The sequence below is a fragment of the Rhipicephalus sanguineus genome, chromosome 5 (genome assembly GCF_013339695.2).
Source record: "Rhipicephalus sanguineus isolate Rsan-2018 chromosome 5, BIME_Rsan_1.4, whole genome shotgun sequence".
Classification (NCBI taxonomy): Eukaryota; Metazoa; Arthropoda; class Arachnida; order Ixodida; family Ixodidae; genus Rhipicephalus; species Rhipicephalus sanguineus.
Window position 1 is genome coordinate 49,145,480 of NC_051180.1, and position 72,089 is coordinate 49,217,568.

At 47.2% G+C, this 72,089-nt stretch overlaps 3 protein-coding genes across 3 annotated transcripts; all 3 read left to right on the top strand.

The window, feature by feature from the left end:
* Nucleotides 1-6,101: 6,101 nt before the first annotated feature.
* LOC119393601 (acetylcholinesterase-1) lies at nucleotides 6,102-43,207 on the top strand. The gene is made up of 3 exons (XM_037660709.2): nucleotides 6,102-6,162; nucleotides 25,846-27,779; nucleotides 43,014-43,207. Exons 2-3 carry the CDS (start codon nucleotides 25,867-25,869, stop codon nucleotides 43,159-43,161), a joined length of 2,061 nt encoding a protein of 686 aa, XP_037516637.1. The 5' UTR covers nucleotides 6,102-6,162; nucleotides 25,846-25,866; the 3' UTR covers nucleotides 43,162-43,207.
* Nucleotides 43,208-49,385: 6,178 nt separating this feature from the next.
* Nucleotides 49,386-52,865, top strand: LOC125758719 (uncharacterized). The gene is made up of 3 exons (XM_049416297.1): nucleotides 49,386-49,513; nucleotides 50,444-50,607; nucleotides 52,645-52,865. The coding sequence occupies exons 1-3, from the start codon at nucleotides 49,426-49,428 to the stop codon at nucleotides 52,840-52,842; spliced, it is 450 nt and encodes a 149-aa protein (XP_049272254.1). The 5' UTR covers nucleotides 49,386-49,425; the 3' UTR covers nucleotides 52,843-52,865.
* Nucleotides 52,866-60,148: 7,283 nt separating this feature from the next.
* On the top strand, nucleotides 60,149-66,642 carry LOC119392837 (acetylcholinesterase-1). Its single transcript, XM_037659782.2, is given in 5 exon segments — nucleotides 60,149-60,254; nucleotides 60,861-61,945; nucleotides 61,947-62,089; nucleotides 62,092-62,385; nucleotides 66,424-66,642. Coding segments are annotated over 4 exon segments (1,674 nt in total). The 5' UTR covers nucleotides 60,149-60,254; nucleotides 60,861-60,865; the 3' UTR covers nucleotides 66,581-66,642.
* Nucleotides 66,643-72,089: the final 5,447 nt, after the last annotated feature.

A 72,089-nucleotide genomic window follows, 5' to 3' on the forward strand; every position in this document is an offset into this window, starting at 1 on the left:
GTTTCTCTGAAGTGTATACAGGCAAGAAAACACGTGTACGAAGTGCGCGCGAATGCGTGCGTACACACACACACACACACACACACACACACACACACACACACACACACACACACACACACACACACACACACACACACACACACACACACACACACACATGCGCGCGCGCGCATATACATATTCACATGCACCAAACGCACACACATACTTGCACGCACACATGCATATATTCACATGTAACAAACGCACATATATACACACACAAACACTTACACATTCAGGCGTACATACACAGAAATTCGTATGTAAGCGCACATACACTACACGTACAAATGCATGCGCACGCTTATACACATACATTCACACGCACGCCGTGCACATACTCATAAGCACACACACACGTCAATTCACATGCACGCCATCCACATAGACATAAGCACACTTGCACACCACGTAAAAACCCATACATTCACACATAGACATAAGCGCGCACACACTACGCACATACACATTCACACGCATTTAAAAGACCAGAAACGCATAAACTCACATCTGCGCACACGCGTATACCAGCGTGCACAAACACACACGCATACAGACTATAAACATTCGTTTTGGCAACCATCATGACGCGGAATTTACGAGAAGAATAGCTCAAAGAACGCCAACTTTGAGCGATTACCGTAACTATCGTGAATACAACGTGACCGTGATAAGGTGGCGCGACAAGGTGACATGGCCTAGAAAAAAAAGAGACTATCTCGAGGTCGTCCGTGAGAGCCATAGAATTTGCAACGAGGCTGCAGAACGCTTCGAAATATCTAATACGTGGTTAATGGGTTCCAGCTAAAGTATTGCATTAACCCGGAGACGGCATCCCCACGGCAGTAACCAGGACAAGTACACGAAAGCGCCTCTCTTATTATAAGGCCGGGGTCGGGAGATTTAATCTTCCGAAATAATTCCCACCCGCTGCAGCTGCACTGCGATATAAATCGAGTGGGTCAATCGCTAAATAAACAAACAGTATATTAAATAAATCAATATACATGCCCCGTTGGCTCACTTACACAAAACAAAGGGACCAGAGAGACCGGTTTTTCGTTAGCCTCAATCATAGGAAGCCAACGGACTACTAATCCAGGGAAATAATCTCCTTTTATTTTTTCAATGAGAAACTATAGAGCAGGGTGCTCGGCTGCTGAACCGAAAGTCGTGGGTTCCATCCCGGCCGCGGCGGTCGCCTTTCGATGGATGCGAAATGCTAGAGGCCCGTGGGCTGTGCAATGCCAATGCACATTAAAGAACAACAGATGACCGAAATTTCCGGAGCCCTCCGCTACGGCGTCCCTCATAGTCATATTGGCACGCGAAACCCTAGACATTATTAATCTATAAAGACGCTCGAGGCATATTTCAATAATATCTGGGGTTTAACGTACCAAGACCACGATATGATTATGAGAGACGCCGTAGTGGAGGGCTCCGGAAATTTCGACCACCTGGGGTTCTTTAACGTGCACCTAAATCTAAGTACACGGGCCTGAAACATTTTCGCCTCCATCGAAAATGCAGCCGCCGCGGCCGGGATTCGATCCCACGACCTTCGGGTCAGCAGTCGAGCGCCATAACCACTAGACTACCGTGGCGGGGCCCTCGAGGCACATTTCCTTCGTGGCCGCACGCACTCTTGTTCTTCTTCGCTGTCAACGCGCATGCGCGGCAAGCACTGCGCGCACACACATTAACTGTACGACTTGAGCTGCTGTGTGCAAACGCAGCTACTTCGGACAAATAATAGAACAACGTTAGTGCTATCGTTAGACTAGAGATTTCCGTTACTTATTAGGTGCGAAATAAAGGACGCTGTGTCTGACCACAAAAGGACAAGCCTTTGTAAAACTCTGTCTCGTTCTGTAACATTTGATGTCCCGTAGCTACATGAAATGCTAAGAAACAAGACAAAAAAAATAGCATATTGCCTTAACGGCCGATTTATTGTGCGTTTGTGCTATCAAAAGTAAGCGGAGCGTTGTGTAGCGTTGTGCCCCGCTTGGTTGTTTATTTCCTTTATCTACGAATGCCGGCTTCTTGTGTCAAGTCGGGCATTGGCCTTGTGCGTGGCACGGCCAATGCTCGCTCCAAATCGCTTGCTTCATAAATCGTTTGCTCCAAAAAGTCGTTCGATAATAAAATTACTGTCATTATGCTTTAAATGAGATTCGAACATCTTTTCTTCCTCGTATTTGTAGCTCCCCTATCGTGTTCTAGTCTCGGGAGGTTGAGGAAAAAAAATGATTAAGCACTGTTTGCTAATTAATGAGAGCCTAGAAAGAGCGCGCTACGCAGCGCAGTTCGGTCAGGTCCGGCTGGTGAGCACTACAGATCGGGGGCGTAGGCAGAAATGTTTTTGGGCGGGGCACCTTCTTGATATGATGTGGAGGCCGGGCAGGCAGATGTGGTCGAGCGTCATTTTGTACTTTGCATCCCATGGCAGAAAAAAATTTCATGGGCGGGGGGGAGGGGTGGCACGGGCCCTGTGGGCCACCCCCTGGCTACGCCACTGCTACAGATATTTTGGCGATTGGACATAATGAATATATTGTCCAATGAAGCGTTAGTCTTCATTCATAATACTACGTGGCAAGCAGTTGACAAAAAAAAAAGACAGAAAGAAAGAAAGGAGCGGTTTACTTACCTCCTTGTTCTTAAACGATCTTCAACTCGACGATACTGTGAATAACAAGAAGCTCACTTTGTATGATCCCCCAACTTGAACACAGCGCCCTGGCTCGTCCGAATAAAACACTGTGCTTCTCATGAATTGTTGCTGTAGAGCGTCATTGAAGCGGAGTCATCACTTCTGATGGCCGGTGTTACCGTCCACTTTCTTGTAACGCTTTCTTAAGTCCAAGTAGAGTGTTTCAGCGTAGGGACATCGTTAGATAAGGTCCACGAGGATGGACAGATCGAATTATTTAACTTGTGTGAATCAAACACTGCCTTCCTGAATTAAATCTAAACACCTTCGTGTGTGCGTTATGAGATGACACGGCCGCAAATAGCCTAGTCGGCTGAGGAACCTCAGGAACACGAAACCGTATACGTAAACGGGGATGGAGGGAGACGGTGACGGTAAGCGAGAACAGCATAAATGCTGTGTTAGCATTTTTTTATTGCGAGGCATTTCTTAGCGAACCTTTGGCACTTTGAGCGTTTCTATCTATCTATCTATCTATCTATCTATCTATCTATCTATCTATCTATCTATCTATCTATCTATCTATCTATCTATCTATCTATCTATCTATCTATCTATCTATCTATCTATCTATCTATCTATCTATCTATCTATCTATCTATCTATCTATCTATCCGCCTACGTCTGGGTGCTCTCATGATCGCCTTCTTAACTTGGTGTAGACCAAAACTGGCATGCGAGGGTAAGAGGATTTGACAAATATGACTGTCGTGTCATAACATGAATAACGTGAAAATCCCGTCGCGTACGTCGTCAAACTTTTTCCTCCAGACACGTGTGGCACATGCCCGTATACCACGGGCCGTGGTATGCGGGTATGCGCCACAGGTGACTGACAGTTAATATCTACCCAGAAACGGCGAGAACAGACATTGGTAATTTAAATGGGAGAGCGTTAAGAAAAACCGGCATCAGCAGCGTTGATCCGACGAATGGAAAGAATAAGAATTGGGACCCCAACAGGAATCGAACCCAAGCATTCTGCGTGGCAATCAGATACTCTACAACAGAGCCACGGCAGGTCTATAAACTGGTTTGGAAAAAACAGCCTATGCAGGGGTAATCTCAGTGCCAGGTGAATTGGGGTTGTGGTGCTGGCTATCTAATTTTACAAGAAAGCAATAAACACTACATATGTACCGCTATGATACAGCGGTCATATCAAATTAACGTCTGTGGTTCCAGTGTTGGCTCCGCTTCTATAGCAGTCTAATAAACATTATATTTCCATTCCTATAATTCAGCAAGCTATATTGAAGCATTCCTCGACCCCGGAGGAATACATCAACGAAAGTTACGTATGATATTCACATGACTGCACCATAAAGTGCGCTTAGTTTCGATAATACTGACACATGTACTCTAACGTGAGGGCTGACGTTACGGTCGCGCCATAAGCTACCCTTTAAACGCCAGTGTTGTCGACGTGCCTAGTAAGCCCACGATGTGCACACAGTTACTACACTTACAAAAACACGTCGATCCACCTCATAACTCTTGGCTCAAAGCCATAAAATACAGCATAGAAATACTCGCTGACTGATTCCCGTGAAACCGATTCCCACAACACGTGGGATCTGCCGAACTTTTTTTTGGATACATCAGAAAAATTTGCGCGCTGGGCGACGTAAGATGTACAGGCAAATATACAAATAAAATAATAAAAAGTTGCGCGCGACGAGGGAAAACGCGCGTACTCTTACAATGTAAGGAATATGTGGGGCAGTTTCCGACAAGAACTGTAATTTCTTTCGTATCAGTTGCGGGCGACATGCCTTGAGTATATACGAAAAGAGTAGCTGTCACACGCGCGTCTCGGGTTTCTGCTTTTCTTTTGACACATCTAAAGGGGCCGCTAGCTAACATAACATTGGCAGCTCGCAGTTTTATGGCGGTGGCAGCTCGGTTCGCCGTTGTTGATCGCGCGGTCGCTTCTCTCTTGACTTATCGCTCTATGTCGTTTACACACCTACCCAAGCATGTGATCAGCTCAATACAAAGATTGCAAAGACATGTCAGCAAAATAACAGCTCTTTCTCACCGGAAGCTGCGTAAACCTGTGGGGTACATGGCTTCAAAGAGATGGTGCAAGAAAGTGTTGCGGAAATAGATGTCGCGGTCTGCTAACTCGTCACTGTGGTGTTGTTGAGAACACCTCCCTCTTTTGTGGCTTTCAACTTCCGTTTTCCGCCTGGAAAACTCGGAAACACGGAGTAAGATCGAAGGGGTTCATTACGTTCGCCTTCTTCAACCGGCGGTATTCCTCTGCATTATGGAACCTTTCAGCTACAAGCCATGCAGCTTTCCTTTAACCTATAGCATCTGGCGTGATGCCTTAAGCGTTCCATCAACTGCGTACACTAGGCGCGACCCCAAAGCGATATAAAAAAAAGTCTCCGAAAGCTTCCTTGTTTCCTTCTTCGGTTCAAGTGTCAAGCCCTCATAAGATTCTAATCTAAAGGCAACAAGGTACCGCTTACGTTCGCAATGAATCATCGAGCAACGGAGTCGCCATATTGGCGAAGCATCCCTGGTACTTACAAGCTACACTACCACCGTGAAAATTGGCGTTACGCAAGACCATTCATTTGCGTGGTCCGTGAGAATAGCCGTATACAATTATCGTTAAGGAGGAGGAGACGAAGGAAGGGGAGGGGCAAAGGCCCGGGCCAGGCAGCCACTTTCGAGTGGCCCCTTTAAGGTCACTGTATCAGGAAGCGAAGCCCAACATCGCAGCGCGTCCGAACATGGCTGGACTCGCGCTATCCGGCCCGGCCCATTACGTCACGCACCAACGATGGCGCTCGCCGACGCAGCGTTTCAGGCAAACCCAGCATTGGTTCATTTGTTGTTGCTTGCTGCTGCAGTTTCTTAGGTTTATATCCCGAGATAAAGAGCTGAACCAGCCATTTCGAGGAGCGCCGAGCCGTGCATGCCGCGAAGGGGAATAAACACCGACGGGGAGAAATGTGCGGTTGTTGGATGGCCCTCCTCTCTGAAAACGAAATGGGGAGGGAGGGAGGGGGGTCTTTCTCGCGCGCTGATTCCTTTTTAAAACGCGACCTTTCCTCGAACGATAACGTTTGCCGTGGACGCCACTTTAAATGCAAAACGTAATCTACAAGCGGGGTCGGATCAGAGAGGAGAAGCTTGAAACTAGACTGCGTATGGGGAGCAGGGGGTAGCCGACATCGATGCGAGGTAAACACTCTTTGTGACCCAAGAAAGAAGGAAGCCGCCGGAACCATGCGTGAATTATCCGACTCTCACGCTGAAAAGCAAAGAGACCGAGCTGCGTGTGGGACAACAACTCTAGCCTATACAATACGCTGTGTTTTTCCCAGCTCCCGACGCGATGCAAGGGATCCCCACTGGTCTACCCCCTTCCTGCTGCAACCGTACGTAAATGTCATCATTTTCATTCATTCATATTTATAGGCGCACCAGATGATGAATCACGCGTACACTCTTTCGATGATTATAATGTGACATTACGGAAGGCCTTGTTAAGCGGCACTGTTTCAAAAAAGACCCCTTCAACTTGTTTCCAGCGTAAGTCAATCAGCGAATGGGCATAGGCAATTAGAACATAGATAAAATGAAATACGTTCATGGCTACGCCACTGCATGTGTTAACCTGTATGTTCTCGTTCTTGTAGACTCGGGTTCGACAAGTTAAACATAGATAGCGAAGAAATACCCAAGGTACAATGAGCCCCCCTCCGATGAGAAGGAAATTGGCGAAGCTTGCACTAAGCCGTGCAAGGCTTCACACAGCGAAACGGGACGATACTGAGTTGTTCTGTGTTGTTTCTAGGCCTTAGCTAGGTGATGAGGGTTCTTTATAGGTTGCCTCTCGGTCGTTGCTAGGCTTTTGCCCGAACTCCACAGACAGAAACTCGCGCTGAAACCAAGCGTTCGCAGCTCTCATAGATCTACCGGCATGTCGTCGTTGGCGTAGGCCTTCCATCGCTTCGGGGTCTTCTCGCAACCACCGCTGCCTTTCCAGTTCCCTTATGCTGGCCTAACTATAGCCTTCTTCATTTTTAGTGGACCGGTGGTGAGTAGTGGGACTTGCCCAATTTCTGTGGCACGTACCCGTTTGTTGGGCTAACTGTAGACATCTTCACTTTTAGTGGACCACTGCTGAGTAGTGGGGTTTGCCTAATTCCTGTGGCACATACCTGATAGGCCACACAGGGCAGGCCACACAGCATAGGCTGCACAAATTATGGCTGCCTTAAATAGCTTCGCTTTTAAAAAGAGAGAGCAAATATAAAGAAGTAAGCGGCCTGTAGCACGAAGTAAGCACTCCTGCCCCTGAACATATACGAGAGATGAGGCGACAGTTGTAGATAAACACCCGAAAAGCCCGGATCGCTTTGTGCCTGATATTGTTTAAGGCATAAACGTCAACAAAATGTAGCAAAACCTCATTACAACTAAGCCATATGTGACATGAAAATATATTCGTTATATCCGAAAATTCGGTATAAACATATATTCCTTATACTGTATGAATGGCAATACAATTCCTCGTTTACTTCGTCACAACCTAAAATGCGTTATATCCGCGGATTCTTTGTATCGAGGTTCGGTTCGATCATGCGCTTCATATCCGCAACGTAATTATTAATCACTGGGAGAAACCGGACCAGGATAGTATAATGGTTAAATTTTCCTATATGACTAATAAGGATAACTTAGCATCGTGTTGTTGTCGCCAATACATTAAGCCAACGTAACCATCCAGAGCTGTGTCAAAGGACTCTGGCCGCGCCTGCGATCCTACACGCGTTATCATCCCCTCCACTAAAGCGACGCAACGTTCAAGAGGCGACAACTTCACGCGTACTTGCGCATATGGGACTTCAACATGATATCGTATCTACCCGCATACGCTTCGCGTTATAAACCCAACGCAGGCCGCGCAACAAACAATGCTCGCCGCGGACATCCTTGCCTCTCACGCTCGACCTTTCCTCGTTCGATCGGAAGCACGACAACCGTTGGTCTCGCGTGGCGCCGCGACCTTTAATCTCGCACTTCCTCGTCATCGCTTCGTGATAGCGCGGGGTGCATATGCAACCCCGAAGGCGGCGCGTCTCGAAAGCGTGCTCCCGCCGTTCTCACCGCCCATCAGTCATCGGCAGCGGCGGTCGCCGACAACACGTGCACGTCTCTACTTCCTGGTATCGTGGCAGGTCAAGTAGAAAGAAACCAGGGGCGGAAACACAAAACACCGGAGGAAGCGAAAGAAGCACAAACAAAACTATCAACGTCCGGTCATCGCCAACGCGGAAGTTGGCTATCGCGAGGGAGGAGGAGGACGGGAGAAAGTGGCGTGGAAAGTAAGCGAGACTTCGGCGCGTTTCCCGCGAGTGCTCCACTTGGCGTATTCGCGATTACGTGAGCGCGACGCCGCCCGCTTCCAGCACGCGAAGAGCTTGTACCCCGCGTACACGTAATACCGGCCAGCGCCCGCTGGCTCCGTGAAGGGAGAATATATGAAGCGGTGGCGAGAGAGAACGACACGAGAGGATACTGCAGCTAGCCGGCCGCCGCCGCGGCCTTCTCCACCGGTCAACCAGGAAACACGGGAAGTAAAGAGATGGACACTGCGGGGAGCGAGTGGGTAATAGGTTCAGAGAGAAAGGGAGTGTTGGCTGTTGCAGGCCACGGAAGAAAAATAAAAACGAGCGAACGGCGCGCGCGCGCGAGTCAAGATCATGGCGAAAGGAAGGAAGTGGCTGCTGCGCGCCAGCGCAGGACAATGAGCGCGCTTTCCGATGCGGCGGCGGCGGCGGCGCTAGGCCAACACCTTGAACTTGAGCGGCGCGCCGGCGCCGAATGCCGCTAGCCGCGTTGTCTCGCCGAGTCTGACTTCGTGTGGCATGTCGAAATCGTCGTTTCGTTTTCTTATTCGGCCGTAAACATCCACTCGGTACGCCCACCTTGTCGTCTGATTGGCGGCAGTGGCAATGACAACGTTTTCCGGAGTGATCGGTCTTTCGTATATGGACCGTGCGACAATGCTCAAGCGGCCGCTGGTTTAGAGGCTGCATGTTTTAAGATCGCGGAACGTGTCTCGGTTCTGAATATTAGACACAAGTCATCAATGGTTCACGCGCGAGAAGATTTGCCGTCGGCGAAGCCTACAGCCTACCTTCGGGACCCTAAGAGGGCGCGTTCGCGTCAGTCGATGACGTGCAGCTTCATTAAGGAAAATGAAAGCGTCGAAGACAAAACGCCAGGCCTGCGCGGAGAAGAGCAGCACAGTCACAGCGAAAGCTGGAAGAGCGGCATTTCTAGAGCGCGTTATAAACTCTCTTGTGGCTACTAATACAAGTACATTAGCAACGTACCCACTACGCCACAAATCATAATTTTTGGGAAGTTGGGAAGCACCTACCACGACATTATTCGTTATTCTGCGGAGAAGCGAGGTACCATCTGTAAGGCATTATGTGCATTTTGTTGATGTGACGGTTGATGACGATGAAGAATCATGGCTGAGCCCTTTGTAACGGGTTGGCAGCTTTAAACGACCCACTGGTTAAGTAATTCATATTGTGTGACGCCCGGTCGTTATTTAACTGTACCACCACGCTTTATAAAATACGTTAACTGGAGTAACGGAGAGCGAGAGAGAGAGAGGAAATTAGCTTTATTGAGAGCCTGAGGAAACGGATCATGACGAGCCTTATGGGCTTCCTTGGCAACCAATAGAAGTGCACTTGCGAGGAAGCCACTACGCTATAAATCATCACAATTTTTGTGAAGTAGGGAAGCAGCCACTATGCAATTTTTAGTCATTCTGCGGAGAGCCGCGGTACTCGCTAAACACCTGTAAGGCATTATGTGCACTTTGTTGATGCTGTGGCTGATGACGATGAAGAATTATCGCAGAGGCCTTTGGAATGGGTTGGAAGCATTCAACAACCCACTCGTTGCGCAATTCGCATTGTGTGACGCCCAGTTACAGAATTCGCGTTTGTGTGACACCTGGTTATTATTTTACTGTTCTACCACGCTATACTACACATGTTAATGTGGTTCCTTCCCGACATGAAGCCTGTATAGGGTCTTTTTGCAAAGCAGTTTGAAGCACCGGCATGGCTTTTTTTTTCTGAGGTAGAACGCTGGGCTCCCACGCAGAGGGCCCAGGTTCGAACCTCGTTCCATCCTGGAACTTATTTCCTGTTTTTCTTATTTCGTGCGATAGCGGTTAAGGACACCGGCGACGGCGGCGGACAACTACGGCGTCAAAGACGGCCGCTGAAATGATCTCATAACAGCTTTCGCTGTAAAAAAGAAAAGGCATCTTTTGCCCGTAGCAATGCAATTCAAGCGTAGCAATGCAACGCTGTGTTGCTATACATTCGAACCCGAATATAAAAAGCAGATTTATGCACTTACACGCGTGATCAAAAAAATAAAAATTACTAGGAAAGCAACAATAATATCTGCTCTTACCCGACGTGGTAGCTTAGCACGCAAGGCATCACGCTGCTAAGTTCAAGGGTGTGGGTGCGATTCCCGGCAACGGCGGCGTTATTTCGATGGGGGCGGAATCCAAAGGACACCCGTGTGCTTCGATTCAGGTGCACGTTAAGGAACCCCAGGGAGTCGAGATAAAGAAATGTTTATTGTGGCAAAAAAGCTGAGAGGTCGGCCTGAATCAATCATCTGGTCTGCTACTCAGCGTTAGGAAAGGGGAGGGGGGAAGAGAAGGTGCTGATGAGGAGGAACGCGGCGATGAAGCAACACCTTGAATGTCCAGAAATTATTTACAGTCTCTTGTCGAGTTCTCTCTCGCGCAAAAACTTGTTCAGCGCTTTCACAATATCGCGCTGATGACGAGGTGGTGGTCCCAACAGAACTTTTTTCTGAAGCTTGTTGTTTCTTAGATTTCAACAAGACGGTGGCCATCGGATTTCTTTGCGTGATATATCGCGGGAAATTAATAAGGAGTCCCCCACTACGATGTGACTCATAATGATATCGTGGTTCTCTCACGTAAAATGCTGAGCAATTATTAATATCTGTCCTTATCCGCATACAGTTGCATTCCTTAGAGCCTGCCAGCTGACGCCCCGAATGCGATGCATCCCATTTACTATTAGACTGGACTCAATCCGGTTCTTTAACCATTCACAGCATGGTTTTCGTAAAGGTCTATCATGCGAAACCTATCTAGCCATCTTCCTTTACGATTTACACACTAACAGCGATCACAACGTGCAGACCGAGGCTATCTTTTTAGATTTTGCCAATGCATTTGATAAAATAGCACATAAAAGATTAATACGAAAGCTCAGCCATTCAAACGTCGATCCCAATATTCTCAAATGGATTAAGGCATTCCTGACTAACCGCTCTCGAACCGTTCTTGTTAATAACAAAACCTCAGGTGTGCCACAAGGATCTGTCCTTGGGCCCCTTTTGTTCTTAATTTATATTAATGATTTGCCTTCAACAGTATCAGCTAACATCAGAATGTTTGTGGACGACTGCGTCATTTATAAAAGTATAAATAATCTCCTCGACCAACAAGCTTTACAGAGTGATCTTAACCACGCCTACTCTGGTGCAACCAATGGCTAATGACTCTGAATCCTAACAAATGTAAATCTGTAACCTCATCGCGACGTTCCAACCCCATTTCTTTTCCGTGCTCAATTTTTGGTGTTCGCGTCGAGGGCGTTATCTTATTTAAATATTTGGGAATGAGCTTATGCAGTAACCTGTTGTGGCGCACTCATGTTATACTAACATCGTAGCATCTGCCAGTAAAACACTAGGATTACTGAAACGGAACCTCCGTCATGCCCCCGTCCACGTAAAGCTACTGGCATATAAATCGCACGTCCGGCCAAAGCTCGAGTACGCATCTGCCATCTGGAGCCCACACCAGTCCTGCCTCGCCTCTGCTCTGGAAGCAGTCTAAAACCAGACATGTGCGTGAGCGCGCCGTCAATCGAGCTGACAAGAAAGGAATTGGATTTTTTAAAAGTGATAGGAAGGGTGACCCGAGGAGGATGGTTGAGTCTACATGGCCTGGTAATCTTGTAAATATATTCTTTGTACTATACTCTCACGTTATCGTTGGCTACATGTCTTTCACATGTGTCATGATATTAAAAAAAATAATAATAATCTCGTACTTATGCGCCTGCGTGCATTGCTTGCTTTTTCCTATATTTTTCATGTGACTGCTTCGTAAATAAATCATTTATTGGAAGTTAGCGCTGCGTCCACGTTGTATCTTTGTGTTCCTGTCCCTTCTGTGCGCTATAGGTGTTAAGACGTGCTGCTAGATTCAATTCCATTCCACCTATATCTATGCCCGGACTTCTGTCTACCGAAAGTAAGCGTACACAGGTAATGCAAAAAAGTTAGCGTATCATCACTGAAAGCAGAATCCGGCTCTGTCTTCGCCGTCGCATAGCCACGCTGTCTTTATTCAACAGTTCCTTTTTTAGAGTGATATCGGCCATCCACCTTGCATCGTTCCCCTTGCACGCATACCTCATCGCGGCGGACATGAACTACAAGTGTCACGCTCACGTGCCCGCACTGTTGCATTTTCCTCTTCATTTTTCCCCACGCAGCATCAGATTGAAACGGCCTTTCCCATAACATTACAGCTATCACTATTCCATCAACCTTCTTGGATAACGTAACCAATTTTCGTTCCGATTAACGTCACCTCGCTGTACTGTAATACCACCCTTCTTGAGGGGTCCTTATGGAAATAAAGCTGATGCGGTGATGTTATAAGCGAGGTTACTTAGATGGGTGCGGCTCCGTGAGAGTCTCAGGCGTGATACAGAAGATCCTTTTCTTTACCCTGTTTGGTAATATCGGCGTTGTACTGTACATGCTATATTCCTAAGCACTGGGGCGTTGCTTTAGGTACCGCGGCGACATTGCACCGACCAGAACGTTTCGCGCGAACCACAATGCCACGTACTAATGGGCCGCTTTAAAAGCGAGAGGTTTGGGGACCTTTACCGCACGTCATTACACACGAGCTCTCAATCGTGTCATTCTGGTGCAAGAGTTACGTTGACTGCAGGGCTACGACACCGATATCTATGCCCGGACTTCTGTCTACCGAAAGTGAGCGTACACAGGTAACGCAAAAGAGTGCAAAGTAAACCTGTGTACACAGACCAGACTGCATTACTATCGCGCCGCCAGCGATTAGAGAAAGTACGCATAATCTTGACCCCAATTATGACCTTCTTTTTTGTATTTCTTCGTCTTCACCGAGAGCCTTTCTCTGCGAAGAAATTTTAGCTAATTGGTAAAAGTCCAGCCTTACGCACATCACTTCGTAGTTCTAAGAGTCGTCATTGCTGAATGAAGTATCTGCTGTCACTAAAAGAACGGCTGAATTGATATAACCGAAAACATTCGTTCACACGCTGCAGTAGCACGGGATAAAGCATGATATCACACCTTTGCGCCAATAATCACACGTTTTTCTACGGGCTCCTTTTAAACAGGAGTAACGGGGACTCTCGCTTCTTTCCTGCTGCGCCGCCTTCTTAACGCTGTCTTTGCTTCTCGGCCGTCACCTGAAAACTTTCCGGGAAGCCACGTTCCGCGGGAGTACCATCTGCAATCTTTTCAATATGCGAAGAGCGCCCAGTTATTGACTTTATTTTTATCACCGGCTGCGTATAGTGCCTGCGCATTAATGCGAACCTAGAGGACAAGGCGCGCATTCAAATGAATTTCTTGTTTTTATTGATTCTACGTTCTGTGCTTTTTTTTTTTCGCGGGATTTTCATTGTTCTTGATACCAATGCTGATGCGAATGTGCTTACAGAAACAAACGAATGAAATTCCCGACAAAATACAATTCGCGAAAATAGGGACCGCACTTCCTCCTTGTCATGTGCGCCTGCGGGGCATCGCAGTCTCAGAGATGGCAACAAAACGTTCGCGCGGCGAGAAAGGCAATAAAAATGGCGCTATGTGACAGAGAGAATGGAATGCAAGCGGCGTTACGCCGGCGGAAACGGGAGCGCTGGTCGCCCGCTGTCGAGTCAATACGCGCGTGTCCGCCGAATGCGCGATTCAGATCACGCAAGTCGGACAAGGCGCCTATCCGCATCGTACACATATATCTGCGTGTGAAGCCGGCAAAAAAAATAAAAATAAAAAAAGATATCATGTGGTCTTTCGTTGAGCTGCGCTTTGTAAACGCTTGCTGACTCCGTGGAGCGCCACGAATGTATGCTTCGCGCGTAAACGGAAGACAGGAAATCTTCTCGTTATTCGAAGCGCGCGCGCGTGCGTGCGTGAGTGCGTATGTGTGTTGGCATGTGTGTGCGTGCATGTGTATGCTGTGTGCATCTGTGTGTGTGCATGTGTGTGTGTGAGTGTGTGTGTGTGTGCGTGCTGTCGTGCGTGCGTGCGTGTGTGTGTGTGTGTGTGTGTGTGTGTGTGTGTGTGTGTGTGTGTGTGTGTGTGTGTGTGTGTGTGATGAGAGAGATGTGAGAGAAAGAGAGAGAGAAGCGAGCATTTCCTTGCCCATTAAACGCACAGGAAAGTGAGCAGCATGCTAGAGGCGGTGTTGCGCAATGCGCGTTTACGACCATTTTGACGACAGTTAAAATCAATAACGGTGATGTGAACACCTTGTTCCCAGCTCGTAACCTCCTATGCCTTGCCGTGTCGGTTTACCGACGAAGGGGACAATGAAGCAACGGCTAACAGGCGACGAAACAAAGTTCACCGAAGGAAAGCAGCTCAAGACATACAGTGGCAGGCGTGCGGACCTTCATGCATATATGGAGGAGGCGCGTGGGTTCCGCTTCCTTTGTGTGCGCGAAGATCGGATATCTTCTTTCCGGTAGTCGGTGCACTGTTCGGGGCCCTCCTAGTTCAAGAAGTGTACGGCTGCCTGTCATTCGTTTTTCACGCTCCCGGAAGCGGAACTTTAGTTGTGAGCTTCCACGCAACTGAAGAGGGCAGCTTCGACACGTTATTTTCCTTTTGTCTAACGCTTCCTGTACACTGTAAAGGTGTAGTTTATGCCTAGCGTTCAAGCTTCACTTCAGTTTTGTGGCACTCCATGGTATCGGTGAAAGACAATATTGATAGAATGAGACAGAAATTTTTATGCTATAGTTAGAACCTTATAATACTGGGCGGTTACTCGGAGTGAGTTTCAGATCATCTTTTTTTTCGGTAGTAAGAACACAGGCTTAGAGTGGTATATTCACAACACAGAGGTCAATTTAGCCACTTTGCTCCGGACATCGACCCACACTGCCCTGAGTGCAATGCAGAGTATTGCTCGCTAGCACACATGCTCTGGCAATGTTCTGCGTTACGAAATGCTCCTTCTAATAAACAAGAGGACTGAGAGGAAGCCCTCAAAAGCGGCGATCCCCAGGAACAACTAAGGGCTGTCCAAAGGGCCCGCGAACGGGCGGAGGACCATGGTCTTCCGGTCCCAACGTGGGCGCGGCCCGCAACGACGAGTTTGTAGTTCCTTTGGACCTTAATAAAGTTTGTTGACTGACTGACTGACATTTGACTCAGAGCGAGAGGAGGAGGAGGAGGAATAAACTTTATTATCGAGAAAAAATTTTTTTTATTAAATCAGGTCGTTTATTGAAACGTTGTATCTCTCGATTCACTCTGACAACACCAGCGCAAGCTTTGTAGAAGTTGATCAGTAGCAGCCGAAGTTAGGTATAGATTTCTTTTTTTTAATCTGTATTGTCGTTGATCAAAAGTAGAAGTCAGGAAACTTTCTTTTTTTCTTAGTTTCTCGTAGTCGATAAGGCGCAGCCGAAGGCGATAATGGCATTTATTTATTTTTTAACACGAAAGTGTTTTATGCCGGGGCCCACCAAGACTTCAGTGACGTATTTCCGTCACGGAAATGACGTCGAAAAAATATACACAATCAGATGGTAAAGAAAAAAAGGTACCGTCAACGGGCATCGAACCCACGACTGCTCGGTTCGCAACAGCAGATGCCGGGCACGCTATCCACTGCGCCACGGTCACAGACTCCGGAGGTTTTACGAACGCGCCTTTTATATCTACCATTCTCCCGGTCGGCTGGGTGGTGTTGACCTCTGGGAGTGGTAAGGTAAAGTAATTCGTCATTGCTGTGGCCTCCGCGACTAGCACCTGCAACGCGTTACGCGTCGGTCCCATTCGGCGCGTTTTCAATAGAAGTTGAATTTTGTCAATGCCTTAACACACCGCGAGGTGGCGACCTTTGCCCAAGCGTCGTAAAAGCGTCGGCCTCGCTCAGCATCACGCCAATACAAACCAAAAATAGCTCTGCGACGCGCGCCTGCCTTACCTGGCTGTAACACCGCGTTCCATGCTCACGCGCTCGCCCCGAGAAAAATCGCGGCCGGGCTACCAAGGCGGCACGACGCGCTTTGCGTTTCTCTAGTCCGGCCGTGGTGTTCAATCACATTTTAACATGCCGCGGGATGGCGACCAAGTTCTGCGTCCAATATGCGACGCTCTTCTGGCTATCACACCTCGTTCTCTGATGACGCTTTCACCGTTAACTGCTACAGCTACCGCAAAGGTTTGTTGAATCATTTAACATGGACGTTAGTCGTCGGGATGGAGATGTACCACCAATCATCAAAGTGGGTGCATACACGTTAAACAGCGCCAGTAGCTGCCAGACATCAATATACATTGTGCAAACTCTCTTATATCAATGTACAGTAAGCATTCATTTACTTCTATAAGGGCACGCTTTAGTTTCGTGTTATTCCGATTCCTATAACGGAGGGATCAACCGTATTTTATTTTTATTGATTGATTGATTGATTGATTGATTGATTGATTGATTGATTGATTGATTGATTGATTGATTGATTGATTGATTGATTGATTGATTGATTGATAATAATAATAATATCTGGGGTTTAACGTCCCAAAACCACGATATGATTATGAGAGACGCCGTAGTGGAGGGCTCCGGAAATTTCGACCACCTGGGGTTCTTTAACGTGCACCTAAATCTAAGTACACGGGCCTCAAACATTTTCGCCTCCATCGAAAATGCAGCCGCCGCGGCCGGGATTCGATCCCGCGACCTTCGGGTCAGCAGTCGAGCGCCGTAACCACCAGACCACCGTGGCGGGGTAAATTGATTGATTGATTGATTGATTGATTGATTGATTGATTGATTGATTGATTGATTGATTGATTGATTGATTGATTGATTGATTGATTGATTGATTCATTCATTCATTCATTCATTCATTCATTCTTTTGTCTCAGTAGAGGGTGGGGATCAGTAACAGAATTGTACCCGTCGTGAAGATAAGTACCCGATTACACTTACAATTACTGCGTTAAAATTTTATTTTATAGCAGTGAATAAAGTTGTGATGTCGAGCCTCGTGCTCCAAATGAATCACGCGAATATTCGCGAGGTGGTATTCAAATGAGTACTTCTTCCTTCTTCCTGTAGGTTAACCTCCTGAATGGCTGAGTTCTTTTCTCAGACCAGGGCGAATTGTTCTAAATGCGACGCTTTGCTTACGAGGAAAACCAGTTGAGGCTACCTTAAGGAAACCAACAGACGATGAAGCCAGGAAAACTATAGGGGCATTATTTGTAGCCTTAATGTGGTAATCATGATATAAATGTAAACAAATGAAAATGGACGGAAAGACAACTTGCCGCTAGTAGGGACCGGGCCTGCAAAGCTTCGGATAACGCGTCCGATGCTCTACCAACTGAGCTACAGCCGCGGTCATCCTCCCGTCCCACTTTACTGGCAATGTAAACCTAGAAGTGTTAGCTTTATACGCCCCCCTCCCCTCCCTGATACTACAAATATATCCCGATTGATATTATAACCTTTTTTTTTCATAGCAGTATCAGTTAAGTAACAAAATTCGTTAGCATATGAGAGAGTAATCTGGCGCAAGGCAGCATTTATTGTAGCTCGCGGAAAGACCATCCTGCAGAAAACATAAAACAGGATTGCTTTTCTTTTTCTTTTGGGTTAGGTTCGGTAGACTGCTCCGTTTTCACGAAAAATTAACTACTAGATTTTCTTTACCCAGATGCTAACTCTGAAAACGCGTTGCAGTGTCATTACATGCCAACACCAACCTTCGGCAGTACTGTCGGCATGACAACGACGTCGACAGCAGTGTATAGTGTCTGGAATGCGTTCGTCGAGCAGTGTCAGGAGAGGCCACCTTTCCGGCTTCTGCTGCCTTCCGCGATAGTATATAGAAACAGGGTAAAAGTTAACTAATTGCCCAGTCAGTTTCCACAGCCGCACACATGCGCAGTCGAGCGGGCAGCAGACAGCCTCGCGTGACCACGGTGGCTGCCTCCTCGACTTTCCTTTCACAGAGGCCCATGACAAGACGGATTGTTACCAGTTAGCAAGAGGCCGCATAGACGTGCGCGAACTGCAACAGGCGAGTGTACGTTAGTTTTGCCGAGACGGGAACGCGACTTCGGATACGCATGCAGTGGACGGTGCAGTGCCGGTGAGTAGCGATGCGATGACCGAGCCCCTAGACTCTCTGTCGGCTAGATGTCGTTTGTGCAAGACAGGCTTGAAAAAGGAAAACTTCCGGCTCTGTCTGGCACGTTGTTCACCGCTAATTGGTTTGTAAAGATAGTTCTGGCTTTGCTTAGAAGTTGCCGTAAACTTACTTGCATGAGGTTTGCTCTCACGTGCTCGCAAAACAGGCAGCCTTCTTTCTTGCTGTGTGTACTTCGCTCTTTTATCGAAACCATTATCGAGAAAAGTGAGAAGCCGTAATCGTGAGGTTTCGAACCCCTGCAACCCACTCGACTAATGAAATCGTATTATAACCACTCTCGATCCAACAGCCTGTTAGGTTCTAGCGTGCACTAACAGACCAAACTATTAACAGTAAAATCGAGGACCTTAAGCACAACGAATCTCTTAACCGCTGTTGTCTTGCTCTCGAGATGTCATTGCACAGTATGGGAATAGAGTCAGAGAAAGAATCATACAGTGAGGACTAGAAGCTTACGGAAACAACTTTCTATTTCGTTATCTTGTCACGTCGCTAAAGTCATAACTTGACGAAAAGAAGAAAAGAAAGGATCAAACGATGGGTATTGTGGAAATAAGTGCGATATTTAACATAGACAACTACTCGTAATCGCATGTTACAGAGACCACAGTGCTCCAACATTGGGGGGACATACAGCGCTATTGTACCAACGTCGCTGGGCCGCACTACTGTCTCATAATATTTTCTTCAATTCTGTGATTCGCTGATGACATTGCATTGATGAGTAACGCGGGAGACGAATTACAGCTCATGATTACCGAACTGGATACGGAAAGTAGAAGAGTAGGTCTGAAAATTAATATGCATAAAACTAAAGTAATGTGGAACAATCTTGGCAGAGAACAGCGCTTTGCGATAGGCGGAGACACAGGAAGTTGTCAACTGGACAGGTAGTAACCGCGGAGCCCAACCATGAGAGTGAAATAACTAGAAGAATAAGGATGGGATGGGGCTCATTCGGCAAGCATTCTCAAATCATGAATGGTAATCTACCACTATCCCTCAAGAGAAAGGTATATAACAGCTGCATCTTACCGGTACTTACCTACGGAGCAGAAACCTGGAGACTTACAAAGAGGGTTCAACTTAAATTGAGGACGACGCAGCGAGCGATGGAAAGGAAAGTGATAGGTGTAACCTTAAGAGACAGGAAGAGAGCAGAGTGGGCCAGGGAACAAACGGGAGTTAAGGACATCATAGTTGAAATCAAGAAGAAGAAATGGATATGAGCCGGGCACGTAGCACGTCGGCAGGATAACCGGTGGTCATTAAGGGTAACTGACTGGATTCCAAGAGATGGTAAACGCGTGAGGGGGAGACAGAAAATTAGGTGGGTAGATGAGATTAAGAAGTTTGTAGGTATAACGTGGCAGCAGAAAGCACAGGACCGGGTTGATTGGCGGAATATGGGAGAGGTCTTTGCCCTGCAGTGGCCGTAGACAGGCTGATGATGATGATGATTTTCTTCAAACTTGCACGCAGCGTAATCGGCGCTTTTATTCTCAGACGGGACAGTCATGTGCGCAGCAAAACAATAACACGCACCCTTTGCCCTGCCTACGATGATAGTTCGAGCAATGGAAACCTGCGCGTCTCAACAGCCGTAGAGGACGTGTGAAAAGGAAGCCACCTACTTCAATGTAAAAGTATAGACAATGCTCGAGGACTAACTCGCGTCGGCCGGGCAAGTGCTTCCCCCATTCCTCTATTCAACTACCCACGTCCTATCTAATGCTCTTGGGTGAAGGTTGTTTAGTATAGCAAGCAACACGGCAGCAAACCTGAAAACGTTTGCATGAAACTCGAAGTGTAATGCTACATTGTCGTGGAAGAAAACAACTTCGAGGCAATCGAAAGTCTGGCTGGGCTCAGCTTGGTTCTGATTTATTGACAAAGCAAATGTCAGCTGGGGCGAAACGAATCACGTAGTACCACCACCTTTATCAAACTTGTTCGTAGAGTCGAGGTCCACCCTACGGCTGCGTTCGCTTGTCTGCGAAGAAACGACGGCAAGACAAACATTTGGCGACGCCTTCGTTGCACGGACAACAGAAATGGCCGCCCACAAACGTCAATAGCGCGAAACCCGGAAGCATCTACACGGGCCGGCCGTACTTACATGATGGGCCACCGGCGATTGAACAGTTCAAATGGCCGAAGTGATTGTTGTCTGAATGTTTGCTTTGATTTTATTTATTTACCTTTGGTTCGTTAGAACCACACAGACGTTGTTTGGAGTGGGCTCACGATGACTTGTCGGTCTACTCAACCTGCCACGATTACAGTTGGGGGGTCACTGGATCACGCCAAGGCGTGGTTCGAGAGTCAATCGTTGTTCTGTAGGGAAGTGGGTGTCTTTGTTTATTTTCGGCAGTGTACATGGCTGAAGAGATAGACATGGTAGTTTGCTCAGCCTTAGGTCACGGAGCGTTAGTTCTTATTCTTCAACGAACAAATCGCTGCGGGTGACGCAGGTTAAATTTTGACTTTTTTTCGTGCTGTTACATTTCTTATGTAATTATGACCGACTCCCGTCCCTGTATTGAAGAACTGAAAGTTGGATCTTAGGCTGGAAACAATGATATAGAAATTGCCGCGAGTGTATTCATGAGGTATGGGTCATGTCAACACACTTGAAGTAGAGGGGACCATGGCCAACGTACCTATGCAACACGCTTGTAGCTCGAAACTGCGTGCTGACTTTCCTTTTTTTAGTGTGATTACCTTCTGAGAAGTGCTCTGGGATGGTCAGTAACTACTTCCGCGTAGTACCAGCCCGTAGTTCCACGGTGTCAGCGCCAGTTTTCCTCTTTTTTACGCTTTACTAAGTCCAGCACGACTTTACTGACACGTGACAAGCAATCATCGGAGCCGAACAGGAAAAACAAAATGTACAAGTGTAAGCCGGTTACCAAATCTTATCCTTGCTTTGTTTGTCAACAGAAGAAACATCTTCCTGGGTGTTTTTAAGAAAGGCTAACACGTCACTTTCGATCCTCGCTTAGTTACGCCAGTCTGTATATTCGTTGGTGGGTAGTGCGGAACAAACTGTCGTTATCACGCAACCGGTAGAATCAATACATTCCAACGACAAACTTCGCATTTGGACGTCATGCCGAGAAACGAACTTGGTGCGAACATCAATATTTGAGCCCTGTTTTCCCGAGCATAATTTTTCATCGTCTTCAGACGACCGCAATAAGGATGACGTCGATATTCGAGGCCGCACCTCGGTTACTGAGGATGTCGGTGGTTGTTAAATATTACCTTAATGCAGTGGCCAGTGAAGGACCGTAACGCATAATTTTATTGTATACTATTCCCATTTAGTGTGTGCGCTTGATTCTCTTCCCGTTTCTGCGTTTTTTTTCTATTTCTGCACTCGTATTGTCTAACCCCTTTGAATAACAGCCCAGTGAAAACAATCTCCAGTTGACGTAACTTCCTTTCTTTATTTCCGTTCCCTCTCTATTTATTTATTTATTTATTTATTTATTTATTTATTGTGGTGCAAGAAAATTATTTGCCAACGAGCTTCCCTATGAAAACAGAAGTTTGGAATTCACCAGAATACAGCCATATATACACAAGAAACTTATGCGGAGGTTCGTCGCATATAAAAGTTCGCAGTTCAATTAATTACGCTTATCCAGCCATTCAGTTAGCGAGAGCCCTGACAGAGGCAACTCATTTACTCAAATTATTTATTTGTACAAAGCCGTAAAACGCGCCGAGCAGTTGCGCCACATTACATTCGGATTATTACGGAGAGCCTCACAGGTCGCAATGCGTAGGTGAAGCAACCCTAGATTGCGGCAATTTGCCTCGCTCCCTTTGAGTCATTTATCCCGGCAGTCACGTGACTTAGCTGATACCATCGACAACTATAGAATTGTTCACGGAAGCCTTTTCTCACGTGCCCGAATTCCCACCGTGCCAGTGGATGGCCTTGGACTGGAAACCCAGCTTCCTCGCAGGCGCGTCGTAATACAATACGGAAGCCGCAGAAAATGAAGTGAAGAAGCCTACGGGAGCTCGGACAGTAGGAAGCGCTTAGCACGCAACGTAGTAAGAAAACGGTACGAAACAGTACTTGCTCATCTTGGAAAACAGCCGAATCACTGCATCCGAAGCAGCAGTTACGTCATTTTGAAAGCGAGGTGTCAGAACGCGGTTGTGTATGGTGAAAGAGTTGAGTTGGCTCTGTTGCGCTGTTTGTGGACTGCCTTGACATACGCAAAGAGGGTCGTCCTCACGTGCCGCTGCTCCTCCTCGAATGCAAAAGCTGAGCGATTTGTTGCGGAACAATGTGCGTACCTCCTTTTCCTGCTTAACGAACGGCACGTTCGATTGGACGACTGCCGGTTCCGCGAACTGTTCGTAAATGATGACGACGTCGTTTGTCTTGACGCGAGTTTCGCAAGGTGGTAACAATACCTCGAGGCGTAGCCATCCTCTGAGAGCAGGGATCGCAGAGGTAATCTTAAGATAAACTTTCGATGCAAAGTGACCTGAAGACTGAGTGTGCAAGCGGCAATGTAGGCTGCTTGACAGTCACTTAGAATAACAGAGAGCTGAGCTAGTTATAGGCGTTCAGGTTAAAAAAAAAAAAAACAAAAAAAACAGGTGTTCTGACTTCACTCTTATATCCGTGTTTGCACGCCCTGTCTTTTTAACTTGATAGCTGCGCCTATGGATTCTGCTCTAGCGGCTCGCTAGAGACACCTTGAGGTACATATGTTCGTTTTGCCGTGAATAATAAAGCTGGAAAATGGTTCTATTGCATAAATTTTGCACTGTTAACATTTCATCCCTGGTTTTCTCAAAGAGTTGCACGCGTGGTAAAGTAAGGTGACTGATTAGGCTGCACTCGGAAGCCGGGTGTGTTCGTTGACTTGTAGCAAAAGCGTTAACGAGACAGACCAAACGAGACCAAAGATAGTGTGTTTTGCAGGAACGTCATTACCACACATCGTGAACGCGTGGCGGTAGGATGGAAAAGCCTACTGGTATACATTGAACAAGTAGTTTCTCGTGTTGTCTGTGTCTGCCAAATAATTTAGAAGGACGCGGTGTACCTTTTGTTCGAGTTCAATAGCCCTAGGAGTACGAAAGTGGACAGAAGACCGCGCACGGTGATCAGAACGCTACTGTCGAAAGTATTATGGTCTCATAGATTCCAATTACATACTTTCTGATACCATGATCAAGTCCATCCTGACACACCATGATATTAAGATATGCTTAATAAAGTTTCTGTGTTTGATTTAGAACACCTCATTTATCAATTTGCATCATGTTTGTATTTTATTTCACATTGTGTAACAGGACGATGCTCATTTCTGTTGTGCTATTGTTTAATATCAGGAGGTATACTTGTGGTATGTTATGATAATGTGATGCTGAGCGGCCTGCGTGTCAAAGTGTGATTAGGAGCAGAAGTCCGTTGCCAGGATGTATAGCTCCCGTTCCTGTAAGAATTCAGGACAAATAAACTTCAATTATCTGTCTTCTTGAGGATGCGACGCAGCAGGCAATACAAGCGCTCCCTACGAGTTCCTCCGGCGTTCTTAGCTGAACTTCTCCCCGCGTGTTTACTTACACAAGAGGCTGCGAGTCGATTTCTTCGCTGTCCTTGACCAGATCGAGCGGTCGGCCGGCAACCCGCCTGCCCTCCATTTGTGTGCGCTTGCTCTCCTTTGCCCCGGGCTTCGCGCAGCGCACGCTTGCATTGCGTGTCTGCTACAGCCAGGGCAAGGCCACTGCGTGCCCCATTCTCGATAACCCAAATGGAAATACAACTTTGTTACAACATTCAGCAAAGCCCGCACGTATATTAGAGCAGCGCGCGTGGTTTATCCTACGCACGTAAGGAGTAGGAGCTTGAACGCTTGCATAGAAACCGCTCGCAGTGATTGCGCTCTACGGTTCGTCACGGATGGTTGCCCTATGACTCTTTTGTATGACATGAGGCGAATCACTCTTTTACACGCAGTGCGCGAAAAGATACGCCCCCGCAATTTGATTAGCATAATGTGTGCGTTGAGCTCGCGGTGACGTAACATGGTGTTTTGCAGTATGCATATGCTTGCGACATGCAAGTTTCCTACAAAGCGCGCAACATTGCGTGCTATCTCACGTCTGCAGGTCGCATGGAGTTAAACTACAGGACCAGAGCTGGCAGGCATTTCGGTTTCCTGTCTGGAAAGCATGAGTCAGAAATCGCTTACAAGTTTCCTGTTCCATTCTGCTTGCATGTTTTTATTATGGTGTTGGTTCGATGCTTCTAAAAATGGATGAGCGAATGTGGAATATGTTCTTATGCGGCAATGTATTATGCCGATTAGCGTTGGCTCGTTCTTTTTCATCTCCACAATAATCAATATATCATTATAAATTATACGTAAGATTTTTACCAACATGCATCATCAATTGCAAAATAAGATCATTGTTTTTGTGCTGTCTTCCTTTTTACAATGATAGGTTGACAAGAGGATATATTTCGAACATAGCTCAAATTTTTGACAATTTAAACTAATGTAAGAAATATCGAAATAAAAATCTCCATTTAACCTCATTACTTATCAGCTCTTATTGTAATTTAATTACATAACACTTCGCAAAGTATTTTCCCCAGAGATTTTTCGATAGTTTTTCATGTAGGCCTGTGCTTTTAGCTGGTATTCTTTTTCGAGACCTTCCTTGTGTTTTACTTATATTATTGAACGTTTGTAGGCGAAGGAGACGTTGAAAGGGAGCCGGGGAGCAAAATAGAGGCTTGAGCCTCATTAACGCAAAATTAACTTTATAACAGTACTCGGAAAGTCGTCTAACTGACATGAGTACTACGAAAAACGTAGAAAAGAATGCAGCAAAAAAGTCCCTTTTCAACTGTTTATGATAAAACAAAGTCATGAAATTATTGTTTTCCTTCATATGTAGTACGTGTTAGGTCACCTTTCAACACTAACCCTGACACTGCACTCTAAGTTAGGCATGAATATTACGATAACACGGCTGCCTTCTGACAGCTGCGAAAAAGCGTGATGAGTGCCTCATATAAAGGATACCATTGGCATTTAGAATGCAGGGCGAGCTTCACGCGCTCGTTCGTTCTGAGATGAACGGTAGACGCCTGCAGGAACTCCCAGATGGAGAGAAATTTTGTGCTCGCTACTGCAATTCGTAGTGCGATACATGTGTGAAAGGAAAAAGCGAAAAAGAAAACGAGTGGGTGTGCGCTACAGCGGATGCGCTGCGTCAAAACAGCACACACGTAAGTGGAAGGTGCCTATCTGACTCCCAAATCAGACCCTGTTACATCGGTACCCCACTTTCTTTCTCTCCGGCATTTTAATTCTCGCTCGACGCGGAGTCTTCCGGTAGGAGGCCGCAACGCGTTTCCTTCCTTCCTTCCTCACCCACAAAGAAAAAAAAAGAAAAAGAAATGTGCATCGGCGTCAGAGACACGAACGTAACTCTCGCCTTTCCTCTCGAGCGCAGAGTGGAGACCGAAGGGACGCAATGCGGACATGGGTGCTGTGCCTGCTGTTGGGGCTTGTGTGCCTTATCGCCATCTCCATCGCCACCCTGGTGCTACAACTCCCTCCCGAGCTCCTGGCTAGCGCCGGGTCCGAGAAAGATTCGGGCCAGGAAGGCCCGCCTTTGGTACCGGAGAAGCGAAAGGGAGACCTCGCCATCATCGGACCCGCCAATGATGTGTCCGGCACTTCTGATGACGGGGATAGGGACGTTGCAGCGGGACGGCCAGAGTCACTGCTGGCACCGCAAGACCCGCTACCGGACGCCTATTTGGTTCCATCGACGGGCAATTCACCGGATACACCCAGCCGAGGAGGGAGCAACAATGACTTGGAGACAAACGTGGACGTGCTTAGCGCAACAGATATTAGCATTGCAGTCGAAGCAGAAACAACGCCCACTCCGGTTACATCGCCACCACAGTTGCCAGAGGCCACCAAAGACGGTCGTCCACTCGTCAATACTACCACCGGCATGGTGGTGGGCTTCAAAACCGAGGTGCTAGGCCGCAAGCTTGACGTTTTCCTTGGTATTCCCTTCGCTACGCCACCGTTAGGAGAGCTCAGGTTCAAGAAACCGCTGCCAGTGCAACGCTGGGAGAATGTTCTGGACGCCAAGGAGATGGGTCCACCGTGCTACCACATATCTTTCGCATCCAGCTGGAGTTGGGCTGCCAGCAAAAAGCCCGAAAGCGAAGACTGCTTGCACTTAAACATATGGACCCCCGATACAACAGGACGCAATGAGACGAAGGGCTCTACACAGCTGAGACCCATGATCGTCTTCATTTACGGTGGAGGTTTCAACATCGGTGCCACCGACTGGGAGTTCTACGATGGCGGCGTGCTTGCGGCGTACGGTGACGTCGTCGTGGCTTCAATGAACTACCGACTTGGGGCGCTGGGTTTCCTTAATGCGGATATCGAGGACATCCCGGGCAACATGGGACTGTACGACCAGCACCTAGCTTTACGCTGGCTACACGAGAACGCAAGATCCTTCGGCGCCGACCCTGGCCATGTGGTGCTAATGGGCGAAAGCGCTGGCGCCGTGTCTGCGGGCCTGCACCTCATTTCCCCCATGAGTCGCAACATGGTGAAGCGTGTCATCCTGCAGAGTGGCAGTCCGTTGTGGGACACGCCCGACAACACGGCCGATGGAGTTAAGAAGGCGACGGAGTTCGCAGAGATCTTCAAGTGCTCAAACTCCTCGCACAACTTCCAGGATGGGACCACTGCCGATGACGTAGTTCGCTGCCTGCGTGACATCGACGCTGACGCGCTCTTCCGCACGGCCGAAAAAGCTCTGGGCAAGCGTGTGCTCACGTACCACCCTCGTCACGGTGACGACTTTATGCCAATCAATGCGCACGAAGCTCTCAAGAAGGGTCTCTTCAAAGACTCGGACGTGCTCCTAGGCGTGAACAAGGACGAAGGCAGCATCTTCGTGGCCAACACGCTTCCTTACATCTTCCTCAACGGCCTCGCGCCGAACATAACCAAAGACGAAGCGGCGTTCTACCTCATCTTCTTCTTCCAGTACATCATACGGACAGGTACTCGCGACATCAGGGACCACTACTTCAAGAACATCAAGGACCGGGACTACCCGAGCGTTCGGAACGCGTTCATCGAGGCCATCGGCGATTATCTTCAAATTTGCCCGACCATCTACTACGGCGAGGTGTACTCGGAGTTTAACAACAGCGTCTACTTTTATCACTTCTTGCATCGGCCCAGCAACAGCTACTGGCCTGAGTGGCTGGGTACGGCGCATTTCGATGAGGTGGAGTTTGTGTTCGGTGTTCCGCTCAGGTTTCCCAAGCAGTTTACAGAAGAAGAGGTGCTGTTCTCGCGTCACATTATGGATATCTGGCTGACCTTCACAAAAACGGGGTGAGTACGAAAATTCATTATTTGCGTGCCGAGACCGGAAAGACATTCAAGCAACATGACGGCCCGTTGCTTCTTACTATTTGCCGCAATCATGTTGGTCCCTATGAGCAGCAAACCATAATTAGCAGGTACATTTACCACACGTTTGTCAATCGAACATCCTTCCCTGTAAGCTAATGCTGGGAGAGCTCGAATGTATTACGGAAGGCAGTACTACCTTTGACAGAATGAAGGTAGTGCTAAATATATGTCGCCGTATGAATTTTATCTTCTTGTGTCTTAGCGAGCCATAGCCTATATTTTTCTCAAGAGACAGATACAGTAAGGATGAAAGAAAGGCAGGGAGGTTAACCTAGGCTGAGCCCGGTAGGCTACCGTGCACTGGAGAAGGGGTTAAGGGGAATAAAAGTTAGAGAGGAGGAGAGAAAAGTCACTGTTGCCGTCGACATGACAGCAGTTCCATGCTTGCAATCACAGACGGTGAGTCAGTCCCGTAGCTGAAATTAGAGCAGTGCATTAGTTGCCTTATGCAACTTGTATGCAACTTGTACGCGCGGTCCCATCCACCCAAAATCTTGTCGACGGTAAAGCCATGGTGGTTCTGCCAGTGTTCTGAAGCCATGGACTTCTGAAGGCTTGCGAGAACTGGAGTGATGATGTCCACCAGTTGCAACAAGCTTCGAGCTATCGGTGTCTGCATCTTGCTCAGCAGCGCACGAATAGCACTCACTAGACTACTGACCGTGCCGACGACCTGTCTATCTTCGTCCGTCAATTTATAAGGTACAGAGAGAGTGTCCCTTACAGTCAAAGTCTGATGTCGCTCATTAGGCGCATGTAGCTTAGGCAGTTCAGGCCAAGCGTCAACTGCATTGTTGGTAGAAGCGTCCTTGTCCCTAGACGCGGCCGCGTTCGGTCTGGGTGGTAGAGATGAAGCGTGAGCTCCATTTCTGGTAGAAGAGTCTTTGTCCTTACACCCGACAGCGTTTGTCCTGAGTGCCATAGGTGGATGCGGTTTTGGATGTGGTTCGCGTGGCAACGAGGCTTTTGTGCACCACCGGCCACGGTACCGTCGTCGCGTAATGGATGCAACCGCTTCCCGGTGTGACGAGTGACCTCTAACCCTTTTCTTCAATATTGCTATCTCCCTTCGAATAACAGGGCAATACCTCGAAGAGGCATCAAGAGGCCCGTTGCAATTTGAGCATTTCATTATCGTGGCCTCGCACGTGTCTGTGGAGTGGGGCCCAGTGTATCGGGAACAAACAGTAGCGTTCGTGCTCACACTACTCACGTGACCTAACTTCATGCACTTCCAGCACTGAAGTGGTTTCGGTAGAAAAGGGCGAACTGCGTGTCGGAAGTGGCCCACTTTTACACGTTATATTTTTCTCAAGAAGACCTACAGAGCTTACATCGCCTTTTTTGTGCTACATTCTTGATGTTACGTCGCTCTTGAATCATGCCGCTTCTGGACAAGATCTCTGAGCATATTCCGTACACATGAGTCCATTTAGTGTCGCCGTCACAAGCAGTTCGAATGAAGGGCTTCAAATGTCGAAAAGGCAAATATTCCAGACTGATCAAGAAAAAGTGAACCTAAATTTGCCACGGAGCACTCAAATAATTAACCATGAATGGCTAAGCTAAATAATCAAATGCTAAAGTTGTGATTTATCATGAAAATAAAATGAACACAAGAACTAAGCACGTTCAAAGTGCCTAACTCACAGTTTCAATTTTCTTACGGAAACTCCGAACGAGAGCGAATATAAGGCCACCTGCAACCACTTTGGTCACGCTAATCTTTTGTGAGAAGTCTTACGGCAAGTACGAACCCATTCCAATGCTAGTTTACGTTTGACAGTGAATGAGTAGATTATTGTGAGAAACAAACTAAAAAAAACATGACAGTATATAAATTGACAGAAGAGCGCTGTCCTTTCTATAGGTGGCTTTTTGTGGCCATTTCTTTCGTGCCAAGATATATTTACTGGCATACACAGCGGTTCAACGTGGCTTGTCGCCGACACTTTGCGCGGTTTATTCTGTATTCTTTGTAATGCCTCGAGAAAGCGGACGCCAGACAGATTACACAACGCACGCAAGCACTTGCATGTGTCACGTTTTATGTTTGTCTCTTCGCGTCTCTAAAATGTCACACGGTCCCTTGTGCGTTTGCCTAAAACGACTCGAAGGCGAAAGCAAAAAAGCCTTCAAGTCACATGATGTCATGCAATGACGTCATCATGCGACGTCAACACAACGTCACAAATTCCGGCGACCTGTGACGTCATCGTAGGGTGATGTAATGACATCGTGATTTTTTTCATCGCTCGTGTTGACGACGACGGCCAACTCGTTCGATGAGGCATCGAAGGCTTTCGAACAGCAGTAGCGCTCGCAATCCACGGTCGTTGACTCACGTGTTTTCCAGCGAGTGCCCTGGGCCCCTCTGTAATTATCACCAGAAGCGAGGAGGGCGAATGTTATTCTCGTGAACAGCGATGCGTCCCGAGACAAAGTGCCTTTCCGGCGAACGGCTATCGTCGGATCACCCAAATTTTCGTCTCGGCTAGCTGAAGGATGGAAGTTGTAAACCGTAGAACGGGGCCGATGAGCGATCCTGATGTCCACGCGCTGGAAATCTCTCACTGCGAATGCCTTATCTGTACCTCGCCGCCGGTGCACGTGCAGCTCGCGCTACTATACTCTGTGTACTTCGTCCCGGCTTTCGAGGGAGAGTGGGAAACGACATTTCTCAACAAAACACTCAAACGTAACTACAGATTAGGCGGCGGCCGCCACAGTGGTTACGGTGCACGGCTGATGACCCGAAAGGCGCGAGTTCGATGCCGACCGCGGAGGACGCCTCAGATGGTGGTGCTGAGTCCCTGAACTCGGGCGGCACCTTCAGCCTGCCGGACGGCCCAGAGCTGGTCGTTGAGCTCCGAGCTTCTGAGCGCTGCCTCCCAGCGGCAGCGTCGTCGACGGAGAAGGTCCCCCGCGGCTCCCGCAGCCGGGACGGCGGCGGGAACGAGTGAACTCGAGGCTTCTTGTTGCATCGTATGGGCAGCCGCCATAGGCGCATCGCGAACGGCGGCCGTTTCTCGACCGTTGTTGCCGGCGCATTCCCAGAGCATGTGGCGCAGCGTTGCTCTGTGCCCGCATGTTTTACATAAGTGCGGGTAGCAGTGGCGTAAGACGACCGGGCTGGGGTAAGTTAATTTTCTACGCTATCATTACTAACGTAGCGAAAAAAGGTACTTGCGCGTCGTTCCTCTTCGTCAAGCCGTTGACACCTTACGTCGCACATTGTGTCCTTCACGCGTAATTACGTATTTCAACTCGGCTTCATTGCAGCAAAAAGAAAAAGAGAAAAAAAATTGCGCAGCTTACACTAAGTCGCGCAAGCTTGGGTTACTACAGCAGAGCTGGTGGGCACCTAGCTGGTCCTGGCTTGGCTAAGCTTTTACCCTCTCACCTCTCTCTTTCCCACCCCTTGCTATTATATTGTCACGGGGTCGTGACGTCAACGAAGACAGCAGTCGTCGTGTTCACGATGAAACTCTTTATTTGGCCGAACTTGTGGGCGGGAAATGAAAACTCAAATTACAGCAATACACGCTGTACACTGATAGCGGCGAACAGGGCGTCGGCCGTCGATAAAACTGCTCATGGCTGGGACGCGCCGTCTTTTATACATCGCGCATCGAACTTTCCAGTCTTATCACTTGTGGTGGCGCAAGCTCTCGAACAATCCAGGCCGCTCGCGGCATGCGCGCAATCTTAACAAAGTGACCCACTACAATCGCGAAGCTTCTCGAACACTGCCGCGCGGTCAGCGCCGAGCGGTGCTAACCGTCATTGCTGGTCAAACCCGAATACATCAAAATAAAACAAGAAGCGGGCGTGGCATTGCCCCCCTCTGAAAAAGCATCGTCCCGATGCTTGTGACAGAACATAGAAAAAAAAAAACAAGTGCATACGCAGAAATTACAATAACAAAGGAAAAAGTAGAGTCCCCAGGTTCGCTAACGCGCAAAAAACGGCTTAAGGCGCACGACATGGACGACTTCACGTCGTGAGCGGCGTCGCAGGGAGTTCGTAATGCCGTCTGGGATGACCTCGTAGTCAAGAGCACTGAGACGCCGCAGAAGCTTTTCATTGAGCCCACGTAGGCGTATCGGCATCCAGACCCAAACACGCGGTCACCGGGTTGGTACTCCATGTGGCGTCGTCGAAGATTATAGTGATGGCTGTCGGCCCTCTGTTGGTTCTTGATACGCAGGCGGGCGAGCTGTCGAGCTTCTTCGGCGCGTTGCAAATAAGCGGCGACGTCGAGATCTTCTTCGTCGGTGGCGGTTAGTAGCATTGCGTTGAGCGTCGTTGCCGGGTTCCTTCCGTAGACCAGCTTGTACGGCGCCATTTGCGTCGTTTCTTGCATGGTCGTGTTGTATGCGAAGGTCACATACGGAACGATGGCATTCCACGTCTTGTGTTCGACGTCGACATACATGGCCAGCATGTCGGCGATGGTCTTGTTTAGCCGCTCGGTGAGGCCATTGGTCTGTGGGTGGTACGCTGTTGTCCGGCGGTGGCTTGTTTGGCTGTATCTCAATATTGCCTAAGTTAGGTCAGCAGTAAATGCCGTACCTCTGTCGGTGATGAGGACTTCTGGGGCGCCATGACGCAGGACGATGTTCTCAACGAACTTCGCTACCTCGGCGGCACTACCTCTGGGCAGGGCCCTTGTCTCGGCATAGCGGGTGAGGTAGTCGGTAGCTGCGACGATCCATTTGTTTCCGGTATTGGACATCGGAAACGGCCCCAGTAAGTCCATCCCGATTTGCTGGAATGGCCATCGAGGTGGCTCGATAGGCTGCAGAAGTCCGGCTGGCCTTGTCGGCGGTGTCTTGCGTCGCTGACAGTCCCGGCAAGTCTTTACGTAGCGAGTGACGTCGACGGTAAGGCGCGGCCAGTAGTACTTTTCCTGTATTCTTGCGAGCGTGCGAGAAACACCCAGGTGTCCAGATGTCGGGTCATCGTGCAGAGCCTGGAGGACCTCTGGTCGCAGGGCACCACAAGAAGGCAATCGGCTCGAAGCGGCGAGAAGTTCTTCTTTGGGAGAACACCGTTGCGCAAGAAAAACGACGTCAGTCCACGCGTGAATACCTTCGGAACAACGGTAGTCCTGTCCTCGAGGTATTCCACAAGGCCCCTGAGTTCTGGGTCCACTCGCTGTCGTTCGGCGAGGTCGTCGGCACTTATGGTTCCCAAGAAGCAGTCATTCTCCTGGTTGTCCTGCGGCGGTGGGTAGATGGGGGCGCGAGACAGGCAGTCAGCGTCGGAGTGTTTTCTTCCGGACTTGTAAACGACGGTAATGTCGAATTCTTGCAGTCGTAGGCGCCATCGTGCGAGGCGACCTAAAGGGTCCTTCAAGTTAGCTAGCCAACACAAGGCGTGGTGGTCGCTCACAACTTTGAAGGGCCGGCCGTAGAGGTAGGGGCGAAACTTCGATGTAGCCCAGATGATGGCCAGGCACTCGTTTTCTGTTGTGGAATAGTTGATTTCTGCCTTTGATAGCGACCGGCTAGCATAACTGATGACCCTCTCCAGCCCGTCAGTCTTCTTCACGTAGAGTCCCATCCTTCTTCTTCACTAGCACCACGGGGAATGCCCACGGACTCTTCGACGGCTGGATGATGTCGTCGCGTAGCATTTCGCCGCCGACCTGTTTCTTAACGGCCTCGCGTTCTCGCGTCGAAACTCGGTACGGGCTCTGACGGATTGGACGGGCACCTTCTTCTGTTATGATGCGATGCTTCGCGACAGGGATCTGTCGAAGTCTTGACGACGACGAGAAGCAATCCTTGAATTGCAGGAGCAGGGCTTTAAGCTGGTCTTGCTTGTGCTTCTGGAGGCTCGGGTTCGCGTCGAAAGCTGGTTGAGGAGCTTCTTTCGTCGGAGTAGGCTCGGAAGAATCGGTGAGGGCGAAAGCAGTGGTGCTTCCACGATTTCTTCGATGTAGGCGACCGTCGTACCTTTGTTCACGTGCTTGTACTCGTTGCCGAAATTTGTGAGCATCACTGCTGCTTTCGCTCTCCGCAGCTCGGCTATTCCTCTTGCGACGCAAATCTCGCGGTTAATCAACTGGTGTTGGTTGTCCTCAACGACGCCTTCCAGGTCTGATGATTTATGAGTGCCGACGCAAAAAATGACGCTGGAGCGAGGGCGAATGGTGACCTGGTTTTTCAGCACATTCAAGGCGTGCTTCCCTGGCGGTGTGTAAGGCGGTAGTGCTTTTTCTGTGGATAGTGTTATCGACTTCGATCTCAGATCGATGACTGCACCATGAAGGCTTAAGAAGTCCATACCAAAAATGACATCTCTCGAGCAACGCTGCAAGACTACGAAGTTCGCGGGATAAATACGGTTGTTAACGGTGACTCTCGCTGTGCAGATTCCCTCCGGCGTTACTAGATGACCCCCAGCTGTCCGGATTTCGGGGCCTTCCCAGGCTGTCCTAACTTTCTTCAGCTTCGTAGCGAACGGTCCACTGATGACGGAATAGTCGGCTCCTGTGTCGACGAGAGCTGTGAGGCTGTGGCCTTCAATAACAACGTCGAGGTCGCTAGTTCGTCGTCTCGCGTTGCAGTTAGGTCGTGGAAGAATCGGTGTCGGCTATATCGGTTTGTTCCGCTGCTTCCCTGTTGCGTCGTCAGGTCTACTTCAGTCCGCGAGGTTTCATCGTCAAGGCTCTGTCTGGTTCGCGTCGTGTCCTGAAGGTTTCGTCATGGCGTCGTCGTCGGCGACGGAGGATCTTCGATATTTCGTCGTACAGCAACCGCACCTCCATCGGTTGCTGCCCTTAGTTTTCCGGATACGGGCTAGTTGACCGGGCTCGAGTTGGGCCAGGGTATTGTCGGCGTTGGTGAGAGAGTAGCGGCCTGGCGATGGCTAACGGGAAGGTTGTCGGGGTGTCCACTGCGCTCCTGCGAGGTAGTCGGCGATGTCGCGTGGTCGTTCACCCCGCTGTGGACGCGGCGCGTCAATGGCGAACCCATGCAATCCCATCTGTCGGTACTGGCACCAGCGGTAGGTGCGGCCAGCTTCTCCGCAATGGTAGCAGAGTGGGCGGTGGTCGGGGGCTCCCAACGTCGGTCTTCATCGGCGTGTATCGCTGGCTGGCTGGCGGGCGGTATGATGTTGGTGGTGACGGCGGTGGTGCCTGGCGGCGGAACTGCAGCGGCGGCGCGGCGTCTTGACGTGGGCAAGGAGGGGGGGGGGCGTTGCGTCGGGCTGCAGCAGCGTAGCTCATGGCTTGTGACTGAGGCAGTGGAGGTTCAAGGCGTCCGGAACATGAACGTACCCAGAACCTCCCCCAGATATCACGGGGTAGTGACGTCGACGAAGACAGCAGTCGTCGTGTTCACGATGAAACTCTTTATTTGGCCGAACTTCTGGCAGGGAAATGAAAACTCAAACTACAGTAATACACGCTGCGCACTGATAGCGGCGAACAGGGCGTCGGCCGTCGATAAAACTGCTCATGGCTGGGACGCGCCGTCTTTTATACATCGCGCATCGAACTTTCCAGTCTTATCACTGGTGGTCGCGCAAGCTCTGGAACAATCCAGGCCGCTCGCGGCCTGCGCGCAATCTTAACAATGTGACCCACTACAATCGCGAAGCTTCTCGAACACATCAATCCCGGCCGCGGCGGCTGCATTTTCGATGGAGGCGAAAATGTTTGAGGCCCGTGTACTTAGATTTAGGTGCACGTTAAAGAACCCCAGGTGGTCGAAATTTCCGGAGCCCTCCACTACGGCGTCTCTCATAATCATATCGTGGTTTTGGGACGTTAAACCCCAGATATTATTATTATTATTATTATTATTATTATTATTATTATTATTATTATTATTATTATTATTATTCTCGAACACTGCCGCGTGGTCAGCGCCGAGCGTTGCTAACCGTCATTGCTGGTCAAACCCGAATACATTAAAATAAAAACAAGGAGAGGGCGTGGCAATATACTATACATGGTTATGTGTGTACTTTTTTTTCTATCTTATTTGCATCTGTTTCTTTCTGTCTCTTTCTCTGTCTTTCTATCTTTTATTGAGATAGCGATTATATGAACCCTCTCGGCTATATATATATATATATATATATATATATATATATATATATATATATATATATATATATATATGTGTGTGTGTGTGTGTGTGTGTGTGTGTGCGTGCGTGCGTGCGTGCGTGCGGGTGTGTGTGTGTGTGTGTGTGTGTGTGTGTGTGTGTGTGCGTGTGTGTGTGTGTGTGTGTGTGTGTGTGTGTGTGTGTGTGTGTGTGTGTGTGTGTAAGCCACAAAGAAAAATAATTCAGAGAAAAAAAGTCCCAGCTTCGCCGCAACGGCGAAGCAATGAATACGATAGCAACAAATTGGAATTTAACGCGAAGAACGGAAATCAGCTCCAAATTTCCAGGGCGTCGCTCAAGCGCAAAGGACGCACGAAAAGAACACACACAGGACGAGCGCGAACTATCAAGTGTCACAGCTCGACACTTAAAGCGTGCTGCTCAAACATAAAGAAGGACGCACGAAACGAACGCACACTGCAGGTACACACAGGACAAGCGCGAACGAACAACTGTCACAGTGTTACTTCTTTCTGTTTGAACAGCGCGCTCCTTTCGCAAACGCGGCCGCTGTAGCGAGCGAAGTGACCTTCGTACGCTCTGTAACTTCAGCGCGAACATCGCCGTGAAAGCACTTTTATTGCGATAGCAATTATATGGACAGTCTCGGCTGGTTTCTGCCGTCCCTGTCGCCGCAGTCGTGCACCGTATATATATATATATATATATATATATATATATATATATATATATATATATATATATATATATAAAATTCCCGAAGAAAAATAATTCAGAAAGATGCTTCCGAAGCGCGGGAATCGAACCAGCGAACTCTCGCTCCGCATCGTGTGGCGCTAACCACTACGCCGCCAAACGCAGATCCTAGATCCTTCATGTAGCTAACGGCGAGCGTTATATACACACCTTTTACCACTGGCAGCACTCAGAGACGGCAGGCGCTTATAAGCGTTTCTTCATTACCAGCGAGATGGCGCGAGGGGCGCAACGGGCGCATTTAAAAGTCGTCGGCCAGCTCGCTCGCTTCTTCTAACATTTGCGCAGGGAGAACCTTGCCCTTCTGCTGTCCGCTCGCGCGATAGCTGCTGCTCGGGGCCAGATATTTCTGCAGCGTAGCAGCGCGTCCATCACGGGCCGCTTTTCTTGCTATCGCATTCATTGCTTCGCCCTTAAGGCGAAACTGTGACTTTTTTTGTCTCGCCTATCGAAGCCCTATGCACTGAAGAAGTCTGTCATAATGTCGTACGTGGAGCCCGGGAAAATGCACGGAAGGCGGCGCGGCGGAAATGCCTCAGCCGCCCGCGTGTCTAAAGACGAGCTGCTGATGCACGCGCACACGTGGAGGAAGAAGACGGGTGGCTTTATTTTCCTCTTCCGCGATTCCTCGGGTGCTCTTATGTCGCGGCAGATTTATACTTTCAACACGCCGTGCGCAATCCGGCGCGTGAGCGGGGAATCCGCTGGGCTTTGCGAATGTCTCGCCCAAGAAAAGTGCGGAATACAAACAGGAAATACGTCAGTGACAAATAAAAACGGCACGAAGAAGAAGAAGCACACGAGTTCGTAGGAGAAGGGTCGGTTGCAGTGCGTTCTTTGATACACTGCTGAAGAGAAAGTGAAAAAAAAAAACCAGGAGACCGCGAAGAACGTGGGTCACAGTTGGCTGCGTCGACAGATAGCGCTCGCTCTCTTCTTACTGTGCTTGGTTTTTATTCGTGCCGCTTTGCCTTTATTTTTCTTTCCGTCACGAAGCTGAAGCTTCTCATTTCGACACGACGAATATGTGAACCCGTCTTTTTAGGACAGCACGTGGTCATGCTGTACCGTCTTCGATTTAAGGTCCTGGTGCTCTTCAGGCTTATCGGTCTCGGCAGTAGTATATACACTGTCCCAGCTAACGCTAGCGAACGTGTTGTGGTGACTTCACTCTATGACGTCATCATGACGTCATACATTGGCAACATTCGTGCAGCCATCATGACTTCACTATCACTTGATACAACGTGGCGTGGCGTGACGTGATGACGTCATCGTCGCTTGGTCAAACTTAACGGTGGGTCGATCCCGGAGGCACCGCAAAACCACGTTAGGTGTAGAAAGCTTTCCTTGGGGAGGGGGGAAGGTCAATACAATCGACTGATAAGAAGAATGGCTTTCGCCTTCGAGTCGTCTTAGGCAAATGCGTAAGGGACCGTGTGAATTTTGTCGTTGTGGCTGCTGCCGTTGTTTACGATGTCTCCGAACAGGCTTAGAAACTTGATCAGTTCATTTGCTAGTGCGAGAAGTCGTATACGATACCTTCAAACAGGCTTAGAAACATGTTCAGTTCATATACTGGTGCGGCTAGTCGTATACGTTGGATCAAACGACATCGGATCGTGCCATGTGCGCAACAGCGGCAGCTTCCACCTGCATAGTCCCACGTACGACGACCGCTCGCTGGCGCTATAATTATATATGCGCACGCCGTATGCCACACAAGAAAGAAGAGGGGGTCGGGTTGGGCCACCAGTGACATCTCGTCGTCCGAACAATAGGCAGATCGCGAGAGATTTCCTCGACACGACGTCGGATCACGGTACACTGATTTCTTCCGCCTCGTCGATCCCTCAGCGGGCGTCGTCGCGTTTTGGGGTCAGACAAAACAAGAAGCGACCGAACGGCTGCATCGCGGAGACCCCAATCAGACTCATGTACAAAAGGCCGATATAAGAGGGAACGCTCTGCTCAGGCAGCTCCCTGTAGCCACGGAAAGCAACAGCGACAAATGAACGAAGCGGTAGAAGAAAGTGACACTCGAAACAGGTCGAAGGAGGGTCAAGAAAGACGGGGTTCTCTAATGCAGTCGCTTACGCCACCGTCACCGTCTTCGGTACGCCCTGATATCGAGAGTCGTTTTCAGGCTGCCGAGTCAATGGAGCGGAAAGAAGTGCGAGTTGGTCACACGCTACGAAACACTCAAGCTGCAAAATTCAAGCTCGCATCCACAGACACTTTCATAGTTCGCTCTTATAAAAAAAAGAAAAACTTTGTCAGGAGGTACGCGCTTTCATATAGCCCCCGGGCAGCGGAGTGAATGAGTGTTTGAACTGAATAAAAAAAAAGCTTTTATGAGGTCCTGCAAGGAGGCGCGTTAGGGAGTCTTGGGCTCCCACACTGGGACCGGAAGGCCAATCCTGACGGCCGCGTCGTGGGCTTGTTGGACTGTCCAAAGTTGATCGACCAGGTGTGGACTGCGAAGCCTCCCATATGCAGCCTCTCATACTGCCAGGGCAGCGACGGGGTTATTGCACGTGCTTCTTGTCTCACACTCCCAGATGCGAATAATTATAGCTAAACATGCCGCATAAATTTAAAACGTGTCTGATTCTATATTTACAGCGGGTTTGAATAATGTGCGTAAATTTATTTAATAAAATGAGTTAGAAGGTAGACGGTTTGATGCTTACTCTCGATGTGAGTGTGCTGTCATGTAGCGGGTTCACGTTATTCACTATTGGCCTCGGGGATTCACATGAGGTAGATTATACAAGTAAAATGTGCTTTCCAATTATGTTAGGCCCGAAATGGTTGTTATTAGCTTGCATTCCTGTAGACAGCTCTCGTACGGAGTCCCCGTTCTCGCTTTGCTTGATTCTTAATAGAAAAAGCGGCGTGAAACTAAATGGCCATGGAAAATTGTGGCATGAACAACTTCTTCATAATCCACAACACGCTTAAAACTCAATTAACAAGAAAAGCAAGCAAGTGAAAAATTATGCGAAACGAATCAAAAGGCTCATTTTAGCTCAGCCACTTAGGAAAAAGGTCCGGTCTCCACGCTTCCCTCGCCATGTCGCCAACCTCACCAGTTGCTCTTCCTATTTTCACGCGGCCAAAACAATCTCCAACGCAGGCTCCCGTCACTCAATCAATCGGAGCTACCCGTAATCAAGACGCGATAACGAGCGCGTGGGATCGCTTCGACTCGCGCGCAAGCTGCTGACATTCTAGCACGCTTCCCCGAACGCAGGGACCACAAGGGTCATAAGCCACCACCTTCTTCCTAGTGCTACAGGCGCGTTGCAGCCACGGCCCTCAAACTTGTAGCCGAGGGCGGCGTCGACAGGCAGAAAGAAGACAAACGAGCCGTTCGTGAAAACAACGGACAGTAAACAAGACGCACAGAGTTGAGAGAGAGGAAGAGGTCAGCCCTCGCCGCAGAAGGCACACCTGTCGACTGGTCAATGAAGGCAGAACGTGGCCCGGGTCAAGCAGCGAGAAAGTTTTGAACACGTTGCGTACCGGTACGCGCGCCCGTGTGTTGGCTGCTGCTGCTGCTGCTATCCCATCGACCGGGAAGTAGGAACGGAACTAAGGGGTCGTCTGCATGCCCCGAGCCAGCACGATTACTTCCGGCTCGGCTTAGTTCGCCTTCAGCGCGATATTCGTAGAGGTCACGGCGTTTTTTCCGTGCCACCGAACGTAAAAAAGAGCACGAGGCTTTCTTTGTATTATATGGCACGTTCTTGTGGTATATAGGGAGCGTGTACGCTACGCGTGTTTCTTACCAGAGAAAGCAAAGAAAAAGATTGAAGAATGGGGGGGGGGGGGGGCTGTCATAAAAGATATACGGCTCTGCGGTTGTCGGCCGACTGTTAAAGATCACGTGCAGGATTTGTACGTTGCGAAAACGTTATAAAAAAAGGGTGTGGCCCCATGGAATGCGCCACGTTAGATTAATCTACTTTACGAACACTAAAGTAACGTGCGAGCTACTGATAACTGTCTTTCAGTAGCTAAGTGCAACCCCCACAACCTCCTCTGGCGCTAGAGCGCGATAGGAGGGCGTTAAAGTTGACCGGTGGTAGCAAATTCCCTTTAGGAAGTAGTTGCATCCCACTATAACATATATGTATCCGTTCGCACGTACGCTAAAAGTGCGTACGGTAAAACGCACGCACTTCGCCGACGTGGAAGGCAGCATTTCCTCCGAGTTGTAATAGTCGTTCTGGCAAGCGATTCAAATTCAGATTTGCAACAGCACATTCAACGCTTAGCACTTGACGACGTCGCTCCCGAGACGTGCCGAAATTATGTTCAGCGCCACCGATTCAAGGCATAGCTCAATCAGCCGAACGTCAATCCCACAATCGGAATTACCTGTGTTAGCTCATTAAATGTTCATTATCTTTATTAATTAAGGCGATTACCGTCTTCATGGCAAATTTCAGGATTTCACGTATGCATACACGCTCCCGGTGGGGCACAGTGTGTACTTCTATGGGAATCAATCCCGAAAGCTGGCTTCTCCACAAAAAGCTCCTTACTGCGGAGAAGATAGCTTTGGTGAATGCGTTAGTGAACAGGTAAAGCAGTTGGGTAAAAAAACTGGAAATTATTAATGTTTCCAAATCAAGAATGCCGGTCAAGATAAAAGTCATGTTATGCCGGTAAAAAATTCAATAGAAAAGTGATTGGGAATGAGTCCGCTGCCACAAAAGGAAGCACTAGTACGTGCTGGCAATGGATACTACAACTTTTGCGTGAGAAACTGACTGCATCGCGCCCTGTTAAGGCAGTCGGGAAGAAACCGTTATGCTTAAGATCAACAACGATTGCAATTGAACGGCAATTGACGCTTGCGTCCAGGCCAGCTAAGGCCACGAGTGAGCCTAGACTTCGATTACATGAATGCTGTCCCAATTATCATTTCGTTCAGACCAACGATTGAAATGCTCGCGTAGGAGGGGCGCTCTTCCGCACATTGTCGAATTCCCCCATGTTGTTGTCAGGTTCCTCCATGTTGTGAAGTTCCGCCATTGGTCAACCCTGATTGGCCAAGAGGTCTACTACGGCCTCTTTGATTGACGTAAAATGCCACCATTACATAAATCACAATATGGTGTTGCGTTACTATGCTCAAGGGCGCGGGTTCCTTTCCCGGCCACGGCGGCTGCGTTTCAATGGGGGCGAAATGCAAGGAACACCGTGTTTAGATTTAGGTACACGTTAAAGGACCCCAGGTGGTCGAAATTAATCCGGAGTTCCCCACTACTGCGTGTCTCATAATTAAATCGTGGTTTTGGCACGCAAACCCCAGCAATTATTACTGATTAAATCTTCGAGAAATAGGGGTAGCGAAGGCGAGCTGGAAATTCCCAACATATCGAGATGGGCGTCGCGAGCGAATGCCGTCGTTTGCCGCCGCCGCCGTAACCAAATTGGGGCTAAGCGGTCAGGCCATCCCCGCGCGCCTCTCTCGTCCTCGCCACCGGAAGGAGTCGAGGAAATGTCCGGCAACTACCACCGCGTGCTGCACGTCTTAAGTGGGGAGGAGGATGACTGTTAAACAGGAGCCGGCCGCCGCCGCTCGGCTCTCCCTTGGCGCGGCAAGGTTACTCGATCGAGCGCCGCTGGGGCGGCCTTGTTTCCTCGGCGGTTATATAACCGCTCTCCGGACGTGCTTTGCCGCTGGGACGAAAGCAAAAGAATCGAGGTCTGCTTTCCATGAGTTGTGGTGAAGCACTCGGTACGGGGCTATAGTACTGCACCTAGCGGGGTGGTGGTCATTCGCCGCATTTCTGGTTGTTTAGTTTAGTTAAAGTTTAGTTTAGTTTAGATAGATAGATAGATAGATAGATAGATAGATAGATAGATAGATAGATAGATAGATAGATAGATAGATAGATAGATAGATAGATAGATAGATAGATAGATAGATAGATAGATAGATAGATAGATAGATAGATAGATAGATAGATAGATAGATAGATAGATAGATAGATAGATAGATAGATAGATAGATAGATAGATAGATAGATAGATAGATAGATAGATAGATAGATAGATAGATAGATAGATAGATAGATAGATAGATAGATAGATAGATAGATCACTTTGACTGTTTAAATTATTTTGTATTTTCTTCGTCATTAGCCGTGTCCGCAACCATGAACGTATGCACTGCCTTTTTCTTTCATGCGCGCGCACTGTTAAAACATCGTGTAGGAATTTATTCCTTAGCATTTATTCTCGTTCTAAGCTATACTGATACATTCTCGCGTGTACCGAATGCTAACTGCAGCAAGCCGCCGGCCATGGATGGCATCCCATGGCCTCGCTACTCGGAACTTAATCCAGTGCACATGGAGCTCAGTCCCAAGCGGTTCCGGCTGGGCAAAGGATTGCACGCCGACCACTGTCGCTTCTGGAAGAAGTTCATTCTCAAGTGACGAACCTTGCGTCCTCATCGTAGTGCATTCCCATTTACAAAGGCAAGTCAACAACCACCGCGCCCAGGTAACGCCCTTGTACTAAATAACCGGCAAGCGCGCCTTTAGAAACCGAAGTAGTTAAGTGTTCTTGCAGTTGTTTCGCTGCGAAAGAATATTTTCTAGCTTATAAAACTATCTTCACGCCTTTTCACAGCGTTTCTTTCAACTTTTACGTGAATTTCAGCTTGAAAAAATTTCAGATATATTAAGTCGCCCTGCTTCACTACTTTTACTACTGATTCACCCTGCTTCAGGACCAACGATATTGTTACGGTGTCTTTGGAGGTATATACATGATGTATATACACGCACTATATACCGGTCAAGTCAAGACAGTTAATATGGCTGACCAACACAATCGCGCACCAACCAGCTTCTCCATCTTCTTCCTTCGCCTTCACCATTCATCTCTCCATAACATCATGAATGCTATAGCCAGAACATTCCCAGCCGCCTGTTTGTTTCTTCTAGCAGTTGTAACGCCTAGCGTAAAGCGCCGCGTCATCAACCGCACAATTCACGTTCTTATTCTTTCCCTAGCGCCCAGCAGCTCAGGTGTCCGCGGAAATGTCAGGCATGTACAATCGTGAGCAATATGAGAGGGAACACCGGATCTGTATTTAATCGACGATTACCAGCAATGTACCGATACGAATGTGGCGTACTGAATTGCAAGAGATGTCTTTCCGCTTGAGCATTTAGTGTTACGGATACTTTAGCGCTTTCTGACTGCATTTAACTTCTATGACATTTCAAAGGTAACTTCAGTGTTCCCTCTCATGTTGCTCTCGACTGTACAATGCCCGCGGCCTTACCCGTTATTGTCAGAAACAGGGAACAGTTTTATGCAGTACTCAATTTTTCGCATTGTTTCGAACCTTGAGAGTAATACCAAGACAGCCGCCGCTATTTTTTCTCCGCGCAGGTACACAGGAAGACCTCCTCCATCCTTGGACTCTTTGCAAGGTGCAGCAGCTTCACGGCGAAGATGCATCATCACAAGGAGGCTGACAGACACCTTGATGCAGAATGAGTGCGCGTGTGACAGTGTATATGTGTGCGTGTAAGCATATCCACACAAACAGGCGTCAGTGCGTGTGTTTGTGAAGACGCACATTACTGACGAGCATCGATGCCCACCAACCACCCGGTAACCGGCTTGTTGGTTTGCCTCGCATATCATTCAAAGCGAGGCAGCTGTAGACCAACACGCCACGCCACATGCCTCGTTCTGAAGTGCTCGTGCTGGCGAACACTCTCAGAGCAAAGGCTTCGTCATTTTATCACTTTACCGCCGTGAAAAATCACGGCCTATCAGCCTGTGCGAATGGCTCCAAAAGACTTCCGTGCGCTTGTCCCGGTAAATTGTAAAGCAGTTTACAGAGGCCTTCAAAAATCGGATAAATTTACATTTGTCCTTACTACGCACTCCCGAAAATGTTTCGCCGTACAGTATACTTATGGAGCATTCATCTCTGTACAGCAAGCAGCATAGAACTTTACAGTACAACATCCATTGCGAGCGCTTCCTATTAGGCTTGTGATCGTTGTAAATGCCGGGTTGCGCAGTTAGGCATAGATTATGCAATCGTTTATGCTAACAGCAGATGGGCAAGCGTACGGATGTCTTCGACGCAGGGGTGTGCGAATACTGATACCTGCGAACACGAATCGCATGCGAATACGGCAGAAAACCGACTTCATATATCGAATCGAGTGTCGAATGTCATCGTCATCGTCACCAGCATCATCAGTTTATCTTGTGACAACTGCAGGACGAAGGCCTCTCACAGTGATCTCCAAGTCACCCAGTCGTACGAGAGGTGACTCCACTTTAGGCCTGAAAATTTTATCATTTTGTCGCTCCGCGTGACCCTTCCCGTCCTCGGCCTCGTGTGCATCGTTAAAAAGTTGCAAAATGAGCACTAACAATAGTTTTCATTTCCTTTTTCAGCAAATTAATGAAACTGCACGTCATTGAGGTGCAGAACATCGAAGATACTTTTAGTGATGCCTTCATTACAAGTTATCATGAGGAAAATTAACTGCTTGACGTGTTAACAAAGCTGGCACTCTTTAAGTGCTGTAACAACACGTCCGAAAGTGGAAGAGACCTTCTCCCTTGTACAGTCCAGTGTGATGCAGGCACATTGTCATTTCTTTTTTCAAGCATCTGAACATTGTTTAGGTAACATTTAAGACGGTTGTTTTATTGTATCTATTCATAGAACGAGAAAGTACAACATGTGCGGTATAAGAGACCCGCGGAATGAAGCTCGGTGAAAGATAAACCGTCCCTGTCGCCAGGGCGAGCTGAACAGGCTGTAACGGAGCACGATGGTCATGCACGTGCCACGCGTATATTTCTCAGTTATTACATTAAAACATTTTCGATTGCCGGGAAAGCAGCATCACTGTGCATGAACTTAACGGTGGTATGCAGTAGCCGCAATCTCTACAACGTAACACAACGGATACGTATTAGCGACGTTTTACTTTTAAAAATAAGAACGAATAGCAATCGTAAGTCGTCAGTCGTTCTAATATCCAAATTTGTTGGAACATCCGCCTGTTTTAACCCCATATTCAATCATAAAGTCGAATAATCGTAAAGATCCGAGTGTGCATTTTTAAAATCGAATATGCTTCAATTCGATTAATCGAATATGCTTCGTGTTCGAAATCTCGAATATTCGCACACCTCTGCTTTAATGTGAAGCATGCACAGGGTTGTTTGCTTAGGTTCTTTTTGTACATAAACACCTTGCAGCGAGAGGCCATTTTTTAATGCTTGTCGTGTACGTACATACATGACCTCGCTTATCATGCTTGGCACATATATTTTACACGGTATTGCCTTTGCTAGACAACATCAGGATTACTGCTTCCTCTTGTATGCATTCGTCACGGAGAAATCAATGAGACGTTTAACAAGTTTAACGTATATGTTAAGAAAGTTTTTATTTCGCGTTTAGTGTATCACACGCTGCCATCAGAATTTCTTTATTGTTTCTTTTGCGAGTGCCAAAATTAACGCGCTATCAAACGTAAGAAGATTACGCGCAAGATTATCTATGTCAACGCTGCATTCTTGTCTAAGAGTAATTTTTTTCCCTAAAACCAGAAAAAAATGGGTCATCTATACCACGAAAGATTGCCGTTTGATCATCATAATGAGCGCTCAGCATTAAACGTGGCTTATTTATTTTTGTAGATCTTGTGGCCGTTACAAACGCAAGGTTAAGCGGAAGTGATGTGTTTTCTTAGCCTGTACTGTAATTGTTTACTGCGTTGTGATGAGCTTGTTGCTATTCAAAGCGTATGTTATGGTCATGTGGCATTCTATTCGCGATATTTTGCTCCAGCTTGTGTTGTGCTGAAACTAAGGCATTCTTATGAAAATGTGCGCAGCGCAATAATGTTACCTGACAAATTCTCTATGTAGCTGTTTCTAAATTAGGTTGACAAAAAGGATGCTGGCTGCTCACTATTTCATTTGGGTGACGTAAGGAAACAAATGCAAGTTAATCGTTGCCGTATGCTAGATATAGTATAACCTTTCACAAGGAACTTTAGTACCACAAAATACCAGGATGGGAGTGAGAAAACTTCCATCTAGGTAAGCGGTTATGGAAAAAAATGATAACTGCAAGTTGGTCGAATAATTTTTCAAAAACTATACATTTCCAATACGAAAGGATTTAAAAAGCGAAGTCGTTTAAGCATCTCAAGCGGCTCTCTCCGAAATAATCTCGTATCAAAGTGTTTATAGCTCAGCCATTGAAAGTCACATTATAAAAAAATTGAAGTTACCAGTCTCCTGGTTTTTTTACACAGTATAATTACGAGTGTTTAGTTACTGATAAACGTGCGTTAACGTGAATAAGTTGTAGGTGTTTCCTGGCAGTTGAGTCGCTAAGCTGTTAAGTCGTTAAGAGTGCTAAGTTGTGAACAGTAGCATAACTGACGCTCACTGATGTTTTTTTAATCCGTTTTAATCCTTAATTGCATCCATCGCAGCCAACACTTGATTTATAACTGGATTATAACCCTATTATTTTGCCTATCCGGAAAAGCTAACGAGATTTTCCGCTCATCGAGGCTCGTAACCTTTATTCAGTATTATTACATTTTATCTGAATAGGTGCCAGCTGCAGTGAAAGATATAAAACTGTAACCAAAAGATAACTTTTATATAGGTAAACTTCATATAGGTCGTAATGAAGAAAAGACTTTTCAAACGCCATTTAAGTGTAAAGAGTAGCAGGGAATGCTTAACCGAACACAACTTATGGTTCTTATCCTTGCGCTACTTCATGTGAGAATTCACGAGTGCGTAGCATGTGGATTCAGTAAGGTACTTGTGCAATGTTTCCGTGCGAACGCCCAGTTGTGCCAAAGAAGCGCTGCCAACATTCTTAACGCGTCCTAAATACTTTGCACGTCCTAAATACAGCTGAATGTTGAAAGCAATTCATGTGAAATAACACATAAAAGCTTGCTTAGATGACAAATATGTGTTCTCATCTTCAATAGTTTTTTCGAGAATAAATTTCGATGAAACCAGTAAATCGCTTTTATTGCTCGAGCACTCTCTTTTCTCTTTAGTTGTTCATTTTGACGTCATTGGTAAAACCTTGCTTTCCGTCCCTATGCAACAAACTGATAAGTTATTTTTTGACATACTAACCATACTCCTAAAAACGGTGTCACCTGTCGCAGCTTATAAATAACATCTTGTAAACAATTCCCGTATAACTGTAATGTCTGTGTTCTCAATAAATCATCGGAAGAATTCTATGCTCACTTACTTAACATTATCTCTTTGTACAGCCATGCGTTCTTTCAAAATTAAGACATAAGGGAACAATTCATTTGTTTGTAGATGAAGAATGCCGCTTTGCAGTGATGCCTCTTCATCTTTGAATGTGTTCTTGCATATGATATTATTAACCCGCAGTGTTGATCAACATTAAGATGCTGCTTTTTCAGGTAGTTGGAGTCCCTTGGTAAGAACTGGCAGTCAGTAAATGCGAGAATGAAGTATTCGTAAACGACGAGAAAGCAATTTCGAATAATTAGCCAGTGTTGTACTCTTCCTTGCCAGCGCTGGGGCTTTCCTATTCCTTTACATTGCTTTTTGTATGCCTAAATCTCACTTTCCACATTGCTATGCGTTACGCAAGGATGACGTCACTCGATCTCTTTGTCCCAGCTGTTACGCTGGAAAGTAAAGTGAGGTGGACTGCCGCAGGGCTAAAGTGTCCGTTGGTAAATGAGCCCTTTTCTCCTGGCAATCAGAAGTGCACGTTTGCATTGGCTCCATTTTAAAGCGTTATAAAGGTAATCATAAATTAAATAAAACGCAGTTCTGCGTACAAAACGCAATCTGCGATTTTTGCAGAGGAAAACGAAACAACTCATTGTATAGTTTCGGTGTTCTGGTGCTTGTAAAGCAGAGATTCATACACCGTTATATACAATAGTACCACCCAGCACGTGCCTTTAAATAACGCTTTTCTTAGAGAACTAATGTAAACCTCCTACAATACACGTTATAGGGGACTTGTCTCCCACGCACACACTGTGCCTTTGTGAGTTCAATTTAAACTGAGCCTCTGAGGGCAGCAAAATGGATCATAGCTATGAGTGTACGACCGACAGCTTGTACATAATGTTACAAATTCGAATTCACGCGAAACCAACTTGTTTCTTTGGCATCTACCAAGTGTTTTGTCTACAAGAACACCGCTCAAATGTGTTTCTTTCTCTCTTTTGCATGTCGTGCACCTTCAGGCAACGCTTCCATTACTTGAAGAATTCGTAATACATATAGCAATAATTCATTTTGTATGCTGTTCAAAGAATGCCGGGCAACACTTAGTCTTCTTTTCCGGGCATACCTTCCCAGCATCTTTTCTTTTTTTAACACGCACGCCGACGTCATTCATTTTTGAGCGTTTATTGGCATGGACCTTATTTATAGAAACAAACAGCCAAACGCAAGTAAGCCTACGTGGAAAGCCACTACACATGAAAAGAACAGTTTCTGCGCACGCCGAAAAAAAAAAGATGTTCAAGGACAAAACGCGGCTTGTTATTTTTTTCTAATCGAAGTTGCAAATTAACCGTGCTTTCTTTTTCTGTCTGTGGTAATCACCGGATTCGTGATCACTGTCCCGTTGTGGGTATGTGCCATGTGTTCCTCTGGGCAACATCAACATGGATTCGTCAATCACCCAAGCTGTACCACAGCTTGTACCACAGGAAGGAGACATTGTGGTCAAGTTAACCGCAAGAAATGCTATGGGTAGGTGCTGATTTCTGTGCCTTCCCTACTGCCAGTGAGTAGGATTCGCGGGATCCCGACATACGGTATGCTGGTGAACAGCGCTAGTGCACGTACCGTCTTTCAGAAACGCCTTGCGGTAAGCCGATGTTTCAGAATGTACCGTTCATCATTTTACAAAATTACAAATAAGCTGATTCAAAATTCATATGCGCAGTGCAGCACAGCTACAGACGACCACTTAAACAACTTGCCTTCAAGTATTGCAGAATGGCCTTGAAGACCTTCTGTGTTGAGGAGATGCGAGGTCAGGCTCTCAAAATCTTTTATTCCACAAAAGGCCGATCATCAAGTGTGCTCAAGGCACCCTGGACAGTCTGGCGGTGTTTTTCAAACCGGGAGCAGTCATCTGCACTCATGCTGACTACCTCTCTGTCTCTTGCCTCCTCGTTTCCCTGGCCTCGTGAAGGATATCAAACTACAAGAATCCGTTGGTGGGCTAGTTGGTACATGTCTTGACATATACTAAGTATGCGCAACGCAAAGAAACGAAGACAGACGACAAATCAACGACGTAGACTGGCGTCAGTCTCTGTCATTGATGTGTCTTCTTTTGTCTTCGTTTCTTTGCGCTGCACAAAGTATATATCAAAGCAAACTACACAGTCTAGTCATCCTCCCTGCCTTTTCTTCATCCCTGGTCTCTGTGTAAATGAGCTTGTCGAAACGACATTGTCCTTACACGTTTCGTAAGCAACTCGTACCTCTTAATGACCGCTTGTGTAGCACGCAGTATGTGCGAGCACATGCGCTCCCTAACCTGTGTCGCCGTACAAACCCTTTACATTTCGTCCCATCGTACAGGAGAAGACTATAGGTGATTGTGACTGACACTATGAATTTGCTTGAGCTTATCCCTACTATCTGTCGACATCGCGTCGTACTATGCAGAAGCTGACCTGGGTGAGCTCATCGAACGGTACTGGTACGACGTCCGATTCAACGTTTTTATCGAGGGTCGTAAGTCCACAACTTATTGCGTCAGCACCGAGCAGCCATCCACCGTTCACCTGCAGCAGCTCAGGCCCATCGAGATCGCCAAAGGACACTACGAGGTATACCCTCTCGATTTATTGAACGATTCCGCATTGTCATGTTTAGGTTCACAACGACGCTGTCTTTCTACAATAAAACAAAATAATAGCAGAGAATGTCTCGAACGCGAGCTGTCGTAGTGTTTAAAGGGGCCCTTTAAACAACACTTTTTAACATGGTGAAAATTGCCGCCGATCGGTAGTCAATGCTCCTGCGAACATGCGAGCAAAACATTATAGCCCAGCACGCGGCATGGAATTTATAATTAAATTTCAAGCTCAGCAAGAAATCACTCACTTTTCTATCGACAAACGACGCCATATAGGTTACCAAAATCAACTGCGTCACATACCCAAAGGTACATGGACGTGGCCATTGGCCGATTTGAGCATCGTGGGCTGCATAGTTTTACCGTGGCCCCCGTGGCGGGCCGCGACATGCTCGCGCCGCGTTGTAGAGTTTACACTCGTGATCACACCGAAAGTAATCCGTGCGTTTAAGCCTCCAAAGAAAAAAAAAAGTGCTCAAGGCCATGAAGCGCGCTGACGTACGGACGTAGCTTCTTGCCCCTTGTGTAGCTTTGAGCGCGCTCGCTGGGACAAAAGGAGAGAAGAAGCGCTTAGCGTGTGCGACAAATTCCTGTACCTCCACTGGTACTTCACGGATTCTAATAATTTTTCGGCAGTCGATTCGTGGGGCAGTAAACTCCGATAGTGAGGTCATTCGATTATTAACAAGAAAGGTGTTGCAAGGCCTCACTCAATGGAGTGAGACATAGGCATAGCTGAACACATGTATTACTTTGTTACATTATTATGAGAACGCACAGTCAACAATAGCCAAGACTGGCACGATGCGTCTACGGGCCTCTAATGCTCGACTTAGAGTTGATTACGGCTTCGCAATTCACTACCGTTTTCAAAATTAATCTTGTTCGTTACATATCGACTCGATTATAAGTTTATATGATAGTTTTTATGCCTTAACTTACGAGTTTTTTTTTCTGTCCTTTAAAATGGTGTTTACGTAATCTACAAAAGAATATTATGAAACTCTGGTTTAGTTTCCCTTAAAAGTGTTCGCATTAAAATGTGATATAGCTCTACAATGGTACAGCAGTGCTTGAAGGGGAAGCTTTCATTTAGGGCCTCCCAACACCGATCCCCCTATTCAAGTGCATCTTAACGCAGAAATATTTTTACGAAACAGCCACTGTACCAATTTGCATGAAGTTTGTTGCATAAGAAAATGTCACGTTCTAGAGGCCGTTGCAAGCAGATTTCTGATTTAATGCGTGTATTTTTTTACAAGTATTGCTGGGAGTTGGGAAGTTCGAAGAAAAAGTTTTGGAAAAACAAATTTTACAAATCCGTGACCCTTCACCAAAAAGAGAGATATCTCAGCTCGGCAAACTGCATTCGTTAGGTCGCATAAAACTTACAACTCATGATTACCGATTCACAATTACATAAATTTGGTATAACTTTTAAAAGGGTTCTGCATTATTCTTCACTCCCCAGAAATTAGCGGTATATTACGAAGCCGTGCACTCTGCATTGATTTGATCCTATATGAATGTATTGATAAGAGCATGTTATAGAATTCCGATGCCGCGTTTCTTTTTCCTTTTTGCTGTCACATATATTTGTACACTAAATAAACGAGTTTTTCAGTTATGTCTCACGATCAGTATGACTGGTTTTCTGGTGCTGAACACTGGACTTCGCACGTGCGACCTTAGCTCGCAGAGCCAAATCTTTCTATTAAGGCGTTACTGATAGCAGATATACTTATTCGTGGCGTTAAATTCAATCAGCGAGCTCCATCTCTGTTCCGCGGTTTAAGTAGAGCGAAATATCACCATGTTTCATTCGTGCTCATGAAACGAAGAGCCTTGTTAATGACCCCACCTTCACAAAAGCCTTCATAATTATTTTGATTTTTTTTTGTTGACTTTGTTTTCAATAGACTTTTTGTTGACATGGTACTGAATAGCATGCTCCATTTTGGTAAGGGATGCATGGTTCTGATCAATTTGGCATCCGGTATCTTTACAGGTCTCGTTGCTTATCCTAGCGTCCAAGGAACTGCCGGAGCTCCAGTTAGAGACGTGCGAGCTACCCAAGCTCTTTCTGACGATTAAACTAAAATACGAAGTCCGAGACTGGAAGACACCGCCCACGAAGGTTCGCAAGGGCATCACCTGTATCGGCTACGTAATCGACGAGGACGAAGAGTTCCACTACAAAGAGTGACCACGGGGTCACCACGTGATCATGCCTGCTGTCGATAAGACGTTGTTACTGGTGAGATTATGCGTTCACAAGCTGTGCTAATAAAATGCGAGGTTTTACTTCGCGTGCTGCTAGAAAAAACAACGCGGACACACTGATTTCGCCTTGATCTCACCCTGATATTGTTTTCTATGTTGTTTACGTTCTTTGTATGTTTGCATCTAAGATATATATTCGATTGATTGACAATACGCAATTCCTATACGTACTCACTCCTGCAACATCTCGCCATTCGAGATGGCACTATATGTAAATAAAAATAAAACAATGATCGCAGGAAAAGAAAGACTATGCCCATGAGACATGAATACTGAATGTATTTTATTCACAAGTTGTTTCCGGCGCTCTCCAGCCGATACCTACCGCATTATGGCTAACTTGCATCAAAACTGCTTGTGGAAACGAGAAACTATGATTTTGAAGCTAGTACACACTGACTGTTCTTTGAGACAGCAATGAATGTGTGGGCCCAAAGATTTATGAGTTTAGAGGATGAGAGATGTTTTTCCAATAATTTTGATCCATGGGTCCTTTTTGCGGTGGAAGCCCCAGGACTTTTCTCGCACGCCATGTACATCAGTCGGGCGTACAGTAATGCTGCTAAATATTCATAAACTCCAATCGCCCAGTTTGCTCTCCCAATTTAAAAAGTCATTCGTTTAAGTCTAACTGCGGCAACTTTGCATTAGAGGAGGAGGTACCGGTGACATAAAGTTGCAGGGAAAGAAGAAAAACGGGACAAACAGGAACTCTTTACTTTTAAGCACGAAAAACAGCAACTGAGAAAGAGGACAGGACACGTGCTAGTCTTCCAAGTGAAATTCTTGTTCCTGAAGGAACAGGCAGTAAAAAGGCTAAAAAACGACCATTCCCAATCAATGAAAGACTTTTGCACATTATACTGAAGCTTCATCGGCATACATGCACTTATCAAACAGTAGTTTAAAACGTCATCAATAATAAAACACCTTAGTGAGTAAAGCTGAACAAGAGGGGAAATCTGGGCTAGTTGGTTATAGTTCATTTTCGATCAGCTTACAGCGCAAAAAAGACGAGGACACAGACCAAGAATGCGACGACACGAACGCTGTCTCTCAAAAAAAAGTGAGTAAAACTTTAGTTTAGCTATTCAATGAAGACATTGCTTTCATTGCATCGTCCGTGAGTATCCTTTCAGCGTCTTTATGACGTAATACTGAATCAATATTTCAGTTGAAAGAGGTGAATTGTTCCGTCATCTTTATATTATCAATTTTTTTACACGTTGCATGAAGCTTAGTAATGAACATAAGGTTGCTCGAAGTATCTGCAGCAGAAAAGTCTAGCTTATGAAAATTTTCACCAGAAACATAGCTGCATTCCAATGTTCAGATACAGACAGAACACGGAGAAAATGGACTCAGGTGAGCAGAGTTGCTGTCGATTCCTCCGGTTGTCGATGAGGTAAGTTTGCAATCCCATCTAGGAAGGGCCGACTCCGCTAACGACCGCGTGATTCAAGCAACGCGCTGCAAGTGCAGATGCCAAAATTACTTAAACTACGCCTAGACACAGCGTCAGAAATAGGAATTGTTGGCGCACAGTTCTGGGATTTCAGCTAGAACCTTATTCTGTGACCGGAAATATTCACAAATGTACTTTCCTGTAAGACATCGAGCGCGTGTAAGAATATAATGCAATACATATGTCCGCATTTGTGTTGCTGAGTAATACTTGTTGCTGGGCTAGTTGGTACATGTTTATTGAAATATATATATATATATATATATATATATATATATATATATATATATATATATATATATATATATATATATATATATATATATATATATATATATATATATATATATATATATATATATTAACTCCCCACAAAAGAGAGTTAATGTCTCTTTAAAGAGAGTTGTATATACGCCAAATCAGGACTCACAAAGAAGAGTCAAAGGACTTATTTTTCTTAGAATGTGCATTTTAACGAACTGAAATATCTGTACAAAATTAGGTGCCCAAAACAAAAATTATCAAGTTAGAAACGCGAATAACCACGGCTATGCAATTGACTGTGTGAATCCATTTCGCTAATCCCGAAGAAGTACGTCGCTGCTATACTTGCACCGAGTGGTGTAATAAGCCATCACTATTAGGCGATATACGACGCCCCTAGCTTTGACATTTTCTCGCGGAGCCACTGGGCAAACCCAAGCAATATAAGCAGTACTTACACCTTCTGGTGCTTACCTGTATATACTTCTAGTGCACATATCGTGGTATAGCAGAATGAAACACAAAACGTTGGGCTGAAGATAGTGAAAAGTGGCTTGCACGCGGATCGACGAGAGATTAAATGTACGCGATAATGCGAATGCATTTAACGGGATACAGAAATAATGTCTGCAGCAGTGGGGAGGAAAAAAATTATAGTACAACAATTCACATTATTAGTAAATGGCGCAAAGGCTACAATGGCCATAGAGCTCCAAGGCAAAGTAGAATGTATATGCATTGGTGTGATCAATGACTATGCCTGAGTGAAACGTGGCTGTAAAAGGGACGAAAATAGTAGTACAAAAATTGAAAGGAATGATGGTCCAATATGGAAGAGCAATTAAAATACTCTCAAACGTTTGGTATGCATGGTCTATGATGTGTCGAGTAGGCAATATATGTCGTTATCCCGGGAAGAGCAGAGCACGCGCGCGCGCACGCACGCACGCACGCACGCACGCACGCACGCACGCACGCACGCATGCACACACATACGCACATAGACGCATGCCACACACACACACACCACACACACACACACACACACACACACACACACACACACACCACACACACACACACACACACACACACACACACACACACACACACACACGCGCGCGCTCTCACACGCGTGCATGTCAGTGGTGGTCGGAGGTACGTCAAAAGGCAGAACGTGCTGGCAAAACTACAGGCGAGTAAGAGCCATATTTCCAGACGTTAACCGGACGTTCGTATTTTTGAATAAGGCGCCCCGGTCGCAGTTTGTCTTCAAGAGGATCGGGAGTGCGCAAGCGTCTTGGCGAAAGCGCCTGCTAGCGTCTCTTAACGAAAGTGCGCAGAGACGTGGCATCTAGGCGAGTCGAGCGCTGCGTAACTGCGTATGGCTCTGTAGGAAGCCGTCATTCAACCTGTGTGGTCTTCGCAGCGACCTCTCGGGGCGTAACGGATAACGAAGTAGGCGATGTTCAGAGGAGAAGAATAGAGGCGGCAATTTTCGTAATGCTTACGGCAGGGCGCGCGCCGCAATCTCAGTTGAAGAACCTGAACGAAGCTCCTCTGTTCGTGTTTCCTGTCACTCTGTTGCAATGGAACACAAAGGTCGCTCACTTCAGAGTGTTTCATGCATTGAGCGCTTATACGTAGTGACGAAGAGTGTGCGTAATATTTTATCGGTGTCGCTGTTTTCCTCCCTCCCTCCCTCTTCACCTTTCTTTCTCTCTCTCCGTCTACTGTCACGTCCTGTTCCGAAATGGTACAATTACACAATTAAGTTTGAGAAATATGCCTCATCATGAACGAGACAATTACTCGTAGCTTTGAGACCTGAACACAAATTTGGGGGTTGAGGAAATTCCACTTACTAAAATACCTTTCGGCTGCCGCAAGGTTAAGCTCGCTTTTTTGTACGTTTTTGTGTTTGTGTGTGTGCGTGGGAGACTGTTCGGCCACACCTTCACAAAAGTGTGAACTGCAAATATTGAATGTCATGTCTTGCGATGCAGAGTGGTGGCGCGACCTCGCTAATTTTATATGTTGGTTGCACCGGATTATGTAGAAGAAAAATTATCCAACCACCATCTGTCCATTGCAAACTGGCAAGACCATCGCGAACGAAAGCGAAGAACAAGAGAGAGAGAGAGAGAGAGAGAGAGAGAGAGGTTTATTTATAGAAAGGCAGAGAGGTCAAATACGAACACGGTGAAGCAGCGTCCAACATGAAAAATTTTAAGAAAAAGATACAGCGAGGACATTTACTGTTAAAACAGAGGTTACATTCGCAATGCGGCATGGTCACTCACAGTACTCGGTACGCGCACGCCAGACAACAACCATAATTAGACGTCGCCACGACGCTTAAGCCAAGTTTAGCACTTAATGTGAAAACAATCGCCAATGACTAAATGTTCAAAGAAATCGAAAGCTCCTCTTATACATGCAGGAAGTTGATCAAGACTCCGTTTTACGAGACGGGCGATATTAAGGTGGGCGCCGAGTCTGTCTCCACACATTCGCTCAGTCTGACCTGCCCCGTCTTTGCCTTAATGTGCAAGGTTATGGCCACGCAGGTTTCTGACTATCACGGCGGGCGAGGACCCCTGATGTTGCACTCCCAGAACTCTTTACTTTCCACGTTTTTTTTTCGGAAAGCCGGGGACCAAAGGCGTGCCTTTGCGAGATGCACGTCACCGCGCCATTTTAATTTTTGCATCCATTGCGAAGCTCGTTACTTATCCGACACGACCAACAAGCAGGCGAGGGAGGCTGTGCGGTGAAACTTGGCTCCCCTTAACCAATATATGCCCAAACTCAGAAAAATATTGACAAAACATTTTTTTTTCACAAAAAGTTTAGTTCTACCCTTAAAGGAAAGCACAAGCTCTTTATTTACTGCCAGGTAAACGCAACACGGTTTTCAAGCCGTCATATACATTTAGGACTTCGGGCATTAGGAGTGCTATGTGCCGGGTGTGGTAAGCCTTGCAAACATTTCACATGCACACCTTCATTGCACTTCTTCCTCTCCATTACGTCTTTCATACAAAGCACGAGTTTTCCTGGAGAAAGCGGTCAGCATTTCACATGCACTTCCTCTCCATGACGTGTTTCACACAAAGCACGCGTTTGCCCGGAAAATAGCGGTCGGCACGAGGCAGCATGAAAAGCAAATAATGTCTAGGCTTGCACAAGTTGAGAATGCGGCCCGCTTGATGCGCTGTAAGTGGCGCTAGTCATCAGCTAAAGGAATAGCGATGTTGGAGTGCATCAAAGAAGCGTCCTATATGTAGGACACTGGGCATATATTGGTTAATGGAGAACCCAGCGCACGACTATGGTATATGGTCACTGACACTGAACAGCCCGAAAGCACGGTGTTCGTGATCTTGCCAACTTTGCCCAATGTGGCGCTGTTCTCGAACGTCGAAGTCCGTGGCTTTTGAACAATTTCGCGTCTTAGAAGTCGGTTAGCTTGTCTTTGACAATAGGCGATAAATAATTGGCGCTGTACACTGTGATAACGAGCACTGACCATCCGTGAGTACAGTCTTTCAGCTGACGGCGTTTACTTTGAGTCTACAGCCTCCGCTTACATTGGTTTACTCTGGCAAGATTTTACCACGGTGATAGCGTCTTCTCTGCCACGCAAGGTTTTCCCAGAATGCCTCGGTGATACCGAGTTATCATCCGCAGAGGCTGCTGCATCTGAGCTCTGGTGTATCGCGAGTTCGACTTCCTGCAGCAGATGTCGGGCACTTCGGCACAGAAAGAATGTTTGGAAAGAAAAACAGCGTGGCCAAAACGAACTTCAGGGCCGGCCTCTCGCAGCACGGAGCTGCAGTACAAAGTAACATTACCACTTATCAACAATTGGTTTGGTTAACTGATTTATGTGGTTCAACGTCCCAAAACCGCTCACGCTATGAGAGACGCAGGCGCGGAAGGCACCGGACAATTTCGACCACCTCGGTTTCTTTAACGTGCGCTGACGTCGCGGAGTACACGGGCCTCTATACTCATTTCATACATCAGGGGCAACGCTGTGGAAGCTATACAAGAAGCTTGGCCAGCAAAATGTGTAAGTCCGCGCGCCTCGCGCTTGGATTTTGTCGTTATAAACGTGGCCTCCGCGATTGGCTCCGACTGCGCGCTACCGGAACTCGTCGCGGAGGCCACAGTACCAAAAACCAAGAGACGCTAAGCTATCCAGAACAACCTGTTGAGAAGCCTGTTTTTTTTTTTTATTTATAAGGCACAAAGAATGTTCATTTACTACTAGGTCGAAAACAAAAAAAAAAATATCACATTACGGGCGGTAAAATCATTGGCCTATTTCTTTGTGCGAAAGCACGCACTGCAAGAAGTCTCGCTAGCTTCCATAGCGTTCCACCTTATGTACGAAATTGGGTATAGCACTTCGCCCCTATCGAAATGCGACCGCCGCGTCCGGGAGCGAACACGCTCATCTCGGGTCAACAGCTGAGGAACCGTAACCACCGAGTCACCGCTCCAAACGGGTACTTAATAATAATGTCTGGAATTTAACGTCCCAAAACCACGATATGATTATGAGAGACGCCGTAGTGAAGGGCTCCGGAAATTTCGACCACCTGGGGTTCTTTAACGTGCACCTAAATCTAAGTACACGGGAATCCAACATTTTCGCCTCCATCGAAAATGCAGCCGCCGCGTCCAAACGGGTCGCCATTAGTTTACAGTAAGCTTATTGACAGCACTGCCCTCACTTGCGACGAGAGACGATGCACGTTACCCCACATGCTCCGGCAATTCACGGCGCTGCGCGGTGGCGAGCCTCTCAGTACAGAGGGCGCATAGAGAACGGCAATCACCAGCTCGGACCGAGAGGTCCAAATCCGGTCTACCCAGAGGGCCCGCAGTTTGGTGGTGGTGGTGGTGGGGGGGGGGGGGGGCTCGTCCTTCCTGACCCCACGTGGGTCCGTCCCGCAGTCGACCCTCCCTCTTGAGGGAATCGGCTCCTCAGTGCAATTTATTTTATAAATACATTTCACTGACTGATTGACTGACCGCGGTAATAAATCATCAACTGCGACACCGAATTAGCACATTATACGGATGTCCGCTGCAGTATTTCGTTCACGAAGTATAGCGGTAGAGCTCGCGAAGCTTGCTGGTCGCAGCTAAATCGGACGAAAGCGCCTCTATCGAGAGAGAGAGAATAAATATTTATAGCCGAACGACCGTGACAGTGGCCGCCGAAACTATTCCCCTCGCCAAGCAAGCACACAAGGGAAGTGCGCGCCTCGCGCTGATAGTAGGCAGCGTTAAAAACAGGCTACGCGCCGTGCCCTTCTCTACTACCATTATTATTTCTTTTTATTTCCTCTCGTTTTCACGATGCACTCTAGGAGAAGACTTTCACTGGCTCCTCCGAATTCAGGTCATGCCTTCTGACAAGGTAACGTGCGGTCCAATCTCAGAGTGGAGTGCGTATATATAGGAAGTAACCTAGATAGCGGCCTTTTCTTCTTTTTTCGGCCAGACGCCGTCCGCACTGGCGGCTGAAACGCGTGCAGCGCCCTTGAATGGAACGGGTGGAAGGCATCCTTCTGTCAATCGGACCACAGGTGAGCAACTATCTACACTCCTTCTAGAGGATGCATACATAAAGCTTAAACGGAACATTGCTTTACCGTAAACAGTGCAGTAGCGTAGTAGGCTGGCGATGCAATCGGGCGTTTGCGTACATGATGGTGTCAGGACGCACACGAATGGTGTCGAGACACGCAGAGATATCGAAACAACTTCGCGTATGAGCATGCCGCATTGAGGCTCTGATGCCGCACCGAGCATCGCGACAGTGGACTGCGTATAGCCGTATTCTGGAAACATGCGATGCATAGAACTTCGCATGATTAGATTTGCACGTGCGGAGTAAACAAATAGGCAGGGGCGTGATTTACGCAGCATTCTCTAAGCTGGCTCCTCAGATATACTTAGTTCGCTCATCTTAAATAACGGTTGTCTGAACACTTTCAATAATTTTTATTGTCTGGGATTGTTGCTTCCGCTTCTGCGGTAACGCAGACTCATTAGGGAAATATTTCGCGCTGATATTTTACGAGGAAGCCATACCGAATTTTTGGAAGAGTTGACCATTTTATAGGTTGCATGTATGTTGTTAAACGTTCTACTATCTTTTATTTACTTTTTTTTTATTTCAGGGTTACCAGGCAAAATGGGCAAATCAGTCCTAATCTGCCTCATCCTGTGTCCCCTCTCCGCGCTCTGCATGCGCCGAGAGCAGCCATCGGAAGATGTATTAGCCTACACAAAGTCGGGCGTTCTACGCGGCAACACGCAGATGGTCATGGGAAAAGCCGTAGACACCTTCTTCGGCATACCGTTCGCCCAGCCACCCGTGGGTGACCTGCGTTTCAAGAAGCCCGCCCCAGTGAAACCGTGGAGCGGAATCCGAAACGCCTCCCAGCTTCCACCGCCCTGCGTGCAAATAGAACTCGAGCTCCCAATGGCTTGGACCAAGAGCAAACAGCCAGCATCCGAGGACTGTCTTTACCTTAACGTGTGGGCGCCGCCGTGCTCCCAGGAGGACTGCAACTGCTCGCTCAAGAACGTCCTAGTCAACGTGTACGGAGGTGGCTATAGCGTGGGCTCGAGCGACTGGGACATCTATGACGGCGCCGCACTGGCATCCATCGGCGACGTGGTCTACGCCAACATGAACTACCGAGTCGGCGCTTTCGGCTTTCTCAACGGCAAGGTACCCGACGCTCCTGGGAACCAGGGGCTCTTCGACACCCTTCTGGCCGTAAAGTGGATCAAGGAGAATGCCGTGGCGTTTGGCGGTGATCCCGACAAGATCACCCTCTTCGGCGAAAGTGCCGGTGCCGTGACCGTCGGTTACTTCCTAGTGTCTCCCTTGGCCAGGGGCATCGTCAGCCGAGTCATCATGCAGAGCGGCAGCCCGTACTGGAGAATCGGTGACAACACTGACAGCGGACCTCAGAAGCTTCTCAACATGGCCAGGAAAGTCGGTTGCGCTGACACCGGCACGGATTTCCACCGGGACCACGAGAGCATCATGCTCTGCATGCGGACGAGAGTTTCTGCAGAAGACATTCTCGAAGCCGGTCGTCAGCTGTACGGCAAGAAACACTCGAGCGCGTTCTTCCCGAGCTACGGTGATGACTTCCTACCCCAGGACCCCGTGAAGAGCTTCGAAAGCGGCGACTTCGATACGAGCACGCCTGTGCTTCTGGGAACCAACAGGGACGAAGGTTCGGTCTTTCCTCACCACAATACTCCCCGAGATCTTCCCGCACGATGGAGTCGTGGAACTGTCCAAGGACGAAGCCGGATTCTACCTCATCTTGATGTTTCAGTACCTAATGGGCAAGACGACCACTGAAGTGAGAGACATTACTTCAAACACATGCACAACCCTAACACATCTGCCGTGCTAACGGCAGCGTCGGATGCCGTGGGTGACTACGCTTTCACCTGCCCCGTGAACTATTTCGCCAAGTCTGTGTCTCGCAAGGGCGGTGACGTCTATTACTACTATTACACGCACCGTTCAGCACGCACGAACAGGTCGGAGTGGATGGGAGTGGCCCACTTCGAGGAGTTTCCGTTTGTCGTGGGCCTGCCGTATTGGTGCGACCTCCATTACCCCGTGGAAGAGATACGGTTCAGCAGGCAGATGATGGACATCTGGGTAACGTTCGCCAAAAACGGGTGAGGACTTCAATGTTGTTCACTGCCTAACTAATGCTTTATCAATTAGAGATTGTCTCACATCGAGTACACGTTGACCTGTAATGCCTCTTCAGTTTCAAGCTTTGGGACAATCTTAGTCAAACATTGTATAGCCGATATTTCGGTCAAAAAAGTTTGCCTCATTTTAACGCCTCATAAAGTTTTCCCGAGTCAGCAGCATTCGTCATCTACAACTGTTTTCGACACCAAGTTCTGCTGTATTCAGCATTAACGTGCCAAGTCTTGACGAAGCCTGGCAGTACATCTATGCAGCTAACCAAAAAGCCGTCGTTCCCTCATACGTAAACGACTCCTGACACCTCGCTTGACCGCATATTATGCCTTCAAACACTCAATTTAGAAGCTGCACTTCAGCACGTGATCCGACTGTTTATTTCGTTGCATCAAAATATCGCATCGAAAGTGGATAACTGAATGGCGTAAAAATATTCGCTACGACTGGCGTCACAAATCACGTCAGCAAGAAAAAAATCACACTTCGAACAAACAAGCTTGAAGCTTACATTTAATTTGACGGGGTGTCGTCAAAATGCTTTCCCCGAAAGGCAGGCGTCACACACAGTGAAAAATAGCATTTTTGTGCTAATTTCGTTACCTCCGCAACGATGTACCTTTCGTTTTTCCCTATCCAGCACGATCTCTGAGTCAGCGTTTTATTTATTCTATTTTCGTGTCTTCCACGCCTAACAATGTTCGCTTTCCCTCCCTTTAAGCTATTAATCCCAAACAAATCGCCTAGCTTTCTGTCGTTCTGAGTGAAAGGTAATAACGCAAACATATAACAAGTGTTGTTCGTGATCGTATTAAGTGATAAATACCATACACCGCTTGACTTCGCTATTATTAACGTGTTGCTTTAACATATTTCTCTATATTATAACGTCAAAAGAGAACGTGACGGGAAAAGTAAGAGCACAGTTCTCGAAGCCTTAACCTCAGTGACGCAGCTGAGCCGTTACAGCTTGTGTTTTCGCGGTTCGCGTTCAACAACACAACAAAAAGCAGTTCAGTGCAAATTGTCCAGCACTCAGCCTTGTTACAAAAGGCACGCGCGTATTATATGGGCGTGTATGACCCCATTATCAGCACTGGGATATAATTACAGCGATATATTCTGCGGCAAGATAAAATGAGTCTATTACCGGATGTGGCTGTAAGTGCTTTGAACCTGCCGGCAGTGTATAGCGCGTTGTCGCAAGCACTAATGCTACTGACGCATGACACAGGGCGTAAGCGTGTGTAGATTCTTGCGTTCCACGCCAAAGGTATCATATCTGCACTATATCTCTCCACGTTAAGTGTTGGAGTATGATGAAATTGTTGTTGTTCTTGAGCCAAGACAACGTCACGAACACATAGCGTGGTGTGCTGAAGTAGCTATGGGTAATTCGACGATGAAGAGAGAGACAAGAAAAAAAAACGAAAAAAAAGCAACGTTCTCTTTCCCGGAGTCGGTGTTATGAATAAAGCTCGCTGCTCGACAAAAGCGTCAATTAATCGTGTCCAGCGGAAACAGCGTCCACACGGTATCTGCAAATTTTCCTCATCTCATCAGTCGATCTAACCTCCGGCAGGCCTCTACTGCGGGGATTTCTTTAACTTGTTCGTGTGTACTCGCGTATCTTAACTTCACTTACGTGCACTACTCCCAGCCTGCATACGTCCTCCAAGCCATCGGTCCTTGAGAAGCCCACTTCAAGCTCATTTCCCACACACTGCAACTATTGGTATCTAGAACGCGTAAAAGACTTCAGCTGCCTAACTGATTGTGGGTTTAACTTAATTAGGCATGCGAGTAGATTCTTACCGCCGTGGTAGCCTAGTGGCTGAGCAGGGGAGTAGCCAGAAATTGTTTTCGGGGCGGGGAGAGGGGGGTACGAACCCCCCCTCCCCCACAACTTGGCTACGCCCCTGTGGCTGAGATGTTACGCTGCTAAGCACGAGGACGCGGGTTCGAATTCTGTCCACGGCGGCCGCATTTCAAAGGGAGTGACGTGCAAAAGCACCCTGTGTACATAAATTTATATGCGTGCTTAAAGAAGCATAGGTTGTCAACACTAATGCAGAATGGCGTGCACCAATCAATAAAATGTTCTAGCACGTAAAACATCACAACTTACTTATTTCTTAGGTTTCTTCGTACAAGCTTCTATTTTGATAGTGTACTGTTGTTTACGCCTCCAACGCCTGTTCTGTCAAAAAATTCCCAGCTTTCTTCTTCATCAATATTCTTACTGTTCGTTGCTTGCTAACTACAGACAAGTTAAAAATTGCGTCAGCGCTGAAACCCAGAACCTGTAAACAGCGCACGCACGCCTTCCGCTGGACTTGTTGGGATGAATATCCTGACATGCACTTACAAGAAGTCGAGTAGACCAAAAGCGAACGCCACCACCTTGCAACCAAGCAAGACAGGCAAGTCAAAGTGAGCACCGACAAATGTGCGGAGTCTTCGAGCATATTGCGTGTTTTGTAAACCTTCCTGGGGAGGAGATTATGAAATGGCCCGGAGGAGCCAGCCGCGTGAACGCTACGCGTGCCTAGGCGTCGATGACACGTTCAGTATATATGCGACCGATAACACCCCCCACCCCTTCCTCTTCAGGGCCTCCACTGTTACGACGCCTCGCCCGACACTTTTCCGTTCGATACCCGTCGCATTGCCAGGTGACGCAAACAGCAAGCGTGTGCGCCGTCTCGAGAGCGCCAATTTCGACACAGAGCTTATTTGTAAGACCTCCACGTGGCTCAAGCAGGCGATCTCGTTTCTTTTTAACGCTTCGTACATTCCACGAAATCCTTCCGAGGCTGCCGAGGACATAACGCGGATATCTAGACACGAATACAACGTGATGTTTGCTTTTTCAGCGGTTGCTGTAGAGAGGATGAAGCGAAAGCAAAGACCTGGATATCCGAAGAGATAACCAGCTGAAGTCTGTTGTGCTATCGCCGAACTTCTTGTTTGTTTGTTTTTGTTTTTTTTTCTGCCAGGCGCCGGAAAAGCCACAAGCAGTCGAATATACACGAGGATTACGCATTTTGCGGGCTGTGCCCCCAATAGGTCATTTTGTGTGAGCGCAATGTGCCCTCTTGCATTATATGTTTTATGTGGTTGTTGTTGTTATAACTTTGCTGGGCGTAATATTTGCTATTGAAATCAATACAATCGATTCAGAGGAAAACGGAGAAGGTGGTTTTCGCGCTCCACTCGTCTTATACAAATGCATAATTAATAATTGTTAGGGCTTCACGTCCCAAATAGGCAAATGCATAAAGGGCCTTGCTAGACAACGAAATGAATCCAACAGACATTAAGGTCAAGGAAAGCATAGGCGGAATTTATTGTTGTCTTTAACTGTAGTGTAGCAATTACTATGTAAATTGAAAAGAATTAAAGTGGACGAAAATTCACTCTTTAAGTCGGTGGGATCTGAACCCACAATCTTCGAATTACAAGTTCGATGCTCCGTGAATTGAGCTACGACCGAAGGAGCTTCCCCGTCGACTTTGTTGGCTATTTGTATTCGTGTAATCCCTGAGAGTGAAAGCCAGTGCCGCTCGTAGACAAGGCGACAAGTGTGGAACAATCATCCACCCACAGGAAGGGTGACTTTTCGACCAGTTTAATTTCTTTCAATTTACGTAATAATTGCTATTTCACAGTTAGAGAGAGAATTGCACTTTATTGTCCGACCAGGCGCGCGTTCTCTTCGCCCAGAGGTGGGTGACTTACTTATCCCAGGTAGCCATGGCGTGCAGCTGATGCCCGAGACAATAAAGAAAAGAATTATTTCACCCTATGCTTTCCTTAGCCCAACTGGCTTGGGTTCATCTGGTTGTCCAACAAAGAAACGAGCCCCTCGAAAAAAAATTCCCCTTCTAGGGAGCCGTGTAATGATAGATTTCCTATTAAAGAAAAAAAAGAAGAAAGCATTAATCCGTATAACAGTTTATCATGCCTCTCCCTCCCTCCCTATATTTCTGTCTGTTTCGCAGGAGCCCTCCCAGAGTGAACGGTACTGATTGGCCGAAGTACTCGGAACAGGACCCATACTACATGGAGCTCAACCCGAAGCACTACCACGTGGGTCGCGGTGTGCACGAGCACAGCTGCCAGTTCTGGAAGAAGCACATCGTTCGAGACGCCTCATGAGAACGGAAAACCTCCTTCAGCTTCAGTTCACTGAGAACCAAAAAACAACCAAGGCTCCTGTTCTCTTCATACGTACAGCGTTCATTCGTTCCTATGCAAAGCACTTCTTTCCATAAAGTGAAAGTTTATTTCTTTTCAAGAGAAGCAGGTGCCAAGACAGACACCAATACCCTGTCAGGCTAACAACATGACGGGGTAGGGAAGAAAAAAAGAAAGAAAAACAGTCGACATTGTGCACAAGTATTCCGCAACATTTAAGCGGTAAATTATAGAAGCATGTGAACAGGATCGCAAAGCAAGTCAACATTCACCAAATTTAGACAACAAAAATGCAAAAAAGGACAATGCATGCGCCGCCTATAGTTTGAACGACACAAAATAAAACAGAAGTCATTTTTTATCATTCAAAAAAAATTTCATCCCCCCCCTACACACACACACACAAAAGAAAGACATTTCAAAGCTGACGCTTTCTCAAGAAATAGAAAGTCTTTTTACCTGGATGGCCTAACAGAAGTTTGTCGGAGGAAACTTCTTATAGTAATAAACAAATAGTAATAAAAAGCGCGAAAAACTATAGACAAAAGGGAAGAACAATACTGGACGAGCGCTATGAATACTGTGAATACTATGACTACATACCAACTAGTCCAGCTTACCACTCTCTTAAACTTTAACTGCCCCAACCGGTGATGCATAAAAACGGAAGTACGAAAGTCGAGGAAAAATGATGCGGAACAAAGTTATCTTAGGTGTGGTGATGCAGTATCGCTGTCGGGCATTTCATTCTTTAGCCCCTGCTTCATCCTTGTGAATGAAAGAAACAAAAGTTGACCTCACTGTCGCTTGGCCATGCGTCATTATATTTCTCAAAATTTCTTCCACAGAAGTCATTGTGATGCTCACATTTAACGTTAGAGATCAACTGAAACCTGTACATCTCCACACATTAGTGCGATTCTTGTAGCCGCAGTGCCTCCTGAACAGTTTAAGGCCGGGGTCTGGCCGGGAGTTCTTTAACCTAATATACTTACACAGCTCCTACGACGTGGTTTATCGACAGTTGAGCTAAGCCTTTCGGATAATGTGCGATGCAGGAAAGATTTTTGGAGAATAAATAGCAAACAAAATATATTTTATCTGTCTACAAGGAAAGGTGATGCACAAACACGACCTTACAATTAACTACACTTGGAGAGTGAGTGAGTGAGTGAGTGAGTGAGTGAGTGAGTGAGTGAGTGAGTGAGTGAGTGAGTGAGTGAGTGAGTGAGTGAGTGAGTGAGTGAGTGAGTGAGTGAGTGAGTGAGTGAGTGAGTGAGTGAGTGAGTGAGTGAGTGAGTGAGTGAGTGAGTGAGTGAGTGAGTGAGTGAGTGAGTGAGTGAGTGAGTGAGTGAGTGAGTGAGTGAGTGAGAGACCGGGCGACTGAACATAATGGCAAGCGAAACGGAGCACGATGAGGATGGGGCCGGATATCACCATCGCGTTCAACTCTTAAAGGCGAAGCTTAAGCGTCCCCCAATATTCCTTCTTACATCTCGCGCAGTATGTTACTTTTTTTCAGAGAACCTGTACATTGCGCCACCTTTCTAAGGCACTCGGCCTTGTCCTTATTCTATTTTCACTTGCGGATGCAATGCGCATTTCATTTCTCTATAGCGCTTTCAGTAATGTTCTTCCTGCTACATGGGAGCCATGTATACAACCGCAGCTTTATTCCCTCGCATCGTTCTCATGCCAAAGCAGCAACAGCACGCCCCTTCAAAGTCATTACCATACCGCCTCTCCACACGTCTCGCCTGGTAACACGGTACACATGAGGACGCTTTCGATACTTCAAACAAACCCCTTAACTTCGCTTGGCTTGCTTTTTTTTTTCTCAGTTACAATCGGCGCACGAAGATTGCGCAATGCGTGTCATAAAGCCGCCGCTTAGGGTGTATCCACACGACGGACCGAATCCGTCTTTTCCGCGGCGGACGGCGCATCACGTGACCCCGCGTCACGGATTTGTGCCATCCGTGCCGCGTCCGCGGACGTCGCGGACGGAAAATGCCAAGCTCTTTTTCGCATTCGGATTCGCGCGGTATAACACAACAGATTTAGCCGAAGGTGCCATTATCGGTCTGGCAACAAGCGCTGCTTTTTCTTTTTCTCGTATGGAACTCCATCTTCAACTTAAAAGAAACTCTGCGCCATAGACGGAAACATAAAAACCTTCAATAATTTTGCTAGCGATGAATGTGTTTTCGACTTTCAGACTGCTTGCGCCATCTAGAGAAAAAAGGAAAAAGCAAGCATTCGCACATTATTATGACCTCTGGGATTTGGTAGCACTCACGCTACCGCAGATCACCGAGCTCATGTTCTGTTAATGGAGGCACTCGCTAAGCCTACAGCTCTCAGAAAACGAGTACGGCGCTGGGAAACAGTACCAAATTGTCATGAATACGTTGCCGGCGAAGCTTGAGGACACAAACCTAAAGCCGACACAATCGTCAGTTTGGGGCTAACAGCCCCCGCAATGCGCGAAGAGCTTAAAGATTCGAAGCGGGCAGCTCTCGCTTCAGACAGTGCCGCCATGTTTTTTTGCTGCGTCGCGTCCGTCTACTCGCTTCGTCCGTCGTCTGGATATAGTGCCTAGAATATACTTACTAGTGTGCCGACCGCGGGCGTCGCGGTGGCACGGAGAATGATGCCTTCCACCGGCGGCCACCAGACGGCGATAGCCGTAGGGACCATGCTATGCCGAGCGGCGTCTCTAGCCGACGTGCGCGCCTGTGAGAGACGCCGATGGGCTGTCCCAATGCAGTTTTGCGCTACGGAACGTTGGTTGGGGTGCAAAGCGTAATCGAAGGAATGTGATTTCGTAGCACTAACAAGCGATCGTACGCACAGTTATCATTAATACGCTGCGCGATACCGGCTGTTTCTTCGAAAAATTCTATTATATGCGACACATGACTACAAATGCTAAATTCACGGCAATTTGCAGCTAATTACCTTACATTTACTAATGATCTGTTTATTTACCTAAGGACACATATTTTACTAATTATCCATTTAATCAGCTAACGACACATATTTTACTAATTATCTATTTAATCACCTAACGACACATATTTTACTAATTATCTATGTAATCACCTAACGATGCTCAGTGTAGCAATTATTGAAGTGCTTCTCACAAACGACAGCCGCCGGAGTTTAGTCTTCGATTTGTGCTCTTTATATTATTCTCCCATTCGGCTAAACTTAATTAAATCTCTGCGTCCACAGGAGCGCTGAATAATGCGCTCGTTGTTTGAGCGGTAGCCACTGGTACAATATGGGACAAAACAGGTGCTGTATTTACGCCTCGTTTTCTGCGACCACATCGCGGTCCTGTGAACAGAAACAAGTGCGAAGCGCGCGCACAGAAAAGAGACCTAGCAATGACATGCGGAGACACCATAAGCTACTGGCTCGAAAGCGACAACGCCCCACAAGTTTACAGCAACGGAATATTTCTTAACTCCGTGATCACAACCGACTACGCTTACGAACGGGCACGGCCGCTACATGAAAAAAAAAAAAAAAAAACGCGGCCGTGGAACGGGCATCCGCAGCGCAATTCAGCGACGCGCGTGCAACGCGCACGCTTGGCTTGATGCGCCGCTCGGTTAGCATGGTCCCTAAGAGTGTCGCCGTCTGGTGGCGTCCAGTGGAAGGCATCACCGTCGGTGCCAGCGTCTCCCATTGGAAACCCTCGGCGGTCGGCACACTAGTAAGTATATTCTAGGCACTATAGTCTGGATGTGCTTTGCAGCCGGACGGGCGGCGGAACGATCGTCCGCGGACGAGATTTCCGCGGAGAAGTCCGTCGTGTGGATACACGCTTAGTGAGGGTCTTGAGGAAGCAACACGGATGTGGCTGCCTAAATATAGCGCCACAACGCAGGAGAAAGTGTAGTTCATCGTTAAAATAGCGAGCGCAGAGCGGATGTCTTATACTCGTAACCTGATGGCCTTGAAACATAATATATACGACATGTCAAGAAAGTAACAGTCATCTAGCTTATACCGCATTTTCTCGTGTAAGAGTCTTGTTGTTTCGTTTATAAAAACTTTTGACAGGGAATGAGTTTTGAATGAGCCAGGCTAATGGATACATCTTGATATACGTGGTGTCCCTGCTAACATGCACCAAGTGTTAAATAAGATGTATATTTTTATTTGAGCAAAGCGATATATATATATTGTTCAGATTTCATTCTTGAAGCTTCCAATACGTTTTTAGTTGACGACAACAAAATGTGACTGTTTAACTCGTTGATCACATGTCTCATTTACAAGACGGCAATTAGGAATTTGTTAGGAATTATAAAACACTAATTATAGAATGCTTTCGGTAAGTTACCATTGATGTGATCAATTCATTCATTTGAAAAAGAGCGAGCCCTCTGCGCACACAAGGCAAAAATTATCTCTGGTTACGCACCAACACGCACAATCGAATTGGTTTCGATTCCCAGTGCCGCCGGGCACCGACATGTTTTTACAGCGAAACCTGTTATGAGATCATTTCACCGGCCGTTTTTGGCGCCGTAGTTGTCCGCCGCCGCCGCCGGTGTCCGTAACCAGTATCGCTCGAATTAAAAAAAAAAAACGAAATAAGAAAAAAAAATTCCAGGATGGAACGAGGTTCGAACCTAGGCCCTCTGCGTGGGAGCCCAGTATTCAACCTCTGAGCCATGCCGGTACTTGAAACTGCTTTGCAAAAAGGTCCTATACAGGCTTCATGTCGGGAAGTAACCACATTAACATATGCAATATAGCGTGGCAGAAAAGTAAAATAAGCACCAAGCGTCGCACAACGCGAATTCTGTAACCAGGCGTCACACAATGCGAATTGCGTAACGAATAGGTTGTTGAATGCTTCCAACCCATTACAATGGGCTCTGCCATAATTCTTCATCGTCATCAGGCACAGCATCAACAAAGTGCGCATAATGCCTTAAAATGCGTTTAGCAGGTACCAACGCTCTCCGTAGAATGGCGAAAAATGGCACAGTGCCTGCTGCCCTACTTCTCAAAAATTACAATGATTTATAGCGTAGTGGGTTCCTCGGAAGTGCTCTTGTATTGGTTGCCAAGGAAGCACATAAGCGCATGATCCACTTCCTTGGGGTCTCAGTAAAATTACAATGATTTATAGCGTAGTGGGTTCCTCGCAAGTGCACTTGTATTGGTTGCCAAGGAAGCCCATAAGCGCATGATCCATTTCCTCGGGGTCTCAGTAAGGTTCTTCGCCCCACCCCCCCATCTCTCTCCCACGTCAACGTATGTTATACAGCATGACCGGACAGGGAAATAGCGACCGGGCGTCACCCAATGCAAATTACATAACTGGTGGGCCATTTAAAGATTCCAACCCATTAAAAAGGGCTGAGCCATAATTCTTCATCGTCATCAGTCGTCGCGTCAACAAAGTGCACATAATGCCTTACAGACGTGTAGCTGGTGCCTCGCT

Bases quoted from the DNA above. Each gene is read 5' to 3' on its own strand.
- LOC119393601 (XM_037660709.2), top strand. From the start codon at position 25,867: ATGCGGACATGGGTGCTGTGCCTGCTGTTGGGGCTTGTGTGCCTTATC. The intron at 27,780-43,013 runs GTGAGTACGAAA...TGCTAACTGCAG, and splicing joins CTGACCTTCACAAAAACGGG to CAAGCCGCCGGCCATGGATG.
- LOC125758719 (XM_049416297.1), top strand. From the start codon at position 49,426: ATGGATTCGTCAATCACCCAAGCTGTACCACAGCTTGTACCACAGGAA. The intron at 49,514-50,443 runs GTAGGTGCTGAT...CGTACTATGCAG, and splicing joins AACCGCAAGAAATGCTATGG to AAGCTGACCTGGGTGAGCTC. The intron at 50,608-52,644 runs GTATACCCTCTC...GTATCTTTACAG, and splicing joins TCGCCAAAGGACACTACGAG to GTCTCGTTGCTTATCCTAGC.